Source organism: Ceratotherium simum, chromosome 2, assembly GCF_057802395.1.
Source record: "Ceratotherium simum simum isolate JZ-2026a chromosome 2, ASM5780239v1, whole genome shotgun sequence".
In the NCBI taxonomy this organism is placed as follows: Eukaryota; Metazoa; Chordata; class Mammalia; order Perissodactyla; family Rhinocerotidae; genus Ceratotherium; species Ceratotherium simum.
Window position 1 is genome coordinate 5,420,228 of NC_141901.1, and position 72,089 is coordinate 5,492,316.

The window sequence follows — 72,089 nt, forward strand, 5'->3', positions numbered from 1 at the left end:
CTCCCTCTAAAGGCAATGTGTAAAATATTGGAATAAATCTGTGAATCATTGCTTCATATCGTGTAGTATTCAGCTATGACACTACAAAAAGCAGAGTGTAAAAACTTCATCTCTCCTTACTCTCAATGTGGGTTGACACAGCAGAGAGAAACTGGGCTTTGAAAACAGCCAGCCTTGGGTTCGACGTCCACCCCCACTAGCTGTGTGACCTTAGGCAGGTTACGTTCTATTTAAGACACGTTTGAACCCATCTGTAAAATGGCAGCAAGTGAGCCTGTCCAGAGTAGCTGAGAGTATTAAATAAGGAAGACTGTTCGAGCATGGAGTGCAAGGGCCTGGGTCTCCTCGTCCTTCCCCTCGCTAAACCTCTGTGCAGACACTTAGCAGAACACATCACCAAGCTAAGGCCCCAGTGTCTTGAATTCTAGATCTGGCTCTGCCACTTACTCATAGGATGTCCTTAAGCAATTGGCTTCAGTGGACCCCAGCTTGCCATTGGTAAGATGTAAGAGTTGGACTCATGATCCCCAAGGTTTTCCTCAGCTCCTTGAGGAGTATCCTCAGTTCCGTAGGTATGCTCAGGCAGTCTCCACTACTGACATGAATCTTCTTCTTTTACCTGTTCTAATGTCTTCCATTTCCTCAGCCCATAGTGATCCTCCCACCTCTGCAAGAGCATAAGATTTCCTGTGTGCACCACGCACTGCGTACTTGACTGTCGCTCACTGGGCACTTGACTGTAAGCAGCCTCTTTTAATTTACCTATCTTTCCAGATTTTAGTTCTCGTCTCCCTACCTAGAACAAAAATCTCCCTGAGGAAGAGTGTGTTTTATGCTCTTGGTCTCTTTCAGTTTGTGTCAGGAACAAAGCAGATGATTAATGACAGGTTGTTGAGGTAACAGTCAACAGCACAAAAGCACAGACGTGTGAGATTATGGATTTAGAACAAGCGATGCTGCCACTGGGAAGGACCGAGTCTTGCCCCCCTGCCCCAACAATCCACTGGTCCACCTCTTTCTATTATTTTCTACCCCTCTGCAGAGACTGTGAATTTTCTCGAGGCTTACCTCTGCATGTAGAGAACTAAGAGCCTCCCTTCACTCTGAATTTCCGTGAAGTCCTTCTCCAATTTGAGCTGTGCTGTTTTATGCTATGAGACATTTTCAGTTCCTTTCTCCTGGAAGCCTGTGGGCAGAACCAATCTGCATGACATTGTCCTGCCTCGGTGGGGACAGGTATGACTCAGAGCATGTTTGATTTCCAAGAACATCTTTCTGAGGGGTAATGGCTAATGAGCTCACCTTTGAGCCTGTCAACAAAAGAGGCCCAGGGAGACACCCAGGTCAGCTGAAATCCACCAGAAACAGAGAGGGAAGATACCGGACATGACCGTGGTCTATGAATGCCTGCCAGGCAACCATATGAAGAGGAAACCGCCCAACTCAGAGAAACCGGCTTCTCTGTTTAGGTCCAGCTAATCACCAACTAATGCCACAAGTAAACTCTTAGTGGGAGTAACAACAAAGAGTGAGAGTTGCAAAGTCTATATTCATGAAATCATAACCTGTGTTAGGGTTTGTCTTAGGGCTCTACTTTTATTTATTTATCAAATATTTGTTGTGAAGGGATTCATCAAACACAAGTCACTGGCCCTGCCGCCTCCGCCCCGGAGCTCATAGGCTGTTGTAAGACTTACAAACGGCATCCAAATTCAGACAGGGTTATACCTATTTTACCAACCTGGGCCACTTTGCCCCTCAGTGCCCCAGTCTCTTCAGGGGTTAGTTAACAAGGCTCTATCTCATGCCCACCAAGTGCCTAGTTCTGTGCTGGCTGCTCAGATGTTGACTTCAAAACAGTTCAGAGGTCATAACAGCACCAAAATTGGCATTCAGGCACCTAGTATGGTAACATACACTTTCTGAACATCTAAGTAACAATTGTCACCGATTGGTGTGTTTTCCAGCTCACACTTCATCAGTAAGTAGCTTTTAAAATGGTGAAATTAATGATTACTTGATGCCGGAGAAAGGGAGCAGGAGATGGCATTAGCCCCCATGAAAACCACGGCATCATCATAATACCATGGCTCTTAATAGAACTTCATAATTTTCCGAGTGCTTTTACACATATTTTCAATGATTGATTGCTCGGAGATTTGATAGGCTTCCCAAGAAAAACTGAAAACCAAACAGAAATCCAGATTGATTTTAAAACATATGTATTGGATGCCCACCGTGTGTAAAACACTTTGTCAGGCACTAGAAATCTACCAATGAACGAGAGGGACAGGACCCCTGCCCTCAGGGGAGTGAAAACAAAGACAGACTGCAGAGGGAGCAAGCGAAGGACCTCGAACCAATCCTAGAAGGCCCAGGAAGTTTTCTGAGAACGCTGAGTCTGTGCTTCGCCCTGAAGGAGAAGAAGGGTTCGGCGAGTGGAGGAGATTTAAACACGAGTTTCTCACTGGCCGTATGGTGGAGTGAACATCTGCTCCATCGTCTTGGGGGTGGTGAGAGACGTTGGAAAGAGCAGGTATACTGCATATTAAATTCTAACCCACTCGGCGGCCAGTTGCATGAAAGGATCTGGTTTTATAATCTCTTTCTTTCCATGAAGTCACCATATGCTCACCTTTCAGCTGGAACACGGTCCTAGGGCTGAACCGCTTGGCAGCTGGTGACTGTTTTTGTTCCATAAGATTCAAATTACTTTTCTGTTTTGATTATAAACACGATCAGTGGTAATTGTTTTTTAAAGTTGGGAAAGGAAGCAAAGTATAAAAAAGAACAAAGAAATGGTACTGTTGTATCACTACTATCCAGAGAATGTCATAATTTGCATTTGGGAATATTTCTGTTCAGTATTTTTCACTGATACAGACACTCATTCATGCCCACTGGTAACTGCGCTCCATCCAGGTACATGAGGAAGAGGAGAAGAAGCTCACGCAGTGGTGGCTTTCCAGCACTTAGCAAAGCACATCAGAGTCTAATAAATAAGTTTTAAAATACAGAGGGAGTTTTGATTGGTTTTCAGTTTCTAGGAGATAATGGATATTCCATTCTGTGAAAAGTTGTAAGTCCCATGAAAATCTGAACTGTGTGTGAATATATTATAATTATTCTTTAAAATGTTTCCTGAGGTAGGTGTGGTTTCTTACCCTTGCTTTACAAAGGAATAAATTGATAGAAGAAATTCAACAAGTTAATGGGTAAGGGATAACACACCCATGCAGGTCCAGGCACCGGAGTTTTTCAAAGAGTTTCACTGATCTCACTGACTCAGGTTCCCAGAATGGTAACCAGGCTCAGGTACCATTTCTTAACAGAGTGGTTTAATTTAACAGAAATGAACAGAAGTGGTTTAATTAAAACCGATTGAGGCTTTGTAAGGAGAGTGGATGCTGTTGGCTTTATGGCCTCAGTTGTCTTGATCACATGCATACACACACCTGTTTGGGTGTGGTCTGCACTGAGTAACATTTTTCCTCATTAATAGGAGGAGAAGAATCTGGGAGAGTGAGAAGAGAGCCACGCAGGCCGGGAGCCAGATGGAGGACGGATAGAGAGGGAAACCCCTGACTACATGGTGAGCAAGAAAAAACCGTGGAAGAAAGAAATGTTAAGATTTTTTTTTTGAGTTTTTGCATTCACTAATGCTTTTGTGGGCATATATTCTTCTGAAGGAACTGAAAAAAATGTTGCATTCATGTCAAAGTAGTTGATCATAAAGACAATACGTGTGGATGAAGATGCAGGATGGAGAGAGGACTTTCCCAGGCCGTAGTATTGTGTGTGGGGGTAGGAATGAGGGGTGCAGAGAGAGGGGTTGATGAATTCCCACTCTAGATTTCCAGGAGAGCCCAGCTGAAATCTGAGTTCCAGATAGATACAATAAATTGCAATTAATATGCACAAATAGTGGAACGCCTTATGGTGCTGATGTGAGCTACCACGCCCTCCTGAGGGCATCATGACTTCATGTTGGGCATCCCAGACCCCCTTGGCAACATCAGTGCTTCCTGGGGAAGCTTTCCTAAGCCCAGAGATCCTTTTATGCCTTCCTTCATATTATTTCCATTGCCTGAAATGCTACTGCCTCCTTTCCCTACCACCCTCTATTGAAATGCTCCGTGTCCTTGACATGTCAACCTGCAGTGTAATGGCTTGTTTGCTTGTCTGACTCCTTTAGCTTATAATCCTCTGGAATGCAGGAACTGTGCCTAGTACAGTGGTTGGTATATAATAAGAACTTAATTTATTGATTCAATGACTAAACAAATGAATAAACGAATGAGTGAGAGCCAAACTTAAGTCCCACCTCTTTTATGAACTTTTCCTATTATTGACCTATACTATTGTCCAGCTTACCTGAGGAACATTATTTCTGATATATACTAATGATATTCCCATTCCTCTTCCTACTTCTATCGGGTACTTATTATGTGCAAGACACTATGAGATCTCATTTAATCCTTACAACAACTCTGTGATGTTGGCACTATTGTTGTCTCTACTGATAAGGAAATAGTCTCAGGGAAGGTAGGTGACTGGGCCAAGGTCATGCAGCTGGTAAGCGACAGAACCAGGATTTGTGCCCAGACAGTCTCAATCCAGAGCCCACGCTCTTTTCCGCTCACCTCGGAAGTTCTACTCGTCCTTCAGGGCCAAGCACAGACTTGGCTTCTTTAGGAAACTTTCCTGCACCTGTGTCTTCAATGACTATTTTCTCCTCTCCCACTCTTAGACTGTAGGCCCTGTGAGGCTGGAATCACGTCTCTCTTCTTCCCATGTTATGTGGCCCCCAGCTTGTGAAGTTGTTGGGAAAGAGATTCCTGTCCGTACCAGGCAGATGAGGAAACGATGGCTTGGGGATTTGTCTAAAATTACACAGCCACCCTCTGTCAGAGGTTTCCAGCTCTCGTCCCAAGTGTCTTCTCTGGAAGAAAACGCCTTAGCAAAGCCCTTTATAATCAATTTGGGGCAGATGATAGAGTTCACAGAATTCTAGAATGGCACCAGTCCACAATCATTACCTAGATAACTCTCCTCATCGAATGGGGAGGTGGCTCATCAATTCTGTGGAGCAAGTGAGTAGAAAGATTGGGGTAGGGAGAGCACGGAGAGAGAGCTTGCAGTCAGAAGACCAGGGATTTAGCAGCACTCTGACACTTGGTTCTTACTGACTGACATATGATATAAAGTAAAATTACTCAGATTTAAACCAAGTTGATGATGTCCTTACTGTCATTGTCCTTGGCCTGTATGCAAAGAATGGTTTTTCTCTGAGTAAAATCCTCTCCATTTATTCCGCTTGGCACAGGCACTTCTTATTGGATTGCTAGCTTTATTTTCTTTACTTGGGCTCTCTTGCAGTCTCCTGGACTGCTCCTCCCAGCTGCCTGTCTCCAAGTAAAGCAAAACCATAATATGAAAAAGGGCCTCAGAGTTAAGGCATGGGAGGACACCCTTAGCTCTGCCTTCCCCTTCACAAGCTCAGGATCTCGCCGTGGGAAACGCAGCACCACTGGCAGAGATTCACCGTCTTGGCTACCTAGATGGGGTGCATAACGGGGGGCGGGGAGTGTCCCCTGTGGTTTTGCCTGGCTGCCTGCTCTCCTTGGTCCATTGGGAGAGAGAAGGAGGGGAGGGCAGCATAGATCTGAGAACAAAAGTCAGACTGTGTGGATAGAGGAAATAGGGGCTTCCTGTGGTTGAAAATGCATGTGACATATTGGTGTGAGGAGGGCTGAAGGGTGCTGAGGACAAATCAGGCTAGATTTAAGGGCAAAGAAATGAGGTACCACCCTTTGTCCAATCTTTAATGAAAGCATTTAGCACTTCAGGTTTTAATTATTGGACTCCCCACCCATACTCTGTCATTGTCATCATTGCATTCCTGGTGCCTTGCATGGTGCTTGGCACACATCACAGCACTAAACTATGCTGTCTGAACGGATGGATGGATAATCGGCAAGGGGAGAGGTAGAGAGCAAAAACTGACTCTTAACATTTGTGGCATAGTGAATGTTACTATTTTTATTCCTTTTATGATGAAGAGAATACAAAGGGCTGGGGACAGAGACATCACAGGAGGAGGAAAGACAGTGCCACCTCTGCAAAGACACCCCTAAACTACACATAGAAGGGCAGTGGACCCCCAGGGCAGCCTTTCCCATCACAATCCAGGCCCATTGGCCAGTAACTCCCATGGCTACAGGGCACATGCCAGTCTTCCCAGGAGTCCTGGCCATGCCTCCAGGTGCCAGTGACTCAAATCCCTTTTTCCATTTCCCAGAGCAACCTGGCCACTCTCCCCTTCCCCCCAAGTTCCTACTCTGAGTCCCATTCTCTGACCGCTCTTTTCTTTCTTATTTTTGTCTTACTTGAGACTGATTCTCATAGGTTCCTCTGGTTTCTGCACTCATTTTCATTACTGCATATGCCTACAATCTTCTTCCAGTTCAAGAAATTCTTCCAATCCTTAGTCTTTCAGCTCTGCCCCCATTTCCATCTCCCCATTTCACCTCCCAGTATCCTCAGTCCTGGAGCACAGAACTATGCACTTGAGCTTCTAGGCAAGCATGGCTCATGTGGAGGGGGAGGGTGGAAGCATGTCCCCTCAAGATGAAAGGTGTGCTCTTGGTGAGGACCCTGGGTTTCACTTAAACAGACATAGCTGCAGAGAACCTTCATTGCCATCTTCCTCAATTTCTGCCCCTTCCCTCCACTATTCTGAAGCTCTTCACAGATGCTGCTCAGCACTAGGCCTGCTTGCAGCTCATTTGGTAGTAAAAGCAGTAGCAAGACCATGACAGGTGCTCCAGGAGCCAGGTTTTTTTTCAGGCTGTGAGCATGCATGCTGTATATGAGGTGTGCAAGAAAGCCATCGTCAGTCATAGAACACGGTTGCTATGGAACATGTGGAAAGGGAGAAACACGGTTTAACTGTGATTTTATTTTAAGTGGGATACTAGTCAGAAAGCTGGCATTGCAGCTACCAAGCAGCTCAGGGAGCAGGAAAGAGAGCTGCAGAAACTGGTTAGGAGTTCCAGCTGACGATCACACGCGTGGACATCCTCAGGTCTCCTGGCCCCCAGCCCTTCACCCAGATTCGGCACGTGGAAAATCTACACGTTTGCAAATTCGCAGTCATAGTCAGTCATCCGGCACATTATGAACTTCCACTGGCGATCCCTGTGGAGAGAGAGTCAGAAAGCTAACGTCAGTGAGAAGACACCGCAGGAAGGATCACTGCTGAGGGAAAAGCAGTGAACAACCTCTGGAGAATTTAGGAACTGGAGGGACACCCAGTCTCACTCTGGTCTCAGAAGACATCTCGAGGAGGCCTCTCAGAAACTGACAGTAACTGTCTGTGAGGTCACGTGTCCTGGACCCCTCCTCACCCAGTTCAGGTTGTACCTTGGAGGAGACGAACTAGGTTTCCGGCTGTGTGGAAGTCCCGTTCATGACTAGTGGTCAGCTCACCAATGCTTGGTCCCAAAGACTGAGCTGTTAACATATAGGTTAACAGCTTGGAATAAAAGCATTTATTTAACCTTGTCTCCATTTCATTGTAAAGAATCTTCTCTTAAATAGGCCACCCATTTTCTTCATTTATTCTTTTTTACTGAGTACTTACCATGTGCTAGGCTCCATACTGTACACTGTGTTTCCATTCAGAAAACACTCTTACGTGGAAGTGAATTGAGGGGAAACAACGCGAAAACCCCACAAAGTGGAAAAGAAAATGCCTGCCTTTCCTGCATTACAGAAATGGAGCCACATATTTGTTTAAGAGGTCGGGCATGGGTGTGAGAGGACGTAGAATTGCTCAATTTTGAAAAACGTGGTGTGGATGCATTTCAAGGAATGTTTTTTGCTAAGGACAGCCTATGTTCCTTGTTCACCGACTTAACAAAAATCTATTGTGTGCTGACTTTGCATGGCACTCTTCTGGGCTAATGTGGTTTAACAATGATAATGGCAATGATAATGATAATTGTGACTACTGTTTGCTGAGCACCCCCAATATATCCAGCATTGCACTAGATGCTTTACATGCTTTCTCATTTACTTCTCAAACCATTCATTGTTTGGGTGAAGAGGCAGACTCAGAGAAATAAGTGACTTTCTTTAAGATAATTAGGTGGCAGTTTCAGATTCCAAGTGTGTTGAATTTAAATCTTGCTCTTTCTCTTGTGCCACAGCGCCTCCGTAACTAGATACCCGTGACCGCATCAGAGGACATGACTGCCGCATCTTTTGCAAAGTCCGGATAAGGGGCAAACAGAGTGAGTCATTCCATGTATGATCACACAAGTCCTTCAAAGCACAGTGGAGTCCTTTAACCTTGGAATTATTCTCTCTTTTCATTCTGCAAGACCTCTTCCCAGTTCAGTTCATCTTAGACACCAGCACTGACAAATCTCCATCCAGCCTCCCATCTGGAAGGTGGGACTGACCTCGCTCAGTTCTGGGAGATCACTCTTGCCAGCAGCTGTGGTACATGCTGCTCAAACGACCTAAGGCAGGCTTTATAACGCTGTCTGCTGCTCCAGGTTGTTTGTTTAGAATGATTGGGAATAGGGTCCCCCAGTATAAGTCTTTGAGAGCCTCGGTGACCAACTATTTATTAGTATTTATTCCTGCAGTTGTCAACAGAGGACGTGGCTTGTTTTAGATGGAGATTTTAGCAAATTGGTGGCATCAAATTAATTTCATTACTATATGCGACTCTTCTTTATCTGTGTACCAACAGACACAGATAAATAAGATCTTAAGCCAGGCATTCACACAACTCTTTTAAGAAGCTGTTAATTGATTCTGAGCAAAACTTAGACTTGGTCCTAAGAGGACCAAGGGACTCAATCAGGCTCATTCTCTGATTTCCCTCCAGGACAGTGGTTCTCATGCAGGGGCAATTTTTCTTCCCAGGGGGTTTTGAGTTGTCACAATTGTGGGGGAGGGGAGGTTGGTACTGCCATCTAGTGAGTAGGGGTCAGGGATGCTGCTAAACCTCTAGAATGCAGAAGACAGACTCCTGCAACAAAGAATGATCTGGCCCTAGGTGTCAATAGTGCCCAGGTTGGGCAACTCCATTCCAGGAGGAAACCACTATGATTTGCATATGGAAGGAAAGTTCCTGCCCAGTGAGGCCTGTACTGACAACATCTCTCCAAGGCAGTGGCCTCAACGTCTTTCAGCAGAGCCGAAGGAACCCAAGTTGTGGAATTTTAAGCCACTGATTGTTGTGACAGCAGCAAAAGTGCATAAGAATATTCATTTTAAACAAATACGTGACGACATATCCTAGTTTTCCAAGATTTTGGGTTAATCCACATAACTGAAAATTTCCAAACCAACAGGAAGTGGACATTTTAACTGCTAAAATATATTTATTTTGTAGTAATTTTGGATAGTATTCTTTCTTTACTGTATTCTTTCCTGCCTTCTTAAACAGGGAATGCAGAACTAATTTTCTTGCTGGCTTGGAGACATCCTTAGGAATCTCGAGCACCTTGCTATACCATTGTTCAGTGGTGCTCTTTGGGGCTACACCCCTCGATAAATGTCACCAGGCTTCCAAGGTCTTTGAGTTCTTAGGTCTTTCCTCTTTCTAAATATATTTTTTGTGTATGTCACATCATTCTGCTATTTCTTCTCACTGGTGAAGCGAGTTTAACTCTAGGTACTATCTTCCCTGTTCATTTTTTAATTTGCTGCTTCTAGAAAATAGGTAACTAAGCTAATTTAAAATGTGTCTAAAAGAAGAATGATTAATGTGTGAGAACTGAGGGGTTTTCCTAAACATAAGAGTTTTTGTTTGTGGAGCCTGCAATATGTGTGTATTGTGCCTTTTCGGAGCTACTTAACGTTTGTTTTATTGTTCTGTTTTTGTTTTTTAAATTTTGTTTTTCAAATGCCATATTAAATAAGTTAACTTCTGTTAGGAGAGATAGCATTTAAAACATAAATGTACACAAAAGATAAGTCACACTCAATTTCATCACAGTCGGTTATTTAATGAGTTAATGTAAATTTTGTTCTGTTTGCAAAACATTTATTGGTAACTTTTCAGGAGTTTATTTGCTGTGTAAAGTGATTGTCACCTGGCTAAAAGCAGGTCAAATCAACCTTTTAACACCTGAATTTACCCACACCTCTCTCTATTAGTAGAGAAAAGAATTCTTATTTTCTTCCTATTGTTTTGTTTTGATGTATTTGTGGTAGGATTGGGGAGCTGATTGTGAGAGAAAGGAGATGAAAACAGTTAGTGCTGGTTTTCCTTTAGGTTATTTAAATTCTCCTCTTTCATTTCTAAGTATGGTTGGTAAGTTTTCTGTGTTTCTTCTCTTCAGTCCCCTCCCCTTCTCCTCCCTCTCCCTTCCCACCGCCCAAGTGGGGGTCATATAGAGAAACGGCACTGAAGGGGGTCCAGTTTGACAGTGGGTACTCCTTCAACCATCTTTGTCCTTTCTCCCCAATGTTTGGTAAGAAAAAGTGCCCTTTGAAATTGAGTGAAGGAAGAGTTTAGAACATCACGCGATACCAAGATGAGGGGATCCTGCTCAGAGCAGGCTGGAATCCATCCTCATCTACAAGGGTGAGCTGCCCCAAGAAATGAGTTTAAGAGAGTAGTTCAATTCCCATTGCCTTCCATCGTCCAGTCTAGTTAATCCTAGACCAGCCAAGAAAGTACAATAGAGAAAACTCCAGGTTGAAATTCCTGCAGACATAATCCTTGCATGGAGCTAGTGCCTGGCGCCTCTAACACGTAGCCCCTGGGGAAGGCTCACCTTTCCACTGCAGAGAAAGTGGTTGCTGCTCCTCGCATATAGTAATCATAATTGTAGGAAATCATGTCCATTTCCTCACCATAGTGGCCTGGATATTCTGTTGTCAGCCTATGTGAGAAGAACAGAAGGTTAGAGGAAAAGATAAAGCACACTGTTATTGCTAGGGACAAACAGGAGACATGCTATAAAGAAAAGATGGAGTTTGAACATTGTGGGAGACCCAAACCAGAGTTAGATGGCCTCCACCAGACCATTCTAGGCTGTGAAAAGATGGACAGCTTCCTCCCACTTCTCATCCTCCTTCTTCTTGCCATTAAACTATACTCTGAAAAAGATGTAGATAACTCCCCAGGACTTGAGGAAATATTGATTAGTATCAGTATTAGTCCATTTCATTCAAGTCAACTAGATCCATGTTTTCAAACTGTGGATTGTGACTCATTAGTGGAGAAAAAGAAGAGAGAGAAGAAAAATTAGAATATAAAATATCAGAGAATGCATTGTACACACTAAAGTTCTTGTGTATGTGTGTAAAAACTTCATTACAAATATATGTGTGTATATATAATGTATGCGTTATGTGATAGTTTAATATGTATTTCTTACTGTGAGTCACGATCAAAAAAGTGTCTGAAAAATATTAAAGTAAAATTTAAGCTCCACAAAGGTAGTCTTTGCCTTTTTCACCATTGTTTCTCTGGCACCTAAAACAGTGAATACATGGTAAGTATTCACTGATAAATAAACGGCCTTGGGAGAGTCACTTAATCTCAGTTTCCTGGTCTACAGAAGAAAGAAAACTACCTTAGAGGTTTGCCATTGGGACTAATACAAATATGTGTGATATACTAGTATATGGTAGGAGTTGAATCATTAGGAACAATTTTGTTTCTTCTTCACCCTTTTCCTTTTTCTTCTTTCTCCTCCAAGATTAAGTCATTCCCAGGCCTCTCTATGAGCAGGTTCGTTGTGCTCCACCTTGGAATAAATCTAGAATCTCCTGGTTCTCATAAAGTTTTTACCATTGGAGATCTTCAGGACCAAAATAGTCGTTTCAGTATGAAATGGGTCCCCCAAAGTCTTTATCTGCATCCCCAAGTCTGCTTGGGGAACAACCAGTTAGTGAGTGTTAGTAATTTCATCTGATTTGGGTTCACAAGGTCGTCACATGTTGAGGACAGAAAGATCTTCCCCTATGTAGACTTAATATTGCAAGAATTGTCATGAAATCTTGAAAAGACTGGTTTATAAACTGGAAGATCTCCTAGGAGGATCTCAGTGCTTAGCTGCAGCAAGATCAACGTTAGCTCAAGATGCTGTCAGTTTAGCACGATGTTAGCGTAATGTTAGCTCTAACGCCAGAGCACTAAAACCACACTCTGTTGGTTTATAATCATTCCTTCTCCCACACTGTGCAGTTGTCTTTGTTCTCGGATTTTTTCTCTTCTCAAGACATAATTATGCTCTATCAGGACGCCAAGCCCAACCCAGAGTGGGTTACATGTGTTTCTGATTAACATGTTCACGAAGGGAAATAAGGCTCTGCTAATTCAGAAATCTATTTTGTGCTTCTAAAGAGTCCCAGAACAAGGACTTCCTCTTTCTAAGGAAAATGTTAAGTGACTCATAAATGGACCTAATAGACACGAGGATTCTAACAAGCACTAGGCTAAAGTTTACCCAAAGAAAGAGGAATCTGTTGAGAATGTGAATAATGCAAATTAGGATTAAAAGAGATGGGGTAGGAGGTGTTTTCCTTACTTGAGGGAACACAAAATATTTTCCAGAACTTTTGAGGTTCTCTTTGGAACAACGTATAAAAGGTAATTGCCAAACCTTTTTATATGTGCTAAGGCAGACTTTACATATGGCAGTACTGCATGAGGCTAAATCCAATTGCTGAAACTATTTGGAAATAATCAAGCTAGATTTTTATTTTTCAAGTTCTTACTGATCTGCCTCAGATTACTTGAATAGTTAAATGCATTTGGAATAAAGTGGGAAAGAGAGGTTTGCATTTTTTTCCCTTAAAAACATCACGAAATTTTAAGCTTCCAAGGGGGAAAAGGTTATACAATGCTTTCTTTAACTAGCATTCTCTATTGCTTCATTTTTGGTAGTGACCAGATATATGCCCCCTACTCAACTAGACAGTTTGTCTGGGAAGCCTCTCTGTGGGGGACTGCTATCCACTGAATTTCTAGAACTCTCTGAAGAAGGTGTGGTGCATGCTCATTGGTACATTACCATCTTGGTCCTAGCCGTATTTTTGTTTAACTTGATGTTTGGTTGTTGTTGTTGTTTTCTTTTGTTTTTGTTATAAAACCATGAGAGCAAGCTTAGACTATCTTACAGAACCTTGGACTAAGGGGGCTAGGGAAGCAGTTTGGATATTGATGGAAATGATTATCCCTACTTTATAAATTAGAAATACAGAGGGAGAAATGGCCCCAATCATTAGTAGAAAGTGAGCCTCCCAAACACCATCCACAGAGGGAACTGCTGTTTCAAGATGATCCAGGAGTCTGAATTTTAGCACCAAATAGATTTATCTCCATTTAGTTCTTGATAACATCATGCACACACAATATATCCTAATAAATGAAAGCCCCAGTAATATCTCCTCAGAGAGAAAAATAGAATTTAAACTTTCAGAACTAGACACTGAGACAAGGGCATAGGGACTTGTCAGGAAATTAAAAGAGGCTACAAGGAAGCAGAAGATCAGGGTCTCGTAAGCTGTGGCATTGGGCTTCCTGAGGGAGGGTGGGGAAGAGGTCACTGTGGTTCCAGCTTCCTTGTGAATTACCAGGTCACTTCAGGCAGCTTTTTGGCAAAGCACGCTTCATACTGAGCATTGCCATACATTCCTAAATCAATTAAAACAGTCAACAAGCCTTCAGCGTGGCGAGAAGAAGGGAAGGGCCGGTCCGAAAGGTGCCTGTATTCGATTTACTGAAATGAGTCTATTATTGAAGCCCTTGTATCGGGAGCCTTATATTCCTCCTTACAAAGAACTATTCGTGTGTGTGTGTCTGTGTCTGTGTGTGTGTGTGTGTGTTCCTCCTATCACTTTTGGATGAGTGACTATTGGGGTACAATTTCTCCCTTCACAATACTTTTTCTACCATCTCTAAACAAGACAAGACAGACCGAGAGTTGTTCCAAAGCTAAATGAGAAGTTGGTAACACAGAACCACCTGTACAATTTCTTGTGTTAGATGAAGTCGAATGAGATGGAAAGAAATTAAGTAATATCTTAGCTATGTGCTGAAGAAAACCCATTCAAACTGAAGAGATTTTGAAGATTGATACAGGATCTTCTCATCGAAGATTCTGAAAGCACTGAAATTATTGACAGATCCAACTAGATTCAATAAACGATTGCTAACCAATACATTACCCTAGACTGAGCTGCAGCTGATGGACATCATGGCTCCTTTGCTATGAGAATAGGACATATCACAGAGCTTAGCCCAGATATGTGTTTTCACACTCATTTTAAAAAGGGGAGTAGAGACACAATTTAGTTAGATAAAGAGGTAATTTTACTTATTGTCAGAGGTGTGGTTGGGGACTGATTCAGTTTTTAATGGTTAAAGGAAAGGGTTTTGAATCTATTCCTGAACAGAAAGTGTGAAAATCCACCTCTATTATTGATTACTGCATGGTTGAACCTAAGGTCAAACTTCATAGCACTAGGATCTGTTTGTTACATGTCTGATCTGCCTGCAGTCAGGACCACTGGATTATTTAGAGTCATCCTGGAGGCTCCACTTTCAGATCATGTGCACCACTGGTGTGCACACAAACAAATGGGGCCTTGTCCCATGGCCCCAAGTCAGCAAATGTCACAATCTCAACCTTGTCCCACTTTGTAGGATACCAGAAAAGTATACGCCACAGACTCCCTACTATAAAAACTGGAAGAAAAACCCAGTATTTATATATTAAAAAATCAGAATGTGGTATCTGAGGAAGCCATACTCAAGCTTTTTTCAAAATAAAAGTAAACTGAGAATATTTCTGATCCATTCTTTAGAGCTCAGCCCATGCTTAAACAATATTTTAGAGAAGGTTTTTCGGGTCAACCCAATCTCGAATTCCTGTTTTTGCTCCTATTTTCTCCATTACCCAATCAGTAACTTATTTTATTTTTTTATTTTTTTTTCTAATTTTTTTTTTGTTTATTGCAGTAACATTGGTTTATAACATTGTATAAATTTCAGGTGTACATCATTATACTTCTATTTCTGCATAGATCACATCATGTTCACCACCCAAATACTAATTACAATCCATCACCACACACATATGCCGAATTATCCCTGTCACCCTCCTCCCTCCCCCCTTCCCCTCTGGTAACCACCAATCCAATCTCTGTCTCTATGTGTTTGTTTATTGTTGTTATTATCTACTACTTAATGAAGGAAATCATATGGTATTTGACCTTCTCCCTCCGACTTATTTCACTTTGCATAATACCCTCAGTGTCCATCCATATTGTCACAAATGGCTGGATTTCATCGTTTCTTATGGCTGAGTAGTATTCCATTGTGTATATATACCACATCTTCTTTATCCATTCGTCCCTTGATGGGCACTTAGGTTGCTTCCAAGTCTTGGCTATTGTGAATAACGCTGCAATGAACACAGGGGTGCATGTATCTTTACGCATTGGTGTTTTCAAGTTCTTTGGATAAATACCCAACAGTGGAATAGCTGGATCATATGGTAGTTCTATCCTTGATTTTTTGAGGAATCTCCATACTGTTTTCCATAGTGGTTGCACCAGTTTGCACTCCCACCAGCAGTGTATGAGAGTTCCCTTCTCTCCACATCCTCTCCAACACATGCTGTTTCCTGTCTTGTTAATTATAGCCATTCTGACAGGCGTGAGGTGATATCTCATTGTAGTTTTGATTTGCATTTCCCTGATAGTTAATGATTTTGAACATCTTTTCATGTGTCTGTTGGCCATCTATATATCTTCTTTGGAGAAATGTCTGTTCATGTCATTTGCCCATTTTTTAATTGGGTTGTTAGTTTTTTTGTTGTTGAGATGCATCAGTTCTTTATATATTTTGGAGATTAAGCCCTTATCAGATGTATGGTTTGCAAATATCTTCTCCCAATTGTTAGGTTGTCTTTTCATTTCGTTGATGGTTTCCTTTGCTGTGCAGAAGCTTTTTAGTTTGATGTAGTCCCATTTGTTTATTTTTTCTATTGTTTCTCTCGCCCAGTCAGACATGGTGCTTGAAAATATGTTGCTAAGACTGAAGTTGAAGAGCATATTGCCTATGTTTTCTTCTAGAAGTTTCATAGTTTCAGGTCTTACATTCAAGTCTTTAATCCATTTGGAGTTAATTTTTGTGTATGGTGTAAGGTAAGGGTCTACTTTCATTTTTTTGCATGTGGCTATCCAGTTTTCCCAGCACCATTTGCTGAAGAGACTTTCTTTTCCCCATTGTATGTTCTTGGCTCCTTTGTCAAAGATTGGCTGTCCATAGATGTGTGTGTTTATTTCTGGGCTTTCAATTCTATTCCATTGATCTGTGTGTCTGTTTTTGTGCCAGTACCATGCTGTTTTGGTTACTATAGCTTTGTAGTATATTTTGAAATCAGGGAGTGTGATACCTCCAGCTTTGTTCTTTTTTCTTGGGATTCCTTTAGGTATTCGGGGTCTTTTGTTGTTCCATATAAATTTTAGGATTCTTTGGTCTATTTCTGTGAAAAATGTTGTTGGAACTTTGATAGGGATTGCATTGAATCTATAGATTGCTTTAGGAAGTATGGACATCTTAACTATGTTAATTCTTCCAATCCAAGAGCACGGAATATCTTTCCATTTCTTTGTGTCTTCTTCAATTTCTTTCAGCAACGTTTTATAGTTTTCGGTGTACAGATCTTTCACCTCTTTGGCTAAGTTTATTCCTAGGTATTTCATTCTTTTTGTTGCAATTGTAAATGGGATGGTATTCTTAATTTCTCTTTCTGCTACTTCGTTGTTAGTGTACAGAAATGCAACTGATTTTTGTATGTTGATTTTGTATCCTGCAACTTTACCATATTCGTTTATTACTTCTAAGAGTTTTTCCAATTTGGATCCCTTTTATTTCTTTCTCTTGCCTGATTGCTCTGGCTAGGACTTCCAGTATTATGTTAAATAGGGGTGGTGAGAGTGGGCATCCTTCTCTGGTTCCTGTTCTTAGAGGGATAGCTTTCAGTTTTTCACCATTGAGGATGATATTAGCTGTGGGTTTCTCATATATGGTCTTTATTATGTTGAGATACTTTCCTTCTATACCCATTTTATTCAGAGCTTTTATCATAAATGGATGCTGTATCTTGTCAAATGCTTTCTCTGCATCTATTGAGATGATCATGTGATTTTTATTCTTCATTTTATTAATGTGGTGTATTACGTTGATTGATTTGCGAATGTTAAACCATCCCTGCATCCCTGGAATAAATCCCACTTGAGCATGGTGTATAATCTTTTTAATGTATTGTTGTATGCGATTTGCTAGTATTTTGTTGAGGATTTTTGCATCGATGTTCATCAGTGATATTGGCCTGTAATTTTCTTTTTTTGTGTTGTCCTTGTCTGGTTTTGGTATCAGGGTAATGTCAGCTTCGTAGAATGAGTTAGGGAGCTTCCCCCCTCCTCAATTTTTTGGAAGAGTTTGAGAAGAATAGGTATTAAGTCTTCTTTGAATGTTTGGTAGAATTCACCAGGGAAGCCGTCTGGTCCTGGACTTTTATTTTTGGGGAGGTTTGTGATTACTGTTTCGATCTCCTTACTGGTGATTGGTCTATTCAAATTCTCTACTTCTTCTTGATCCAGTTTTGGAAGGTTGTATGATTCTAAGAATTTATCCGTTTCTTCCAGATTGTCGAATTGGTTGGCATATAGTTTTTCGTAGTATTCTCTTATAATCTTTTGTATTTCTGAGGTGTCGGTTGTAATCTCTCCTCTTTCATTTCTGACTTTACTTATTTGTGCCTTCTCTCTTTTTTTCTTGGTGAGTCTAGCTAAAGGTTTGTCAATTTTATCTTTTCAAAGAACCAGCTCTTGGTTTTATTAATTTTTTCTATTGTTTTTTTGGTCTCTACTTCATTTATTTCTGCTCTGATTTTTATTATTTCCCTTCTTCTACTGATTTTGGGCTTTGTTTGTTCTTCTTTTTCCAGTTCCTTTAGGTGCCTTGTTAGATTGTTTATTTGAGATTTTTCCTGTTTGTTGAGATAGGCCTGTATTGCTATAAACTTCCCTCTTAGAACCGCTTTTGCTGTATCCCATAAATTCTGGCATGTCGTATTTTCATTTTCGTTTGTCTCCAGGTATTTTTTGATTTCTTCTTTGATTTCTTCATTGACCCAGTCGCTGTTCAGTAGCATTTTGTTTAATCTCCACGTATTTGTGGCTTTTCTGATTTTTTTCCTATAGTTGATTTCTAGTTTCATACCGTTGTGGTCAGAAAAGATGCTTGGTATTATTTCAATCTTCTTAAATTTATGGAGACTTGTTTTGTGGCCTAATATGTGATCAGTCCTGGAGAATGTTCCATGTGCATTTGAAAAGAACGTGTATTCTTCGATTTTTGGATGGAATGCTCTGTATATATCTACTAGGTCCATCTGTTCTAGTGTGTCGTTTAAGGCCAATGTTTCCTTATTGATCTTCTGTTTGGATGATCTATCCATTGGTGTAAGTGGAGTGTTCAAGTCCCCTACTGTTATTGTGTTACTGTCTATTTCTGTTTTTATGTCTGTTAATAATTGCTTTATATATTTAGGTGCACCTACATTGGGTGCGTAGATATTTACAAGTGTTATAGCCTCTTGTTGGATTGTTGCCTTGATCATTATGTAATGCCCTTGTCTCTTTTTACAGTTTTTGTTTTAAAGTCTATTTTGTCTGATATGAGTACTGCTACCCCAGCTTTCTTTTCATTGCCATTTGCGTGGAGTATCTTTTTCCATCCCTTCACTTTCAGTTTGTGAGTGTCTTTAGGTCTGAAGTGTGTCTCTTGTATGCAGCATATATAGGGGTCTTGTTTTTTTATCCCGTCAGCCACCCTATGCCTTTTAATTGGAGCATTTAGTCCATTGACGTTTAAAGTAGCTGTTGGTAAGTATGTACTTACTGCCATTTTTTAACTTTTTTTTTTTCTCAGTGTTTTAGTAGTCCTTCTCTGTTCCTTTCTTCTTCTATACAGAATTGATGGTCTCTTTAGTTTGACCTCTGTCTGAAAGCTCTACTCTTTAATTCCCCTCCTCCCTCCTTTAGCGCTTTTGATATCATATCTAACCTCTTTTTTGTGCTTTTGTATCCATTACGTTATTATCGTGGAAATAGATAATTTTTCCTATTTGTGGTCTTCTCTTTTCCCCTTAAATCAGTCCCTTTAACATTTCTTGTAGCACTGGTTTCTTGTTAACAAACTCCTTTAATTTTTGCTTGTCTGGGAAATTTTTGATCTCTTCTTCCATTTTGAATGATAACCTTGCTGGATAGAGTATTCTTGGCTGTAAGTTTTTTCCTTTTAGCACTTCAAATATATCGTGTCACTCTCTTCTAGCCTGTAAGGTTTCTGCTGAGAAGTCAGCTGATAGCCTTATGGGGTTTCCTTTGTATGTAACTTGACTTTCTCTTGCGGCTTTTAGGATTCTCTCTTTACCTTTAATTCTGCACATTTTGATTATGATGTGTCTTGGTGTGGGCCTCTTTGGGTTTATCTTGTTTGGGGCTCTCTGTGCTTCCTGTACCTGGATGTCTGTTACCTTCCTTAGGTTAGGGAAGTTTTCATCTATTATTTCTTGAAATAGATTCTCTGCCCCTTTGTCTCACTCTTCTCCTTCCAGGACACCTATAACACGGATGTTAGTGTGCTTGATGTTGTCCCAGAGGTCCCTTAGACTGTCCTCACTCTTTTTAATTCTTTTCTCTTTTACCTGTTCAGCTTGGGTAATTTCTTCTAGTCTTTCGTCCAGCTCACAGATCCGTTCTTCTGTATCCTCTACTCTTCTTTTGAGTCCCTCTAGTGAATTTTTCATTTCCAGTATTGTATTCTTCATTTCTGATTGGTTCTTTTTTATATCTTCCATTTCTTTGTTGACATTCTCACTGAGTTCATCTATTCTTCTCCCCAGATCAGTGAGCATCCTTAACACTCTTAGTTTGAACTCTCTGTTGGGTACGTTGCTCATTTCTGTTTCACTTAGTTCATTTTCTGGCGTTTTGTCCTGTTCTCTTACTTGGAATGTATTCTTTTGCCTCCTCATTTTGCCTCTTTCCCTGTGCTTGTGTCTACGTATTAAGTAGGTCAGCTACGTCTCCTGCTCTTGGATAGTTGATCTTATATAAGTTATGCCTTAGGAGGCTTCCAGTGTGCTTCCCTCAGTTCTCAATGTTCCAGGGGTGACCCCTATGTGGGCTACATGTGTCCTTCTGTTGTGGCCTGTTTGCTCTCCCTGTAGGTGCCCAGGGAGGCCGAGTTATGCTCCTGGCCAGCTGTTGTAATGCTCAGCTGCTTGTAGTTGTTGTGGGCCCTTCAGGCTCTTTATCAGGTGTGGGGAGCCCCAGCACAGTTGGCTGCAAGTTCTCATACCACATTTGTGTTGCAGTATTTCTTTTAAGTGAGTAGGCCCCCAGCGTGGCAGGTTGTTAGGCTCAGGGCCTTACAATTGCTATAAGCCTCTAGCCTATTAGGTCTCTTGTCAGCTCTCTGAGGATTGCAGCTGGGTGGGGCTGGCCCCAGGCAGGGGAGCACCCAATTGTTTCAGGCTTTGGAAGGTGGGGCAAACCCCCTATGTGGGTCTTTGAGAAGCACAAGTCTTCTGCAGCTGACAAGCCCTGCCACCCACAGGTCCACACACACAGTCAACACAGTCCTGCCCCGTGTGCTCGTCCCGACCTCCCGAAGCGGACCCAGTCTCTCCACGGCGTGAGCCCCACACACTCCGCCACAGCCCCACACTCTCCACCTGCTCCTGTGCACACCCTGCCCCGCTCAAGTCGGCTCAGTTGCCAGGCTGCAGAGAATCCAGTCACCAATCTATGCAGGCCCACAAGTTGCCTGAGGGCTTGTTGTTGGGTGGGGCTAGTCTCTAGGGTGGGCTGCCTGCCCTGGCTGAGCTGGATTAAATCCGTGCTGTAGCGGGTGGGACAGACCCTGGGCTAGCAGACCTCAGGGAGAACTCCAATGGCGTCTGTGTCAGCATGCTCACACCAGGCCACAACAATGGCCGCCGCCAATGTCCCAGTCCCTGGAGAGGTCTCGCCTCTCACCGAGATGCACTCAGGGCCTTTTAGGTGAGTCTCTTGTCACCAAAGCACTGTGCACCTTTCTTTCTGGTGATTTTAGGATGCTTTGTGAAACGGGTGAGTTTGTGCGTGGGCCCTTTAAGAGCCAGTTTTAGTTTCTTTGTGAACCGGGTTTTCTGGGGGTGCTCCCCAGTGTTTTAGTAGCAGGCACAGTCAGATATTATGCCGCTGGTCTCGATTGTGCTGGGTCCACAAAATGCCCACAGCGGGGGCGCTCCCCGGCTCAGGGCCCCGCGCCTCCAGGGAGGCTGCATACCTGTGGGCTGCTCCCGGAGGCCGTGAAGCTGGCGGCTTGTGAACGCGGCGTTTTTCCTCTCCAGAAGGGAGTCTCTGCCTCTTCCACCTCAGTTAGGATTGTCCGTTGTTGCAGGAGTTCCTCTTATCCAGTTTTCAGTTCTGTCTCAGGGGTAATTTTTCCACGAGTAGTTGTAAATTGGCTGTGTCCGCGGGAGGAGGTGAGTTCCGATTCTGCTTATTCCGCCATCTTGACTTCCTCCTCAGTATCTTATTTTAAATATCCTATTCTGACGTCCTATTACTTCTTGGCACCAAATATTTAGTCTTTGATTAAAAAAATAGAATACCATGGCATCTTGTTTCATGAGGATGACCAATACAGACCCTTGAGGGGTCATTGGTACATGGCAGCATATACACTGTTATGATCTAGTTCAGTATGGAACATAGAGAAGAAATTTAACATTTGTAGAATTGACATGTTGAGGTTGGCCTACATTCTACAGCCAGCTAAAAGAAGATGTCTCTTTTTGACAGACAAATCATTGAGAAGTGTCTTCATTCAACAGAATCTGTTGTGATCAATCCTCTTACATACTGCTTTTCCAGGTAAGCAACAAGGTATGAAAATATTTCACGTTAGATACTTTGTCAACGGCCTGGTATCCCCAATAGGTGCTGCATCAGAACCTGTTTGAAATATTTTTGCAAAGATGAAAAAAATAAAACCCAAATGCAGTTGTGCATAAAGGAAAGCATCCACAAAGAAACAGCCCCCCTGGCTTCTTTACCAAAAAACTGCAGAAACTGGCCAAGAGGGGCTGAATGACCAGGACCTCTGCCGTCACCAAAATGCCTTCGCCACGGAGAGACCCTGAACCCTGGGGGTGTGAGAAAGAATGTCAAATGTCCATACCTGTCCTCTTGTGGCATTTTGGAGAGTTACATTTCAAACAGTTCAAATATGTATCACAACACAGGCGAACACAGTTCCAGAGATATCTGCAGCTTAGATTAGAAGAGGAAAGTCCCTGAGTATTTTCCAGATCTTTTGGAACTGAGTTTCTAGGTCATTGTCCAAGCCCCACCTGGTCAGCAAGCACATCTGATTTGACTCATCAGCCACATTACATCATGGTTGCCCTGGTCCTGCACGTTGGTGGGGACAACTCCACCTCCAGCATCCCTCTTCCAGCTAAAATCACACTTTCTTTCCTGTTTTCATTACTAAGTGCCTACTGTGTTGTTACCTGATACTTCCCCCACACAGGTCTTGTTTCCTCATCTTGATTGAGAGAGCTCAGTGCTGCACAGAAAGCATGGGATTTGGGGGCTGCTAGACTTGTTTGAACCAAGTTTGGAACTTTGAACAAGTCACAATTCTGCGCCTCAATTCCCTTATTTGTGTAATAGTATCGTAATTTCTGTGTATGAGAAGTAAATGAGCTAACACAGGAGCACAGGGTAAGTGCTCAATAAATAAAAGTTATCATCATCGTGATCATCATTAGGAACTGAATCAAAGTCTATGAATTGTACTTATATACCCATTCACATTCACTGACTGATTAAATGAATTAATGAAAGGAGGGGTGAATGATTGTCTCTAGAATCCAGTAAAGGGGAGCAGACTAGATAGAACGAAGCAACAAATTTGGTCTGCAATTGTGAGGTTTACTTTGTTCTAAGTACCTAGTAGGGCCTGGCCTTGGGTTAGCCAATACTTACTAGACAACCAGCCACCCCTCTGAAATTTCTGCTTTTGAAGTTTGAGCACAGGGAGGGAGGCATCACCAATATGCAGGCAGCAAATTCATTCCTCAATTGTAAATATGGCACAGTAATTGCGACAGCCACTCTGATTGATGAAAGGTACGATTGATTTCCTTCAAACTCAGAGGGGCTGTTGTCCCCCAAAACGAATCCTTCGTGCATCACGCAGTGCAAGGCAATGGTTGTTCGTAGGGCACAGACGCATCTAAACTCAATGCAAGCTGCTTTAAAATGTCACATTCAGTCCTATTTTCTCAAAGTGTGGGCATCTCTTTCTCTATAAGAACACCTTCCAGCTTGCTCAGAGGAATGGGAGTAGAAGGTGCCCTTCTCTGGGAGCAGAGCTGCCCTAGCGTCTGAGCAGGGGTGTGGGTGACAGACGCCATAATGGAGGTGTCTATGAGGTCATTCTTGTCCCTGCCATGATTTCATGGGGACCGGTCATGCAAACACTACCCATCTTGTATTAAAATCTGAACAATGAGAGTAGGAGTTAAAGATTAGCTTTGATTAAGTGATTTGGGGTGGAGAGTGGTGAAGAATGTTCTGATTAACTGATTTTGTTGTTGTTGTTGACTAGAGCTATCTAGGAATTAAGAAAAACCATTCTCTGGCTTATGCCTTGAGCCTAAGGGAGAGAGGAGCTAGGCCATGGAGAAGGCAACGTCTGAGAGTCATGGAATCTCAAGGTTGAAGGAGAACTGAAAGGTCATCTATGTTGATTTTGAGAAAGGACATTATTTTTTCGGTCAAAACATATCATACGATGAGCCTCATGAAAGGCCGCAGATCTGAGAAGAACCATTGAGGAAAGGAAATAGATACTGAGTTCAAAGCCATCAGTTCCTGGGACCCATGGTCCATGCCTGGACAGCCTCAGCACGCTGACGGGGGCAGCCTGGCACACGGCACGCAGCAGCTGGAGCTGTTGGGAACCTGGGAATTATTACAAACAGTCTCTGAAGGGTTGCGGCTTCTACAGCGACATGTGTTTGTGGTTTGCAGACGGCTGGACTAAGAATTCGAATTCTCATATATAAATAAATATATGTAAAATTTACATACGCATCCAATCCAGTGGGGGCCATTTAGTGAAAGCATGTCGGCATCTATTAGGAATTCACTTTCTTGCCAGAGCTCGGAGACGCTATGAAATCTAAAGAGAAACTGCACAGACTGAAATGAGAATAGCACCTTGGTTCCCACCAAACAAATAAATCTTGCACTCATTTGGGAGTTGGTTGGATGATCTGTTTTTTCCTGCACAGAGTGGTGCTATTTCTGAATCACTAAATGCTTGCAGGAGCAGAGACGATAGACTTAGTTCAGAACAGGGTCGGGATCAGTGCCTCAGAACGGCTTTCAAAGTGGGAAGAGAAAAACGTCCCCACCCACACGCGTCCAGTTCCCTGGGAGGTTATTCAAGCTAGTTAACATGACGTTAAGGGAAGGTTTCCAATAAGAGAGTTATCAGCAGTTTTCACTGTGGGAAGGTGAGAGAAAACAGTTGTCACTCCGAAGGGCTGTTAGAAGGATCAAATGAAATAACGTAAAAGACGTCTTTTTCAACTATAAAACATCATCATATCAATGTCAGGTTTCACCACTGTCGCTGTTGCCGGGAGCCAGCAACATTGAGTTATTCATTTGAGAAATTTATTAACGGGCTACTTTGTGCCAGGCAATATGCTGAGATGCTAAAGAAATAAGACCTAATTTATCCCCTAGAGGCTTCATTCAATTTAGAAAGACATATAATATAACATCATGACTCAGGCAATTTAAAGAAGCCACTAAAATGTCTAGACACACCAGTGGGATGGTGAGTCAGGCACTGCACACCGTGGTGCATAATGCAGTCTCACTCTGCTGCTTCTCAAAGTTTTCGTTTGAAAAAGTACCAATTCCTTTGGCAACCATGGTCACTCTCAGCTCTAACACCATGCCACCAGAAATAGATGCAGCCAAGGGAAGCCTTCCTTAGCGGGACCCGCTTCACAGTTGACTTGCCGTGTCTTTCCGAGTAATTCTCTCCTTTTTACCTGCTCCCTCTTTGGTTCTACTGACCATCAGTGACGTGTCTTGGTGTGGGGTGGAGTGAGGAAGGGTGAGGGTGTGGTGGGGGGTGAGGGTGTGGTGGGGGGTGAGGGTGGGCCAGCCATTGCAGACCAAGGCTAAGGGTAAATTTTGCCATGGGGGACCTGAATGTCTTGGGCAGCTGAAGAAAAGTTGCTCATCTCTGTTTGCCAGTCTTTAAGCTCAGGACTTTGTTCCTACATATACAGCTCCATGTTTATTAAATTCTTAGCGTCTTAACTAAGAATTTAGTGGGCTGCATGGAAGGGAACTTGAAAAAGTCATCTTTAAAGTGTGTGAGAGGAAGGATGTGTAGCACTTGTGAGGAGCAGGAGTGACCTGGAACCAGCCCCCAGGTGACCACTGAAAGTCTGGGACATCATTAGAAAATCAGTAGAATTTGAGACATAAAGACCTGGGGGTCTCTCAGGTCTCAGAATCCAAATAAACAGGATAAGCTTCAAGCAGCTCTGCTCAGGGTGGTGACATAGATCACAGAATCCATAGAACATGGGGACTCTAGAAGATCTAGATATTCTCTCCTTCATTCTACCCTTACCTCCATTCCCCCCACCCCACCTCTGCCCTTTGACAACTTTTCTAAAACCAATGAACCTCGGTTTCTTGCCTGCCTGATCACCAAAAGCCTAAGTCCACTCTCTGTTGTTGTCCTGCTTGGACAGGAGCCAGGGGCTCAGCCGCTGACTGTGAGCATCAGACGAGGCAGGCTCTCCCATTTTTCTTGGCAGGCCTCTGCCTCCTTGTGAAGAGCCCTGCAGCTGCCCCGGTTTCCTCCCCCTCTGCCTGGGGAGGAGTGAGTCAGTACACCCCCAGCGGACCATCCACGTGGACGCCTTCCTGTTCCTCTGCATAAACCACTCCAGGCACAGTTCTGCCTCCTGCTAGGCGATCTGACCCCTGACTGCAGCAACCTTGGGCAGAGCCTCCTTTGAAAGGCCTGTTAGCTGGTGAGGAGGCTGGGTGTCTGTTGCAGCTAGGGGGGTGAAGGGGATTCTGCTTCAAGACAGGCCGGCTCTGTGCGATCAATGTCAGTGGCAATACCAGTCCTATACTATCTCATTTAATCCTCACAACAAAACTAGGAAGCAGGCTAAAGTTATTCATTCATTCATTCATTCAACAAATATCATTGAGTGCCTACTACGTGCCTGGCATTATTTAAGGGGCTTAGGAGACATCAATGCGAAGATCTCTGCTTGTGCAGAGCTTACATTCTAAGGCAAAGGTGGGAGGGTGGAGGCAGATTTAAAAAAACCCAAAAACTTTTAATGTAAATGAGTAAATTATATTTTCTGGGCCGCTTCACTGTATTCTGCATGCCCTCCAGAATCATGTATTCGAACATTCATTCAGTAACTACTAAGCACTAAACACTACGTTCCAAGCACTGCACTAGGCGCCGGGCATGCAAAGATCAGTGAGTTCCCCGTATCCTCCAGATGCTCCCCGTTGAGGTGGAGAGAGGAAATCGTACAGGCGTGGTTAAAATGTAGTGTACTGAGTGCTGTAACAGAGGCATCTGTGAAGGGCGGGGGAACAGGGCCCTCACAGCCTGTCCTCCTGCTGCCCCGAGGCTGCCCGTCCTCCTCACTGCAGCCCGCTCTGGGCTGACTTCTCTTTCTCCCACTCTCCTTCCTGAACACGCCCCTCTGGGCCATCTAGTGTACCCCAACCCCGATGTACTCATTTGGAGCCTGACTAAGGGGAAGTCTTGCTAATGTGGTAATGGATTAACAGACTGAGTACTAGTTTGTTTCTTGCTCTTTCAGATAATTTGCTGACATTTTAACAGGATTTTAAAGCCTGGCAACAACGGGAGGTGGATTTCATTGCGGGAGTGCCATTCAGTAAGCAGCGTGGGGAAGGGACGACGGGGAAGGCTGAGCGTCGCAGGTCGCAGTGGCAGGCGCCTACCCACCCTCCCCACTCACTGGGGCCCGATCATCTTTAGAACCTTCATCCTTTCTTTGAAAACAGTTCTGGGCATCTGGATTTCCCTTTGCAAAAGCACCTTTGAAGTCAAGACATTTTTAGGGCTCAAAACAACTCAAAGATCTTTTAGTCCTGGGGGTTTCGACTTGTGATCCAGCACATCCACGAATGGCCTTCAGGGAGTTTGAGGGCTCCTGAGTTTTTGAAAACTTTTGTGTAAACATGCTTAAGTGCATTTTCTTTTTCCTGAAGACAAGGTCTATAGCTTTCATCAGATTCTTAAAAATCTCAGAGGGGCCGGCCCCGTGGCTTAGCGGTTAAGTGCGCGCGCTCCGCTACTGGCGGCCTGGGTTCGGATCCGGGCGCGCACCAACGCACCGCTTCTCCAGCCATGCTGAGGCTACATATCACATACAGCAACTAGAAGGATGTGCAACTATGACATACAACTATCTACTGGGGCTTTGGGGAAAAAAAGGAGGAGGATTGGCAATAGATGTTAGCTCAGAGCCGGTCTTCCTCAGCAAAAAAGAGAGGAGGATTGGCATGGATGTTAGCTCAGGGCTGATCTTCCTCACAAAAAAAAAAAAAAATCTCAGAGACCTGGAAAATGTGGTCACCATTTTAAGTGATGGACTTGAGGCTCCTTGGAGAAGTAAAGTGACTTTCTAGAGATGGCACAGTTACGGTGGGAAGACGAGGAAGGAAGTGGGCAGGAAGGAAAGGGGGAGGAGGGAAGGCAGAGAGAAGAGGGGTCAACAGAGGCACTTGAACTCATGTTTCTCATTGCCCACATCAGTGCTCCTTCCACTCTGCTCCAACACTTGACATCTTCAGGTCTTTGATTCAGGACCCGTTGGTTGTATCCTACACACTAGCCGTGCCTGCTCACCTGCTGTGGTGGGGTAAGAACTCATTGATGGAAGCAGTTTTGGAGAGCTGGAGGAGGTCTCTGCTCCATCGGATAGCAATGATATCAGCTGACTTGCAGCTCTGAATTCACTATTCACCATTACTTTAAACAGAAAAATGATAAGCTTTTGGAGCCGCCTGTCCCTAGAGACATTGTGCCCCACTTGTTACTCTGTGGGGTAATGATGTCTGGTTGCAGAGAATAAGCATAACCCAAGGCTGCCCTTCCAAGCCTCACACTGCAGAGAGATAAATCACTCGAGTGAGCCAGCTTTCAAACATGGACACTTTTGGATCCCTTTGTACAAGGCAGAAATGCCTGACTTGTTTGCCGACTGAAGAACTTGGGACAAGTTGTGTTGTCAACACCCAACGTTAAGTTGTCAGGGTAAATAAATATGTACACATTCCCCTAGTCAATTTGAAGGTGAAGTCAGGGGATATTTGGTATCAGCCCACAGGGTGGGAAAGGAACAATATTTCACAGAATGGAATTACAAATTGATCTGGAAAACACCAGCCTCTTTTCTCAGTCTATAATTACATCCTATGTTTGTCACTCTGACCTGTGACAGAATTGGTTTCTTCCAGAGAAGGTCTACAGGAAAAAATAGATTTGGCAGCCTGGGATGTGATGTTAGTGTGATAGAGTGAAGAGCACTGGAACAGGGTCGGTAGACCTCAGCTCTAGAGGTGACACCTCCATGAAATAGCTGGGTGGCTTTGGGCAAGTCACTTCCTTGCTCTATTGTTCTGATTGTTTCCTTTTCTGCAAAAAGAGGGGTGTGGGAGCATTGGGTTGATGACTTATAAGGTCCCTCCCAGTATGAATATTATTCTAGCCTTTTCATTCACTCATTCAGTCATTCATGCATCCATTCCCTTCTATTTGTTAGCTGCTGCATTCCAAGCATGTTTGTGACAGCCCAGGGTTATCTGAAGCCAGAAACACAGACCAGAGCACCCCCCAAGCTCCAGCCCTAGGAGTCATGAGGGGTCATGTTTGGCTGCCAGGCTCACCAGCAGGAATATGGGCATCTCTTGCTGTAGCGACAGCAATAAAATTGCCACTCCCGATCCAGCACTGACTCAAAGTAGCGGCTCTGGAACCCTGCCACCAGTCCGTTGTTGGAGCATGTCTGGTACCTGAAGAGAAGAGAACAAACTCAAGTAAACTAGTGACAAGGACACACGAACAGACCCCTTCCCAAGACCCCACCTCCCACAGTTACCGAGTCAGGCCACTCTTTCACTGACCTAGATTCTTAACAATTTATTCCATTTTTATGCAAATAATAAAGACTTTGCTACATTTATAAAAATGACATATGCTCATCATTAAAATTCAAATAATTCAGAATCTTTCAACTGAAGGAAATTTGGGGGACACTGCTCCTGACAGACCTTTGTGAATACATTGTTGGATGGAAGAATGCATAAATGGCTGGATATAGAGGCATCTAGAATTTTACAAATGCAAGATTGTATTATTCATGCCATTTAAAATAAAGGTAACATAATTCATTTTGCTAGAATTTAAAATAAAAGGAAGACAAAAGAGAAACACAATGAATTAATGAACTTCAAATAAACGTTTCTTCTGCTTAAGAGCAGAGCCCTGCAAATTAAGGATGCTCATTCGTTCTACCCCACACAGCAAACAAAGCCCAGATGGGCCCAGCGACTTGTCCGGGGTGACCCAGTGGAGAGTCTGGGACCACAACCCCAGGTTTGCACTACTTATCTGGGAATCTTTCTACTGCCCACCGGACTGTAAGCTCTACATGGCAGGGAGTGTTTTGGTTGAAATTCCATCCCCAGTGCCCACCGTGGGTCCTGGCATATGGAGGTACTTCTTTTTTTCCTGAGGAAGATTCTCCTTCAGCTAATATCTGTTGCCAATCTTCCTCTTTTTGTATGTGGGCCACTGCCACAGCATGGCCACTGACAAGTGGTGTAGGTCCACACCCCGGAACTGAACCCAGGTTGCCGAAGCAGAGTGTGCCAAACTTAACCACTAGGCCACCCAGGCTGGCCCTGGAAGCACTTCTTATAGAGTCGTGACAGGTCAACTGAACTCCTCAAATACCCTCTAAGGGTCTCATTCCTGTCCTAGCTGCTCAGTTCTAATTTGTCAAAGAAGATAACCCCCTCCTCTCTGGTCCACAGACCCTCCTAGTGTCCACATGAATTTTCACTCTTTCATTCTATCTGGGCTGCTGCTGGTCTAGGAATCGGCCCCCTTTATCTTCCTAGCACCTTCCTAACTAAGTGCTGGTTTGGCACAATATAATCATTTCCTCCTTTGTTCTGCCTCCAGTGTTACTTTCTCCCACTCCTGCCCCAAACTCCACCAGTGCATCAAGGCTTGCTGCCTTTTGCTGTGAGGGTGAGGATGCTGTTCTCTACCTGGCCACAGTGGGCTCCCAGCTTACACGGAGTGAGAACTTCCAAAATAGGTCTGTAGCTCCCTCTCTTTCTTTGCATTTTCTACCCACCTGGCCAGGGATCATGTTCCCTCTTATGACTGAGCCGTTCAGGCAGTTGTCTATGTGTCACGGCCTGACAGCTGCTGGAATACAACCCTATTTTCCAAGCAAAGATAAGTTTCCAGAAAATATAATAGATAAAGTCAGAATAAGTACCCTGTGCTGAGAGGTGAGAGGGACCTTGCTGACACATAAACTATAAAACAATGAGTGACTGGATTTCATTTTATTCTTTTTAATTGCTGGAAATGATCTTATGGATCTGACAAAACTAGATATTAAAGGTATTTCATGTCTCTGGTCAGAAAGCATCTGTCCTTTTCATTCATTTATTATTCATTTATTCATTCATGCATATATTCATTCAAATATGCTTTTATTTATTTGTTCATCCATTCAACAAACCTGTACTCTGCCACTATTCGGTATCAACCGCTGTGCTTCCTAGTTGAGAGAAGAATTGAGAGGTGGGCTTGGTGCTTGGTCAATCATGCAAATCAGCCTGAATCAAGTATAGGCGATATACCTGATGCAATAATGCAAATTAACTCTCTTTGAATTGTCAATTTCATGTTCTTTGGATAAATACCTAGTAGTGGGATAGCTGGATCATATGGTATTTCTATTTTTAATTTTTTGAGAAATCTCCACACTGTTTTCCATAGTGGCTGCACCAGTTTGCATTCCACCAGAGAGTTATGCACCCCTGTGTTCATTGCAACATTATTCACAATAGCCAAGATGTAGAAGCAACTCAAGTGCCCGTCAACGGATGAGTGGATAAAGAAGACGTGGTATATATACACATATACAATGGAATGCTACTCAGTCATACAAAGGACAAAATCGTGCCATTTGTGACAACATTGATGGATCTGGAGGGTATTATGCTAAGCAAAATAAGCCAGACAGAGAAAGACAAACACTGTATGATTTCACTCATATGTGGAAGATCAATAAACATATGGATAAGGAGAATAGATTAGTGGTTATCAGAGGCAAAGGGAGTGTGGGGAGGTGGGTGAACGAGGTAAAGGGACAGATATGTATGGTGACAGATAAAAACTAGACTATTGGAGGCGAACACAATGTAGTCTATACAGAAACTGATATATAATAATGTACGCCTGAATGCTACACAATGTTATAAGCCAATATGACCTCAATAAAATAATTTTAAAAACTAATAATGCAAATTAAGTTGTAAGTTGAGACCTCTGCCTTTTGATGCTCTAGCCTTCTTCACTCCACCATTGCCCACGTCTCATCAGGAGTATTACCACTTTGGAAAACACCTGGCACATTTCAGGAAGCCACGTGATTGGGAGAGATCACTAGGGTCTGGGACAGTGGAAGGGTAGCTTTGGGGACTGATCTTCCAGGATGGTCTACTCTGTCCTAATTCTAGCCATTTGAGTGGGACATAACTTCAACAGAAAGCTCTAAGAGTCATGAACAAAGCTCATCTTTGTCCAGAGAGAGAAGATGCCGCACGCTGGTGGTCCCCGTGATCTTCCTCCTTACCATCACTAAGATTCTGCCTTCCGTTAAAACAGCCCTTTCAGAACTGAGCCGGGCTGGGGTTTCCCTGGAGCTGTTGCTCCATTGTTTTGGTTTGTCCTGTGCACTCAGAGCACCACAGGGGACAGTGTTCCCATGGTGGTAAGTTCCCTTAAATAAAAATAAATGGAGCAAGATAAGCTGGCCTGTTTCATGGGGGACCAGTTCTGAAGGCAATCCAAATTCCATGAATTCTCTGCCAGCTGTCAGCCAGGCAGCTGGCCCCATGCTCCTGTATGGGAAGTGTGTGTGTCACTCTCTCACACACCACCTCAGATAACGCTACTCTGTAAAGATTATTTGGACACTAGAGGCCCAGGGCCTAAGAACACGTGGTGAAAGTCAGGTAACCAAACAGAACTCCCCTCTCCAGCTTCTGTCCCATTGCCTGCACATTTTGGTGGAGTGAGCCTGCACTGGAGTTTGGTAGTGCATGTGGCCAACGCAGTGAAATTCTTCCTTCCAGAACTGGATCTCTATAGGGGTATGTTTTCATACTCATGTGGGGAGCAGTACAGCAGGGTGGTTAAGAGCAGGGCTATGCCACTGGTCAGGTGCCCCAACCACTCCTGGCTGTGTCCCCTTGGGCAGGCTTCACACCCTCTAATGGCCTCAGTTTCCTCATCTGTCAAATGGGTATAATAATAGCACATACTTATTAAAGTTATTGTGAAGACAAAATAAGGCAATGCATATATAATTCTGAGGATGGTGTCTTTGAATGCTTAATAAATGACTTATTATTGTCATCGTACTTTAGTCCACATGGCAGTTGTGAGTATACTCTGTGACAGCCACCCTTGGCTCCCCAGTCTCCAGCCAGTGGATAGCCAGTGGATTCATATGCATTCCTTGAGCTGCTGTTTCCCTAAAGCAAAGCTCACGGAGGTTGGCTATCTTAGGTGCTGACGCACACGCACCTGTAGCACAGATACTTTAGTATGATGTATTGCCCCTGGTAGATAGTAAAGTCCTTGAGGAAAAAGACCATTTAATCTTCAATTTGAATTCTACACAGTGCCTGAAACTGGGGCCCATCAAATGTTTAATGGAGGAATGAATGACCAAATGGCTGATCAGGGCATCTTCCATTATCAGAGGCAGAATTGACTTTTAACAGCCCATCACGCAAATCCAGGAAGGGCCCTGAAACTCCCCCCAAGTGGTTTTCAGCCACTCAGGTGAGTGACTCATCTTCCCACTTCCACCTTCTCCCTCAGGAACAAAGCTGCTCCAGGATGAAGGTGCAGAATGAATACAGCTTTGGGTGTGCCTTGACTCCATTCCTCTCCCTTTCGATCACCTTTTTTTGTTAAGCACCTTATTTAACAAGATTCACCTAAACATAAGGCCACGCGGGAGGCAGGGGAGAAGAGGGGTGAGGGCAGCCCGTGAATGGGCGGGGACTGGGGGCGCTGGAGAGGGCTTGCATTGCCAAAGTGATTCAAATTCAATTTTTAGGAAACAGCTGGTGGTAAAGCTACCTGCCTGAGGCTCTGCTTCACTTCCCAGCACCGATGGGTGCTCCAGAACGGCTCACTGAAAAGAATATGGGCCCAAGACTACAGCTTTCCTGGTGAACTGTGACGGGGCCCCAGCTGAGCCATAGGCACAGATGCCCCAAGAACATTCCCTCAATATTTGAGGGCATGGGAGTGCATTGCTTCAGAGACTCTCCCTCTCCGTTTGAGAAGACCTACTTTCTTTCTCACCATCCCTTTAAAGGCTGGAGGCTCAATTTGTTTCACAAACTGGAGCATTGTTAGTCCCGCTCCACCTGACACTAGAAACTTTCTAGAAGGAAAATCACTCCCCTCTAGTTACCCCTCCGCTGACAACAATACTCATGGACCTTTTCTGAGAAAGTGGCCTTTCTGAAAGTGGTTTATCTCAGGGCCACCACCCTGAAAACAAAGACAGAAAACCTTCTTCTCTGTCTGCAGTAGTAAAACATAGAAGCAATGGAATAGAGGGGAAAGAGCCCTTGTTGAGGAACCAGCAGATATGCGTTCTGGTGCTAACCCTGACCTTCACATGCTGTGTGGAGCCTCACCTACGTCACCACAAGGATCAGATGAAACAGCACCTGCAAAACTCCTGTCCAAGAGAGAAACTGGAGGAGCCACGATCCAAATTCAAACTTTTCTGAGGCCAAAGCACCCGTTCACGAGCTCTCAGGGAGCACAAAAAGTTGCACTGAGATTGTCCGTCCGCTTCTGCTCCATCGTTCAGCCAGGCTTTCTCCCTGTTTTCTGTGTTCTTCATTGGCTCCAGAGCTGTGGGTCAGGCTGAATGATGGAGGCCAGAGCTAGAAAGTGTGCACGTGTCTGGCTGTTGGTGAACTCCTCCGTGGAGTTTTAGTGTCTTCTTCCATTCTCTGCTGGTCTCAGTCCAAATGTATGGAAAGTCCAAACTCTTAGCAAGTTGGGAGCGGCACTGGGAGAACAGGGTAAAGAGAAGCAGCGCCATCTTGGTCAAGAGCTTTCACAATCCCGTCAAATGGATGGGCTGGTAGTGCCGGTCTCTTTCCACAGCTCCACAAAAATACAGATGTGTTTCCCAACTGCTGGCCTGTCTCCAGCTCCACTACCGAGATGAAATAAGAGCAGATGGCCCATCATCCAGGCCGGTGACTAACGCCCTGTGTCAGGGAGACCATGTGGCACAGACTCCTTTACTTCCCAAAATTTCTCCCCCCACCCGGCTTGATGAGGGCTTAAATTCCACCAAGAGAGATTCCTTCTTTTAGAGTAAAACTTTGGCTCCTGTTAATTCTATTTTCCCCAGAATAACCCTTTGAGTTCCTATCAGGCATTTTTAACACGGTCCACAGAGTTTTAGAATGTTCATTAGGTCTTTCAACAACTACATAGTAGAAACTATGCCTGGAGCCACACTCAGTCTGGAACCCTTCCCGGAAGCCTATACTGGTGAGCAGACATTCTAACAGTACAGATATTGGCGAGAAGAGGTAGATTGGTACTAAAGACAGAGAGGAGAAAGAAGAGGCTGGATGGGGATGGTGGTGCAGTGAAGTGGCAAGGGGCAGAGACAAACCCAATGTGGGCAAGTTTACCCAGTCAAAGGAGCTTTAAAAGTTCTGAATTTCTGTCTTAAGCCCCCACAGATTGACTCCATGCCGCATGCTCTTGTCTTTTCTGCTGATATTTACACCTACTTCTGCAAAATGGGGATGACAGTTCCTAAATTGACAGTATTATCTCAAGATTAAAGGGAGGCTGGGCCGGCCCCGTGGCTTAGCAGTGAAGTGTGCGCGCTCCGCTGCTGGCGGCCCGGGTTCGGATCCCGGGCGTGCACCGACGCACCACTTCTCCGGCCATGCTGAGGCCGCGTCCCACGTACAGCAACTAGAAGGATGTGCATCTATGACATACAACTATCTACTGGGGCTTTGGGGGAAAAAAAATAAATAAATAAAAAATTTAAACACAAGCCAGTGGAAGTGGTGAGTGGAGATGGTAAATATCTAAAAAAAAAAAAAAAAAAATATTAAAGGGAGGCTGTATGTCGAGTGTCTACCACAGATCCTGGCGCAAAGAATGTTATTAGAGGGCAGGAGAGGCAGCAGTTGTTATTATTACTATTATCATAAATATTGGTGGTTAAATAGAAAGAGAAGCCACATCTTAGTCTCCAAAAACCACGTTCTGTTGAGGCCTACATTAGGAATTGCCAGGGTTGAACTCTTCCAGTGGGGCAGTGAGATGAACCTCAGAAAATAGATATCAGAGAATAAACACAATTTCAAGCCTCACCTCCTCGAAGAAGTCTTCCTTCCTTGACAATCTCAACTCATACTGATTTTTCTTCCTCATGACATGTAGGTGTTACTGTCACATATTCATCTACCATGTGCTGTCACTGAATCATCTTATAGTGTGATGGCACAGGGTTTTTGAAGGTAAACACTGTACCACTGACTCCTGGGCCTCCTGCCACAATGATGGGGATACAGACAATCTCTTAAATAACACTGAGTGTATGCGGTCTGCTCTCTTCCTGCCTGCATCTGGGTAAGAGTTCCACTATCTTCTCCATGTCTGGGTTTTTTAAGTCTGCTAGTCTGTCTACCAGGTTTCAAGACAGTAAAGCAGAAATGACCTACTGAACAGCTTCTCCAGATAGAAAGACATAGAACAGGAGAGAGGGAGAAATATAAATTCTCCCCAAAATACAAAACTCTTGCACCATTTTGGGAAAGTACTAGCAGCAGAGGCTACCCTAAAGGCCTCTGAGAAGATCCAGATTATCTTATGAGATCAATTATGGCCTCAGAGCAATTCTGGGGTCGTGCAGAGATTGCAGGCTTACCCACAGGCACTCATGAACATCAATTACTACAATATTTGTCAACCAACAGATCTAACACTACCTCAGTGTCTATCTGAAAATGTGACAAATATTCAGGACACTCAAAATATACACTTAATATTTACAGATCGTAACTGAATTACATGTTCCAAAAACATGTAATTCATGTGTATCTAGTAATCTAGTAATTTGGATTTCAACTCCAGCTTTGTCATTTACCAACCGTGTGATATTTGTCTCTTTGAGTTTTGGTTTCCACAGGGTAGTCATAATAGTAAGAATAGGTAACCTTTATCAAGGACTTAGACTTACCATGTGCCAGGCATTGTGCTCAGCATTATACCTGCATTAATTAATCATCAAAACAATCCTATGAAATGGGCTCAGATAATCAGCCTCCCCTAGCCCCACCATTTGAGATACAGAGAAACTCAGGTTAGAGAGGTTAAGTAATAACCTCAAGAACACAGAGCCAGTAAGGCACACACGTCATCTCATTTAATTCTCCCAATTAAATGGGGAGTTGTCTCTGCAGATGTAGAAACTGAGGCTTAGAAAGTCAACAGGACTTGCTATAGGCAGTAGTGTGGCTGCATTTTGAGAATTGTTCTATTTGACACCAAAGTTCATAATCTTTCCATTACTTCAAGATACCTCAAAGAAACACACACACACGCAGAGGAAGGTATCCTAACTCTGCGGAAATCTCTTATTTATTGGGACGGTTATGTCTGACACGTACAAGACAGAAACAAATCCCTACCAGGAGCAGGGAACCTTTGCCATCCTCATGAACACAGCCAAGGGCCAATTTGCAAAGCGCAAGTTCCCTCAGACAATTGACCCCTAGCACTTACAGGAGTGACCTAGATGGAAAGTTGGCAAGAATCCTAGATCTGCCATAACTCTGTTCTCCCACACTTGGCCTTCCTGCCCTCAGAAGTCATTCCCACAGGGGTGTGATTGCTTCTTTAGCCCGGCACTCACTACAGCTTTATCCAAGAACAAAAATAACGCCAACATTTAATATCGGCCTACAGCGCTGTGGCTTCAGACTGTCTGGCTTGGGTTCTGCCTCTGATGCTCACTAGCTATGAGTAGGCACGTCTCCCAACGCTGGGTACTGGGGAATATTCTATACAGGGCTGAATGAGACAAAGTCCCTATGTTCACGAAGCTTATATTTTGAAGGAGAAAAACAAGATACAAATTCAAATTAGTTAACAACAAGGGCACCCCAGGAAATGTAACGCAGGTTGGGGAGCAGAGGGTGGGAGATGTTAGCTTAGAGGAGGTGGTCCGGGAAAGCCTCTCTGAGGAGGCGGGCCCTGTGGGAACTGAACACTCAGAACCATGAGTCAGGAAGATTGCTCTGTACTGTACAGAGCCTTGCTCTCACTTAGAGTCAGCTTATGGAAAATTGAGGTCCTGCCCAACATAACCAGCTTCGTGTTTGCCTCGATGCCAACATAGTTCTGTGGGATGGTTTTCCTTTCCCCTCTTCTCTGTCATGTGGCTTGTCTTTGGTGAATTCAGAGATTTAAATAGTTGGCCCTAATACGAGCTGCCATTTTAAAACGTCTTCTTGAGGTTCTTTGAAGCCCAAGGAAGAAAGCAGGTGCCAATAGGCAGAACGCTGTTCGTCCAAGTTCAGACTCCACATAAACCTGGCTTGCCCCAATTCAGCCTCATCAAATTCCAGACTCACTAAGCCTTTACTGACCGCCTGTGATGTGCCAGGCATTTGTTTTAGATTTAGAGTTGTCTATGAGTTCTCCTACACTTACTCCTGTAAGTGTCACGGTAAAGTCTCCCAACAGGTTGTGGCTGTCACAAGATTTTTGGCCGGAATGAGGAGCCGAATGCCCAAGGCCACAGAGCTAAGAGATGATAGAAACAGAAGCTGTGCAACCAGGCTTCCTGATTTTCAGACCAGAACTCCTTCCACCACATACAACTCAACCACACGGAAAAGTCTAGCTTCGTCTTGCTCCACACAGGACCCGCAAGTCCAACAGTCTGTGCCAATCCAAGTGGGAGAAGGTTCTCTGAGAACAACTGCGGCACGCCCTGGGATGGCAAAATGCCACTCATAGGACCATGGGAAAGCCTCCTGGGAGTGATTTGTGGTGGAACCAGCATCTGGCCCCTGAAGTGTGATTTTCAACAGGGAAACCAAGGCAAACAGCAGTGTTACGAGCCACTCAGCCATGATGGAAGCACCTTTCAAAGACTGTGCTCCAGTTAGCAAGTGTTTTTAGCAGATTCTATGTACTGTTGTCAAATCTGGCTTTGAGACTCCTCCCTGCTCTTAAAATAAACTTGCAAGCTAATTTAGTTACACAAGGCAGCCACTGCACAAAACCATCAACAACTCTTCCCCAGAACAGATTTCGCGACGGGAGAATGTAATTGCTCCCCAGCCCAGGAGTAATTTCTTTCCTTCCAGATTTTTCACTGAGACTGGAGTCTAAACTCAAAGCAATAATCATCTAAAAAAATGCCTCTGGGGTAATTGCTATCAGACCTGGGGCAGTTGAGTCCTATTGTAAAGAAGGCATTTTTCACGTTTGTGCCATTTTTTAGTCTGTGATTAGGGGAGGGGGAGGAAGAGGCAACAGAGGATGGGCGGGGGAGAGAATAAATCATTTGACTCTGCATACTCAAAATGTGGAGGAAGAGGAGGCGGAAGAGAGGTCTTGCCTGTCAGCTTCTCACTTGACTCCCATTGGCCAAACAATGTTTGGAAATGTTATTTCCACTCCCTTCCTCTTCTGGTTTTCTTCAAACAGTTTGGGAGTTAAGGACAAACCAGTGACAAGTTGGCAAGCTTAAAACTAAACATCAGCTACCCCCCAAAAAAAACTAAACATCATTTGCCATCTCTCCCCAGCAGAGATAAACACAAAGATCAACAGAATGCAAGAAAAATCCAAGTGCATTTTCAGGGCCAAGTAGAGCCTAGAGAATTGGAGCCGTGGAGCCTTCCCGGATCACGCAGTCTGACCACTCATTTTCCCACCAGAGAGCTGAAGCCCTGGTCCAAGGTCACACAGCAAGTTGTCCTTAGAACCAGGACCCAAACCCGGGCCTCCTGACTCAGAGCCCAGGGCTCTTTCTTTGGGGTTTGTGGAATCAGCTCTGAGTGTGTTTTACTGTGGGCTCTAAAACTCCGTGTTAAAAAGGGCACCCCCCATATAATGGCCCCCTAGATGGGAGGACTAGACGGACCATTATAACCAGGTCATTCCCACGCTCCATGCCAGGCAATGGGCCCAGCTGTGGGGAGTCGCCGGAGACTAGCAGTCATTGAGGGGAGGCTAGACTCCGAGTTAGCATCTGTCAGACAGAGTTTGGATAATTAAATCTGCTCACCAGAAGCAGAAGGGGCAGATGAGGACAGCTTAGTCAAGGCTGTCTAAGCAGCCTTGGCAGCCCCAGCCCCTCTACCTGTAGCTGCCTGTGTGACCCCCTCTCCACCCCTTCCACAGGCTGGCTGAGCCCTTCCTCAGTCACGGTAACCATGCTGGTCCCCATCCCTCCAGAGCTGGGCTTCTGCTGTGATCGTGCAGATTCCCATCCTCCCCAGGATGCAGCGCTGCCCTGAGTCCAGTCCTGTGGCCCTGGCTCTGCTGACACAGCCTACCCTAGGGGGCAGCAGGCTCTCAAGCAGCCCATCAGCGTGGCTGAACACCTATACTTGGAATTACGCCTCACTGGATCCAAATCCTGGCTCTACCACTTTCCAGCTGAGAAAACTCCTGATCTCTAGACCACAGTTTGTCTACCTATAACACAACTTATAGGTTTGTTTTGAGTATTAAATGAGATAATCTGTGTAAAGCACTCAGCATGGCGCCTGCTCAGGGTAAGCACTCAATAAATGGCAGCTCTTTTGATTTCTCAGAGGTCCCCTCTCTTGCCTGGCTCCGCCACCCATCGGTGTCTTTTCCTCTTGATTTCCCATCACTGTTCTGTCAGCTGGTTGAGTGATCTCCAGGGTTTTATGCTTGACACACACACCACCGCCACCTGCCCCTGCCCCTGCCCCCAAGCCCCACTCCACCATGTGCCTGCTGGAACCTCTCTACAGATACCGCAGTGGCAGCCTGCTAGCTGGGCTTCCTCCTCCCTGGGCCTGCCTCCCCCAAGGGTTGCCTTCCCCTTCTCCTCCAGCCTCCCCAGCAATCCTGCCTCGCTCCAGGCTGCCGTGAATAACCATGAATAACGGGACTGGCAGTCAATAGCTGCTGGGATAGACTCCTGACCATTTACTGGTGCTGGGACAGTCATTCCACAGTGAAGCATAGGCTCAGACCATTTCCATGCCACTGACTGTGGCAAAGCCCAGTCAGGTGAGAACAGCACTTCTCCCTAAAAGCCTTTAGTGAACTATTTTCCAGCAATGGAACCCATTTTAAATTCAGACAGAGAGGAGGAGACTCATAAAGGAGAGAGCACATTTAACTGGGGCGGCAGAGAGCTATTTCATTTCACTTCCCTTTGCCTAAATTTCTTTGTCCCCTCTCCCCCATTCGCTTACTCTAAATCAATGTTTCTCAAATTGTCTGTGGCAAGGGTCCAGTTGTCTATTTTCCCCTATTGACCGTGAACCAATACTTTTGTAAAACAGTAAAAGTAAATTACTATAAAACTAAAATGACCATTTGGACATCACAACAGTGTTCAATTGCTATAAAGTTTCTTAAATACTTTCAGTTTCTGTACTTATCTTTTTGCAGGCTAGCAAACATTTCACAGACCCAGACTAGTCCCTGGATCAAACTGAGAAGAGGGCTGCTTCTGGAAGGAACAGAGCCACAGAGGAGTCTGTCCGCCATGGACACTCCCCATCCTGGGTTTTTGTCCTGTAACGTGGTCTGCTCAGCAGCAGCCCTGACCCACCCAGAGCATGCAGTGCTGAGGTTCCTGGTGGGGTTTGCCCAGTCTTGGGTGAGTGCTGTTCCCTGAGAGTCAAGCAGCCCCCAGTGGAGGGATATGCCATGATATTCTCAGCCCAGGTGGAGCGGGCTGCCCCTTACCATTCCATTCCAGCCCTGTTGATCTCCTCCCACCAGCACTCCGTAGGCTCCCCGAGGCTCTGGGGCGTGGGCATGCAGGCGTAGTTCCATTGTCTGTCAGAACCTTCCTTCTTGTTGAAGATGCTCCTCACGGCCACCACCACCTGCCCCTGGGGGCACTGGTAGCTGAAGCCCTGCCGGTTCAGATTCACCCACCCATCGTCGCTATACTCATGGTACTGCTGGTACGGGTACTCGTAGTCACCATACTGGCCCCAGGCCACAGTGACCAGTGGCAGAAGCACCCACAGAAGAGCGAGGTCCATGCTGCCTGGGCTTCTGGCAGAAAACGTCACACTAGGTCTGCTGGGCTGCCCGTTTTATACAGCTGCTGCTGACATGTGGCTTCCAGATGTGGGTGAGCAGGCTCCAACTGTAGCATGTCATCATTTAAGCAAAACTTCTCGGTGCGGAGTTCCTGGCCATAAGTACAACCAGCTTGTTTTAAGGTGGAATTCTAGGAAAATGTAAGGAACACGCAAATGGAAGAAACTCCCCAGAGAAAGAACAGTTTTGCAGATGGATTATAAAAGCAAACGGCTTCACACTCCTTAGAGACGTTCACCCAACAAAAGCAGCATATTTGTGCCTCATCTCTCAGTACCTCATCTCTCTCTGCCCCCCACCAGCAAACCCCTATATTTGTTCTCCAAACTCGCCTTCTGGGACCACACAAATATCCAGAGAGTGGTTTCAAAACACCAAAATAATAGGATGAAGGGACAAAGTCACTTAGATTTCTGCAAGGTTAGATGCCTGGTTTCTTTTAAGTTCTCAGCCCAGCATCTTTTAACCCTGGGTATAAGCAGGGTGGACCAGTTTGCAAGGCTACTCTGAGAATTAAGTCACATATGGAAGTACCATGGACTTAGAAGTTGGGCCATATCTCTACCTTAAGCATCGTTCTAAGCTGCTGAAATTGGACGCCGTTACACCTGGAAACTGTGCTCTGCTCTCAAACATGTAATGAGTTTAATCTGAATAAAGCCACTTTTTATCCTTTGACGTTTTTTTCTTTACATGGAGTTTTCTTTTTATTGAGGTATAATTTACATATAATAAAATTCAACTTTTTTAATGTTTACCATACATTTAACCAGCACCATAATCAAGACATGGAACAGTTCCATCAACCCCCAAAATCCCCTTATGCCCTTCGGTAGTGAAATCTTCCCCCATACCCCACCCCTCGTAACCCCGATCTACTTTCTGTCACTATAGTTTTGCCTTTTCTAGAATGTCAAATAAATGGAATTATACAATAGTCTTTTGTGTCTGACTTTTTTCATTTAGGATAACGCTTTCGAGATTCATCCTTGTTGTGTGTGTCAGTAGTTCATACTTTTTGCTGTTGAATAATATTCTATGGTAAGGATGTATTACAGATTGTTTATATATTTACCAGTTGAAAGATGTTTGGGGGCCGGCCCCGTGGCTTGGTGGTTAAGTGCACGCGCTCCGATGCTGGTGGCCCGGGTTCGGATCCCGGGCGCGCACCGAGGCACCACTTCTCTGTTCATCCTGAGGCTGAGTCCCACATACAGCAACTAGAAGGATGTGCAGCTATGACATACAACTATCTACTGGGGCTTTGGGGGGAAAAAATAAATAAATAAATCTTAAAAAAAAAAAAAATGAAAGATGTTTGGGTTGTTTCCAGTTTTTGGTAATTATGAATAAAGCTGCTATAAACGTCATTGTACAGGTTTTTATGTGAACAAATTTTTGTTTCATTTAGGCAGATACCTAGGAGTGGGATTGCTGGATCACAGGGTAAGTGTATGTTTAACTTTATAAGAAATTACGTGATTTCTAAAGTGGCTGAACCATTGTGCATCCCTACCAGAAAACTGCTATTTCTTTTTTTATTTTAGCCATTTTAATAGGTTAATAGGTCTCCAGCAGTATTTCATTGAGGTTTGTATTTGTATTTCCCTAGTGACTAATGATTTTGAGTATCTTTTCATGTGTTTATCAGCCAACCATATGTCTTCTTTGGTGATTTGGCTGTTCAAATTGTCGAGCTCTTTGGGCATCTCCTAAGTGCATAGTATTTCCCTTTTTCAACAGGATTGTCCTTAAGGAAGTTTCTTAAAATTGTGATCATAGGCCAACTATCTCTTAAGCCCCTGTGAAGCTTGTTAAAACTCAGACTGCTGGGCTCCACTTCAGACCCACTAAATCATAACCTCACAGGGGGTGCCCAGTGCCTGCAACTAAAAAAAAGTTTTCCAGGTAATTTTTATTCACACCAAAGTTTAAGAACCACTTTCCTAAAGGAATGTGGAGCTGGGGGAAAAAATCACACTGTAAATCTCACCCCTCGCTCAACCTACAGCACATTTACCAGATGGCATTCAGGCTAGATTAAACATCGAGGGAAACTTGAAGGAGAAAGAAAGTCACACATGAAAAGAAGCAAACATGTATGTGTGTGGGCACGTGTGTGTGTGCGTTGGTCATGCAGTTCGCGCTGATGATCATGGTTACCAAAGGGAGGGGAATTGGCTCTGGGCTGAACAGGTATATGAGTCTCAGTTTTGTTTTTAGTACCATCTTCTCCCATCACTTCTATCCCTAAGTAACTTCCTGTTGCTGGCAATTGGATTCTTCCAAGCTTAGAGCGACCACTTTACTTTATAATATGCTGGAGCCATCATTCTCAACCCTGTCAGCACTCAAGAATTACCTGGGGAGCTTTTGAAAAACACCAGTGTGTGAGCCTCACGCCAGACCCATCGGCTCAGAAGTTTTTGAGCGGAGCCCAGACAACAGTCTCCTGTAAAACCTTCCTGGATGATTCTTACGTGCAGCCAAGGTTGAGAACCACCACTATAGAGGTTTTAAAATTTATCATCCTGCTGTTCATGGGTTACATCCTCCATTCTGGGTGTGACTTATGAGTAATCTTAAACCTTAAAGAGCTCCAAGAGACAATGCAAATCATTGTGAGCACTTATCTTTATTGTATAATAATTTTCTAACAACTTTCAGGCCCTGTCTGGTCTCCACTTTCTGCAGCCCTCTCTTATCTTACAGTTTAGACTATAAGCCCATGGCTGGACTCCCTGTAACGTGCCAAAGTAAACATCCTTGTAGTTTAGGCCAGTTTGGGTGTAGATTCCCGTGACTTAGAGCAGAAAGCATCCTAACTCATGCAATGCCTCAAGATTCCAGAAACTCCTGAGGCCTTTGAGTGAGTTGCTGGAGGCCTCGTAGAGAACGGTTCCCCCAGCAGACATTCAGAACGAAGGTTTAATGCATTCATAGTTAACCACGCATTTTCAACTTGGCTATCCCGTTATCTTTCTCACAACCTTATAACATATATTAGTGAGGCATTGTTGGGATTCGTTTTTCACGGATGAGGAATCTGTGGTCAGGGAGTTTTTTGGCTCAAATTCTGAGAGCTGGAAGGTTACGACCTCCAGGTCTTCTGATTCCTCTTCTGCCGTTCCTTTCATCATCTCATCAAAACTGTAGTCACTAATTACATATAAATCAACATTTAGAAGTAATTGCCAAACAACATATGTATAAAGTTATCTACATTAACACACACACATAACTAATTTGCACTACAGATTTCTGCTGTTATTGGTAAAATACGCTCAATAGGCCCTTGGGACCTTCAAGAATTAAGTATTAGATCAGTAGTTTTCAAAGTGTGGTTCTAGGGCCCACAACATCAGCATCACTTGGAAACTTGTTAGAAATGCTCATTCTCAGGCTCCCCACAGACCCACTGACTCAGACATTCTGGGAAGGGGCCCAGCAATCTGTGTTTTAACAAGCCCTCCGAGTGTTCTGATGAGAACCACTACATAGAAGATAGCTTAGAAAATGCTACCCAAATTCCAGAAGTCACTTGCTAAAGAGTAATATAGTGATACTTAAGCCTATCTGACCCCAACTCATTCATTTTTATTCCAGAGCCCAGACTGCAATCACTGGGCTGTCTCACCTCCTAGTAGTAACGGACTTGAGATGTTTTGGAGAGACTCTGCCAATGAGCATTTCAAAGCCTGGATGATTCTTTTTTTCCTTCTCTTCCTCTTTCTCCTCTTCCTCCTTTTTCTAACAGCTTTACTGAGATACCAGTCACATACCATACAATTCACCATTTAAGGTATATAATTCAATGGCTTTTAGCATATTCACAGAGTTGTACCACCATCACCACAATCAATTTAGAATATTTTTATCAACCAATAAGAAATCCTATACCCATTAGCCCTAGGTAACCACTAATCTGCTTTCTGTCTCTATGGATTTGTATAATCTGGCCATTTTATATGAATGGAATCACGCAATACGTGGCCTTTTGTGACTAGTCTTTCACTTAGCATAAATGTCTTCAAGGTTCATCCATGTTGTAGCAGGTGTCAGTACTTCATTTATTTTTATTGCCAAATAATATTCCACTGTATGGATATACCACATGCTATTTATCCATTCATAAGTTGATGGACATTTGAGTTGTTTCCACCTTTTGGCTATTATGAACAATGTTGCTATGAACATTCATGTACAAGTTTTTGTGTAGCCATATGTTTTCATTTCCCTTGGATATGTACCTACAAGGGGAGTTTCTGGGCTATATGGTAAGTCTATGTTTAACTTTTTGAGGAACTATCAGACTGCTTTCCAAAGTAGCTGTACCATTGTACATTCCCACCAGCAGTATATGAGTGTTCCAATTCTGTACATCCTCACCAATCCTTGTTGGTAGGCCTGGGTTCTTTGGAAAGCTGTGGAAAGCCACAGCCACTCTGCTGAGTGGAGCCTGAATCCACTCCTATCTGGCAGCTTCCTCAAAGTTATAACCTCTTTTTGAGAAATTCTGAATACACTGCTTTGGCCTGATCTCCGTGGGGAGCCCACAGAATGGCCCTAAAATCAACTCAACCCTCTGAGTGAGTTACTTTCACACTTTCAGGATTGGGGCAGATCCTGTTTAATGTTGGCAGGAAAAACAGTGTATACTCTTGGTACCACTCTAGAGCAGACCTGAACCCACTGGAGTATTCTGGGTATGACCTGTTGGCTCCATGGACAAGCTATTGGAAGGGCAGAGGGTATGGCTCATCCTAGTGCCTGGATGAAGATGGTAACCCCAGATGAACAGATGCTTAGCCTGAAATATTAACTAGAAATTATTGGAGGATTACATTTTTGCATATTTTCTTTTTTCCCTCTAAACTCCTCTGTATAATCAGGATTTGGCTACAGCTCTGTGTGGCCAAAGTTCAGGGTTTTTATATACATACAGTCAGGAACTTCACGGCAAGTGTCTGCTGAACCATTCATGTTCTCCCTCCAAAAAGAATATTCGCCAGCCTCACAGTTTAGCTGAGAAAGGTCTCAAATAGCTTCAGCATGTCAAGGCTGTCCTCCTCTTCCTCAGGCTTCACACTCTGCATGACCCATTGCTTTCCTAAGATCTTTTGTGGAACCCACCTTTACGCCATTTGAGGTTAGCCCTGAGAGCTACAAGTGAGGTTAAAGATGCTCATATTCGAGGCAGCAGGAGAAAGAGTAAAAGCTGAAGTCAAGGAGATAAAGGAGAGAAGATTGGGAAGGGTAGAATCAAGTGCACCTGTGTGCTAGATACTCTACTATGTGCTTTACATGTGATGGACCAGTTCATCTTCCAACAGTTCTAGGATAACCATTTTACGGTTGAGGAAAATGAGATTCAGAGAGAATTGGTAACTCATCCCAATTTTCATGTCTAGCACAAGGCCCAAGGGAGACTTGAATTCGTCAGTCTATTTCTCTTAGTGAGGAGATTATATTACCCCATGTACAGGACAGTCGTGCCAGGAGCTGAGAGCAGTGGCAGATGATACTGAAAAGAGCAGGGGCTCTTGGAATCCTAATATCTGGGTTAGAATCCTGGTCCTACAAGTAAATTAAATGATGTTAGACTAGAGATTCTTGGCCTTGGCACCACTGATGCTTTGGGCCAGATAATTCTTTGTTGTGTAGGCTGTTCCGTATATTGTAGGACGTTGAACGGCATCCCCGACCTCTATCCACTAGATGCCAGTAGCATCTCCCGTCCCCACAGTGAGACAACCAAAAATACCTCCAGACATTGCCAAATGTTCTCTGGAGGGCAAAATCATCTCGGGTTGAGAAACACTGAGTTAGACAAAACCTGTTTTATCATGTGTAAGATGGGGGATAATCACAATACTTGCCCCTCTCGCCTCCATAACACTGTTGTGAGCATCATTTCAAATAATCGTTTTGCAAAGCCTTTGTAAATCGTGAAGCTTGGCACAAATGTAGGTTGTCATCATCACCTCAGAGAAACACTAGACACTGGAGTGGAGGAGATCATCACTCAAATCAGTGAATGAGCAGCCCCAGGGCTCTGCAGGCAGCAGAGTATTCTTGTGCACGTGAGTGACTGGAGGGATTAGTTTGGGAAGGAGCAGAGCTTGGAAGGTATCGTTTCACACCACTCTCAGGGGCTCCACTAACACACGTGGATGAGTGTGGATGGCAGCGGTCACTAAGAGTGAGTTTGCAGGAAGAGGTGCCAGGAGAACAGGGGTGAGCACTATAGGCAGTGAGAGAGGGAGAATTCAGGAGGCTCGGGAACAGAAAGAGGAGACTTCCTGGTGGAGAAGGACGTCTTCAGGTGTGCCGGAACCAGGATTGTTTTGGGGAGTAAAGCCAGGTTAGCTCTGAGATGTTCATGGAAGGAAGCTCGCGCGTCTAATTAGTGTTCTGGGATCTGTGAGGGTGAATGGAGCCAGAGACCTGTAGGCTGCTGGAAATATTGCTTGAGTAAATATATTATGTGCTCATAAGTAGAACAACAGAAATCAGAATACATATTATGATCAGGAGCTCATGACCTCCTCAGAACATGCTGAAGGAATGTCCCATTAGGAAGATTTGGCTACAAAAGGAAAAAGAAAACAATTCAATCAGAAAGTACTTAACTGATGTCATTCCAAGCCAAATTTCCTAATGTGAAATTGGCTTTATAAATGCTTAAACCTGTGTATATAAACCACACAATCTAGCAGGTAGTAGGCCCTCAGTAAATATTTATTCTCTTCCATGTGCAGGCCTCTAACATGATTCAGTTCATCTTTGCATTGAAGGAGGTGGTAAACCTGGCTTTATCATTTCCATTTCACCAATTTGGAAATGGAGCCTTTGAGAGGTAGAGTGATGTCCAAGGTTACAGACGTATTTATCGGGTGACAGGGTCTGAATATAAACCCACATCTCCCAGTTCCAAATCAAGGATCCTGAAGTACCCCACATTGCTCTGACAGTCAACCCCAGGGAGCCCTGCCAGGTGTCTTAGGGATCCGGAGGGCTTGGCATCGAGAGACTCGGCAGAGGCAGATGTGTCCTGCAGGGAAGCAAGGTGACAGATCTGGAGTGCTTTGGAAGATCCAGTTCATACACATTTACGAAGCCCTTCCCTCTGACCATTCTGAAGGCAGTAGGGGCTGGGTTTTAGCAGAAGTGGCCTCCCTGGAAGTGAGTCTCCCTTCCAGAGGAGATAGTATTTCCATTGTCTCTGCCGGCTGCTTCCCCCAGCACCGCCTCTGATCACGCCTGGCTACCCTTAACTAAGATTCACGTTCTTGCCCCCATTCCTGCAGCTACACATTTGTCCTTCCTTTTGGCTTCGGACAATCACTTAACCTCTGTGGGTTCCAGATGCTGGACTTGGTCATCTAGGAAGCCTACTATCTCTCTCAAATCTAAAAACACACACTCACTCCCAATCAGTATTTCTCAAAGTGAGGTCCACAGACCACCTGCGGCACGACCATGGAGGAGCATGCTAAAGGCAGATTCCTGGGGACCCATCAGCCCTACTGAAGCGGAATCCCTGGAGATGGGGCCCTGGAATCTGTGTTTTTAATGAGCCCTCCCCAGCGACTTTTGTGCATACCAAAGACTAGAACCATAGGCTAAGGTGCATTCACTCCCTGAGAGTGTTTCTGATTTTGTATTCTTCCTGGAGGGTGAGGCAGAACCAGGCAAGGCTCTTCTGCTAACTACCTGGCTGCTGGTCCAGGTCTAGGTGTGCTCCTGGCTCTGTGGCACTTGGGCTGTGCTGAGGGCTTTGCACTACAATCCTGCTTTCATGGAGCCCACTGCCTGCCTCCTGCTCACACGCCGCCCACTCTGACAGTGACAGAGCAGAACTGAGAACTGCAGCAAAGGCTGCAGCTCAGCCTTCCTCCCCGTCCTGTCAACGGCCTCCAGCCGAGCACACTGCACGCTAATGACTTCTATTTTCTATCCCAGCTTTTTAAAACGCTGCAATATTAGCACCTACCAAAATAATTCAACTTTCTTTGACAGTGGGGTCGCTTTACCAAAGCAGAAGCACCAACAGAGGCTGTAGCATTTCTGCTGTGTTGCCAGCGCCCCGCAGAGGGGGGTGTGTGTGTCTGTACACATGCATGCACTCAGACATTCATGTGCTTACTTTACTTTTAATTTATCATTAGAATTAAATGAGATAGGCCCACCCGGTGGCGCAGTGGTTAAGTGCACGCGCTCCACTGCGGTGGCCCGGGGTTCGCAGGTTCGGATCCCGGGCGCGCACTGACGCACGGCTTGTCAAGTCATGCTGTGGTGGTGTCCCATATAAAGTAGAGGAAGATGGGCATGGATGTTAGCCCAGGGCCAATCTTCCTCGGCAAAAAGAGGAGGATTGGCAACGGATGTTAGCTCAGGACTAATCTTCCTCACAAAAATAAAAAAAAAAAAAAAGAATTAAATGAGATAATACATGGAAAGTGCTCGAACAGGGCCTGGTACTCAAAAAAAAAGGAGTTATAATTTTGCAAGATGACGTGCTGGATATTCTCCATTTCACTTTCTGATCTCTTCTCTTTCCTGCACTGGGTCCCAGGAAGCTTCATGCTGCATTGATGTGCTCTCTTGCCCTCTGGTTCCTGGTTGGGCTTGGCCAATGGGAGGCAACAGCGGAATATTAAAGGATGAGAGGAGAGGTGCCAAATACTAATTCCCCTGGTTCCCTGCCTGCCAAGCCCTGGTTCTCAGTCGCTGGGTTTCTCTCCGTGCAGCCTCGGCTTCTGTTTGCTGGCCCATCTTCCAGGGCCAGGTTCCATAACATCACCCCCCCACCCTGCCACTTCAGGCCTGGGGGTGGTGTTTCAGTGGTTTCACCCTTAACCCTGCTCACACCTTTGTACATAGTTCTTTCATTCATTCCTTCCAGTCGCCCCTCCTGAGTATGCACCTGTTTCCTGCCAGGACCTGACTGATATAAGTGATAACTGGCTGGGTTCAATACAAGGAAAATTCTGAAATAATGTCACTGTCCCCAGCACTGGACATCTGTCTTCAGCTGCTTGTGGTCAATGACTACTCAGGGGGAGAAGAATGTTCTCCCTGGTTGTGTGAGGTTGGGAAGCCTCAGTGTGGTTCCTCTGCAATGTGGAGCCAGCCCCACTCTCAGCCACTGTTTTTCCACCTTGACTCTCACATCACTCTGTCCAAATGTCCACCTTTGCAACCTGATCCCTTCAGGAAGGCAAAAGTAAACCTTATCCTGAGAACACATTGGGAATCCCTTTGATTTGTCCTTATGTGTGTGAGCCAGTCTTCCCCACAAAGCCATGCAGTCTCTGTCCCTGGAGATCTTAAGAAAAGGAAAATGACATCTCGCCAACCTGCATACTTACATCTGCATGTTGAACAGTAGCACACACTTTTACACTCATTATATTGAATGTCATCTCCGTACTCTTTGAGGGACACCTTATCCCAGTTTTCCAAAGGAGACAACTGATGCTGAGAGAGAAACTTGCCCAAGGTCACCCAGCTGCTGGAGATGATTTGTTTTCAAGTCTGGTAGAACGCAAAGCTTGTGCTCTCAAAATGAGAGATCTCTCAGGATTGCCTCAGAATCACCTAGAGAGCTTGCAAAAAATGCAGATTCCTGGCCCCATTCACAGACTGCTGCAGGTCTGGAGCAGGGGCCTGGAATAGAGTCCACAGTGGACTCACCTTTTCCCTCTGCCTGGAATGCTCTTTCCTCTTCCCTGTTCCTGCAAAACTTCCCCTCCTTTAGGTCTCAGCTTAAGTCTAGTTTTTGGGGAAGCCTTCTTGACCTCCTTGACCCAGACAGATTCCCCATCTCACGGTCTCATGGCGCTGCATACACCTTCTTCATAGCCTTTATCACAATCACAATTTTATATTTATTTGTGTAATTATTTGATAATGTCTGACTTCCCCACTAGACGATATGTGTCGTTAGGGCAAGTTCTGTGCCTGGTTTTCCTCACTGTTTTGTCTTCCGAGGATAGTACTGTGACTGGTACATTGTCGACAATCAGGAAATAGTTATCAGATGTCTGTTTACTGGAATCATGAGACTGGACCAAATGACCCCCGAGGGACCTTTCGGCCTTTTGACCCTATAAATACCTACCTTCAGCAGCAGGGAATGAATTCTTTTTGTCTGCTGCTTCCCAAGACATCAAATTCAGATCAAGAAGTAGCTCAGAAAGTGTGGATTTTCTGACTCATCATTGCGTGACAGATGACCCCAGGATATCCTAGCAACTGCTGTCTGGTAAACTGCATGACTAGCCATCTGAAAGCAGTCATTATGCCTGTTGTGTTCACCACCGTACCCTCAGAGCCCAACACAGGGACTGGTGCATTGATTGGAGATGCTGAGTCAACTTTTTCTTGCATGAATAAGTTGAAATAGGCCAACATCAATGAAGTAAAGGCACTCTCTACTCTTTCTTTCTCAGTTCATACTCTCTCCCCTCAAAAATGCTTGCAGGAGTCACTGAAGCAAGACTTGAAATAACGTGTGCTTCCGGCTAGTGTCATTACAGAGAAAATGATCAACAATAAACAGCACATCATGTGGCAATATCCACAAAGATGGCTTCAGGGAAAAATATAATTCACAGAGTGAAGAGACAAAACTGCAAAAAGCATCACGCTTTGTAAACCAAAGTAACCAACGGCGTGAACTAGAGAGAAAATTATACAAAAACACAAAGAACTTCTTGTATTTTCAGCTGTATGTATATAATAATGCCATATGCAGTGTCATGTAAAATCTATTCTCTCTCTCGCTCACTCTCTCTCTCTCTTTATATATGCTTGTATGTGTGTGTACAGATGTGTCCATAACCTACTCAGATATCTTCTATTTTCGTGACAGTGTGTCTAGATCAGACAGCCCATTTCAGTTGGGCATCCCAAAGAAAATGCACTTTAACTCAAAATCCTGAGTAGCTATCAAGTGACTCTGCTCTGATAAGCTCAGTAAACCTAGTTATCAGTACATTCTGAGGTATTTTGATTTTAAGAATTTTGACCCAGTGCCTTTCAGAGGCATCGGATGGTGCTTATTCTCTCTCAGGCAGGGGCACACTTACTCTGCTCATTTTGTGACAAGCAAAAGCAGTGATGGTTTCCTCAGGCCTGGTGTAGTGGGTGAAATAGTGTCCTGCCAAAATTCTGTCCACCCAGAAACTCAGAACGTGACTTTATTTGGAACAAAGGTCCTTGCAGGTGTAATTAGGTAAGAATCTCAAGATGAGATCATTGGGATTTAGGGTGGGCCTGTGGGCCAGTGACTGGCGTCCTTATGAGAAGAGAGGACACACAGAGACACAGCCAGGAGGGTGATGTGAAGACGGAGACAGACATTGGAGTGATGTCTCTACAATCCAAGGAACTCTAAGGATTGCTGGGCGCCAGCAGAAGTTAAGGAGAGGCAAGGAAGGATTCTCGCTTAGAGCCTTCGGAGGGAGCATGGCTCTCACGACACCTTGATTTCAGAATTCTAGCCTCTAGAATGGTGATAGAATAAATTTCTGTTGTTTTACGCTGCCAGGTCTATGGTAATTTGTTACGGCAGTCCCAGGAAATGAATACATCTGGGTTCTAGAGGGTCCTACCGGCTGGGTGATACGGTCACCCTTCTAGTTACACCTGAGTGTAACAGACACAATCCTTGACAGCCGTCTCAGTTTCCCTCAAACACCTCCTTCTTTCTCTCTGACAGCACTCCATCCGCATTGTGGGAGCCCTCCACATTTAACTTGGATGGAATATCACAGTGTTGGTTTCCTGAGCAGCTGGTGAGCTGAGGGACTGTGTGACAAACCCGGAGGTGAGGGGCAGTGAGCTCTCCTGGAGGAGGGGAGGAGCACCTCCAATAAAAGGGAATGAGAGATGGAGGGAAATGAATGGATAATTATCCCTCCTTGCTTCTTCTCACAGACTGCCCCGAGCTACACATTCTCCTTGCAAACCTTCCAGAGAAGCCCAGACCCCCAGGGAACATGCCTGCCTGTGCTTCACTTCTTTCCCCATCTCACTTGCAGCCAGACTTGCATCTCCCAAATAGAGCCTTAACATTTTAGTCCTTGCCTCAGGCTCTGACCTATGGTGGACCCTGGGAAGACAGGGAGGCATAACTTGAGCAAATCAATTAATGTCTCTGTGCCTCAGTTTCCTCCTCCATAAAATGGGAAAATTAACAGTTTCTATCTCCTATAATTTTTGTGAGAATTAAATGAGTCAACAAATGTAAAGTCCTTGAAATGTGCCGGCTGTGTAATAGGTGGTAAATAATGTTAACTGTTAGCGGGTATAAGGATATTTTGGTTTTGATGTCAAATGCTAATAAGAATTCTCCATTAAACTCTAATCCTTTAGGAACAACCTGATAATTGTATAACTATCTTACTTTAAAGAGAACAGCAAAAATAAAAATAAAAAATAAAGAAAAAGCAGCATGTGGGGGGAGAGTTATTAGTGGAAAAGGGCCTGAGAGAGGAAATATTGTTTTTGCTATGCCTCAGTTCATAAATATTTCTAAAAAAAATCCCAATGACCATAACAGAGAAAAAATTCCTGTTCCTTTTTACAAAGACAAAGGTTACTTGGTGTAACTCTCTGAGCAAGGATATCGGCAGCAACCACGTTCTGATGTAGTGGAAGCTGCCATCCGTATAGTCATGAGCTGGACCAAGCTGAGCTCTGTATGTTCATCGTCACATTTAATCCTCACGGCAACTCTCTGAGATGGGATTATACTCATTTTAGAGATGAGAAAACTGTTTCACAGGAAGAAGCTAAGTCACTGCCCAAGGTCACGCAGCCAGGTATTAGAGCACCTGGATTTGAACCCAAGAATTCCAGCTTCCAAGTTCACAGCCTCTCCTTTCCCTATAACGTGAGGAAGCCTGAGTTTAGCTTCAAAACCGGATGCTTATTACAATGGTGGAAAAGTACTAAATGAGTAGAGAATACAATGAAGTTTCCCTGAAGAAGTGCTCTATTTTCTCTAGCTGCTCGGACACCCTACAAGTGAGACTGCAGAGTTCTGAAGGAGGTGTCACCTACTCTGCAGCCCTTGTCCACTGACTTGTCCCATTAATTAGAAGCCACACGCATGCACACACACACACTGCACCTAGCATCTGAAATGGACTCATGAAACATCAAAAGGTGGCTTACGGGAAGTCTGTGGGTTCAAACGACAATACTCAAGTAGACTGCAGTCAGCCAGGGACAGCAGCATGGAGGGACGGCAGCATGGAGGTGAGTTCCACAGCACTGCTCCTGCGATGGAGTTGGAGCCCTTTGCAAACACTGCCAGCTCAGCAACAGCGGCCCACTCCCGGACGGAGGTCCCTCCCTTGTCTCTGTCTTAGTTTGCCCTTCTGGTGCAGGCACCCCCCCTCCCGGCCTGAGAATAAGGAATTAGGCTATGTGTGGTGTACTGGGAAGGGCAGTAATTTTCCTGAGCAACAAGAACTGACATTTTCCCACGGCTAATCAGAAAGGAACTAAGCACTGTAATGGTAGTAAATCCCTTCAAGCTCTGGGATAAAAGCTGTTATATAAGCATTAATTATTATTGCAGTTGGAAGGAAGAAGAGCTAACACAGTCAGTGCTTTTGAGGGCTGGAGTCAGGCTAACTTCCAACGCCTTTGCTGCTTTGCTTCACCGCAGGCGTCAACACCAGGCTCCCCTTCCTGCCAGCTTGCTGGCCATCAGTCAGATTGATGGACAGCACTAAGGAGGAGAACATGTCCCTGTAGGCGTGTTCTTACAACGTACTCATATTCATTAGAAGTGGGGTACAACATGGGAAAGTACCTTGTGTGTCAGGAGGAAAGAGTTCATCTCTCTTCCATTCTAGCTTTCTGTCTGTAATATTCTGGAATGTACCATGGAATAGACAATCACCCTGAATGACTTGAACATTCAAGTGTCACCGATTTCTAGAATGCTTTTGTTTGATTGTTTACAAATAATCCTTTTGCCAGTTTAATTGGGGTTGTATGAACGCTATACACGGATCTGGAAAAAGTATTCGCTTTGACGGTATGTCCTTTCCATCCAGGAATGTAACATACTTGTGCATTTATTAAAGTTGCTGGTGACCTTGGATAAGTAGCCAAATCTCTCTGAGCCTTAGTTTTCTCGTTCAGTAAACAAGGAGACTGCATTAGATGAGAGGCCCTTTCCAATGCTAACATTTAGTGATACTATAGTTAAAATATATTCCTGAAAAAATAAATACTTTTTTAGTGTTGACAAAGCTTCCATCCCGGAAACCTTGAAGTCAGCATTAAATTATTGGTCATGGAAAAGAATTGGTACTGTTAGGAGCTGTCATCTCATGGTCTACCCCCTGCTTCTTCCCCAGACCTGTGTGATTCATCCACATGAATTACGGTTAGGATCTAAAAATACCATGATGGTTCTAACTTCCTGGCCTTTGCGTGATCTTCTAGAGGCACAAAATGCTCTCCCTGCCCTCTTCCCCATTCATCTGGGTCACGCCAACCCACCCTGCAGACTTCAGTTTAGATGGCACCTCTCCTGGGAAGCCTTCCCTGACCCTCCACTGGGATAGTGCCCTACCTGTGCATTCCTGTTTCAAGTTCCACTATTGTACCACTTCCCAAACTTTAGTGTGCTTGCCTGTTTATTTTTTAGAAACTTCCTCTAGACTGTAAGATCCCTGAAGGTAAAAATTTTATGTTATTCACCCTTACACCCCATTTCTAATAGAGTATCTGGCCCATAATAGATGCTCAATAAATATTGATTGTTGCTATTACAGAATTTTAAAGTCTGAGAAGATTTCAATCATCAACAGTTTAGTAAAAATGTAGTACCTCTGTGTAACACGTTCACATTTGGCATTTGCAGTTGGTTCTTCTGAACGCTCGCTGTTACAGAGAGCTGCTCTGTAAATCACCAGCATGGTGAGGCTACCTAGCAGGCATTTGGGCACTTACTCTATGACCAGCTGAGAAACATGCTATTTTCACTTTTCTGGGATGGAGAAGGAAATACATCTTGCAGTGTCTCCGCAAGGCCATGGAATCATGGGAATCTTCCTTTCCTCCTTTGTCGAGATGATCCAGATCTGTGACAGTAGCCTCAGATGAGGGCTGCTCCAAGAACACTTCATGAGAGAATGGTAAAGGATCATTGTTATCATTTATGGTAAGTCCAATACAAAGCTCCCCAAATCCCACAAGGAATAAAACCCAAATCCAAATTTTGAGGAAGGAGACCCATCTACAAATTTTGACTTTGAGTCCTTTATACGAATAGTCCAGAGAAGAGCAGGGATAAACATCTTAATACAAAGTGGCTCACATCTTGACAATCTCTGTAAATATCAACCAGTGATGCATTCATCCCTACTGCCTCTTAATTGCTGTCTGATTTTGACCAAGGTTCTTCACTCTCTGAGTATAAGTTCTCTCATTTGTAAAATGTGGAAAGTAGTATTCATCTTGGGGGATTATGGTAAGAATTGCTCTATTCCCATTTCTTTCTCATTGCCAGTTTACTGCATCCAACTGTTAATGTTGCAACTGACCATAGGAAGGCAAGTTGACGGAAGGAATCTAGGATTGTTTTTTTTTTTTAATTTGCCTTCTGGTCCTAGGTTGGAGAAAAAAGGAGGTGAAGGTAGAGTTCTGGTTAAAAACTCGGAAGTCTTTGTTCAGGTTTGTGAAGCCTCCTCTTCCTCTAATGCATTAAAGAGGTCAGAAAGGAATGATCAGGACTTTAGATCAAATCTCTGCTCTTCAACATTCTTTGATGCCTTAAACAAGTAAACTTAACTCTCTGAGTCTCCTCAATTGTAAAAACTGAAATAGTAATATCCAGTTCTCAACATTATTATGAGGATGAAATAACTGTGTCTGTGAGGTGCTCAGGCAATGCCTGGCACCACAGAGTAACTGCTCAGGAGTTGGGAATCACTCTTAAACTCTTCTCCAGGTGCCACAGTCCTGCCTTCCGAGACTCCATTTCTGCAGCTTGTCGAGTAAACGTGGAAGTACAGCCTGGAATGCTTTCTACCTTCTGCCCATTAGAAAACCTACTCAGATAAGTAGGTGCACAGTGGAGTGGTGAGGGCAGGGCTTCTGGAGTCAGCAAGAACGGAGTTGGAGTTATTTGAACTCTAAGCCTGTGTTTGCCCAGTTGTAAAGTAGGGATAATAACAGTGTCTACTTCACAGGATTGTTGTGAGTATAAAATGAGAAAATTCACAATGCTTGTAGTAAGTACTCAATAAATGATATCTATTAACTAGTTTTAGGCAATAAGAGCTCAACTCAAATGCATCCTCCTCTCTGAAGATTTCCCTGAGCACACAACCAAGATGTAACTGCTCTCTGAGCTGCGATCACACGCTGCCTGTACCTCTTCAGCATGAAATTGTCATGCTTCCATGTGTTAAAATTAGTGGCTTACATGAGACTCTCACGCAAAATCATGTGCTCCTCGAGGACAGAGACTTCTTGTTTCAGCTGTGAGTTCCTCACAGTCACAGTTTCAGCTGTGTGTCCCCCCACAGTCAGTGGGGGGACACAGCGAAGGCTCAAAAGCCATTGTTGAACTGAACTGAAATGATGGATTAAAACAGAAAACTCCTTCTGCCAAACATGATAACTAGGAAGAGAGGTGCTATGTCCCCCAAACAACAACTCAAACAGCAAGGAGCAAATCATATTTAATAGTCACCCTGACATGGGTGGTCGGGAAATTGGTTAAGGGTGAGAAGAAGTCATTGAATCATGCAAGTAAAAATTCTGTTTCACGAGAAAAATCATTGAGAAAAATATTTACATGTTGGAACAAGAGGACTTAATCAACTCCTAGAGTTAATGATATTAAACAAGCTGTTTGGCTAGCAAGATGGATGAATTGGGCAATTTTTCCCAGGTGTGCCAAAAAAAGGACTCAAGGGCACTCAATTGCTGACAGAGTTTAACCTTTAAATCCAACTTTATTTACTCTCACTCAACTAAAGACAAAGCAGTTTACACATTGGGTATGTAGAATAAACATTAATTGGCGGATCACTCACAACAAATCCTTACGGACTCTACAGTTTGTAGTTACACGTGCAGACGAGCATCCCACTGACAGATCCCAAGAGGGGTGGAGACGAGGTGAGGGCAGAAGAGAATGGAAATTAAACCTCTGCAGGTTCCCACTCCACCACTTCCTTCTTATCTGTGAAATTCGATCTTCTCCATTGTTGTCCAAGAGCCTGTGGTGCAAATGCCCCTCACCTGAAAGACCTGCTGGACAAGAACTGTGGTGTGAGGTTCCGGGTATCAGGGCTGGATACCGCAGTGCTTTTCCATGGTACAGAAACAGAAAGCATCTCCCCAATTCCAGGGCGTCATCAAAGGAGACCAAACGCTTGCCACGGGCACCAAACATGTGAGCAGGATGAAGTGCAGGAGAAAGGGGGGGAGGGAGTGTTGATTCACGCGCATACGCAGCCTCTGTCCTAAATCAGAGCCAACTGGGTGATGGTGAACCTAAATAACGCAGTATTTCTCTGATACAATTCCAGCTCCTCGTCAATGTCAACAAGTTATTTACAAGTGATGGTGAAAAGCGATATTTTTAGAAACTAAATTTAGTCTCTGTTGTTTGCCTGAAAGGTCTAGAGGATATCGGTGTTGGTGGGGATGGTTCTAATTCTTATGTTCCTGGAAGTCTACAGACTTTTGTCCATGCCTGGGACCTGCCTTACACTCGTGGAGAATGTCAGGCAAGTTGCTTGACCATTCAAGTTTGGGAGGGGGTGGGCAGTTTCCCAACTGGTAAATGAGGTGGTTGGTATAGCTTATCTCCAAGACAGTGATTCTTAACACTCTGACGATTAAGACAACTTTGAGAATCTGATGAAAACTGTAAACCTTCTTTCCAGAAGAAAATACATACATTAGGCTTCTGACATACACTTTTAGGGAATCTATGGACACCTTAAATCCATCCATGGACCATGGGTCCCTGCTCTAAAGGACTCTTTACTAATATTTAATGACTAAGAAGTCATACCATGAGGCCGGCCTGGTGACATAGCAGTTAAGTGCACGCATTCCGCTGTGGTGGCCCAGGGTTCGTATCCCGGGAGCTCACCGAAATGCCGCTTGTCAAGCCATGCTGTGGCAGAGTCCCATGTAAAGTAGAGGAAGATGGGCATGGATGTTAGACCAGGGCTGATCTTCCTCAGCAAAAAGAGGAGGATTGGCATCAGAAGTTAGCTCAGGGCTGATCTTCCTCACCAAAAAAAAAAAGAAGAATTCATACCAGTAGAGGGAAACCACAAGGGCACTACTTCTGCCCTCAAAGACACTAACTTTAAATTCAATATTCCAGAGAGTATCAGGAAAAAAATTTAAAAATCTGGTATTTCCTGACTTTTAACCCACATAGTATAAAATTTTAATCAAATAACTTCAAATTATAAACCACAAGTTTTCTGTATATTTGTAAATAAAATTAAATTATTCTAATGAATCAAACTTTCTACTTGCATTCTGATTTCAAAGATATTTCCCCCGAAAAAAAATATTTTGACCCCAGAACGTGAATATAAACAAATAAAATAATCATTTTGATAAGAACTAAGATTCACCTGTGAAACCTCATTGGCCTGATTTGGTTTAAGGAACAACCCTGACGTGACCATTGCTTCAGAATGTAGGGAAAACAAACTTGAGAACTGACCATGTAACAGAAGCACTCTGTTGATACGATCACAAATTCTCCTGTAAAAATCTGCTTAGTGAACTGAAGCATTTTAAGGATTGATCCAGCAGGTCAAACAGGAGGCAGGTCAGATAGGGAAGTGAGAGGGGACAAGCATAGGAGAATTCAACAGAGGGGAAAAATGTCGAGACAGTGTCACAATCATAACATGACGAAAATCTCTACCTGGAGGAAAAAGTATCAGTTATCTTAGCATCTTCCAAATCACATTCTTTTTTTCTGTTTAAAAATTTGTTCAGACTGTCTTCTTTATTTATATATTTCCAAAGCCCAAGTCAGCTTCTGGCCCATTGTTCTTCCGGCAAATTCTTTCCTTCCTTCTTCTCATCTTTTGGCAAAAATGTCAGAGTAGGAAGCAAAAATATCTATCTGTACCTCATCGTCCTGTGGCAGCCTCTGAAATCCTGTTTGATTCAGTTCCTTGGACCAAGATATTAAATCCCCAAACTGTCCCTCTTTATACTGTAAGTATTTCTGGAGTGGTTAAGACTTTAATGGGGTTACAATAATTAACATAATGTGAAATAAGGTCTCCCAGTTTAGTTTCTCACAACTGAGACTGGGGCACTGAGGAAACCAAAGACAGGATAAGCAAGGACGGATAAGTCCTGATTTATATCAGGAAGAGGGGGAGACCCTGAGAAGCAGCTAAGATGCTCATGCTGAGATGGATGTGGTGGGAGGAGAGGCTCTTGGGCCTCTCTTGGGGCAAGGAGAGGAAAATGCACAGGGCAAACTGCCTTCTTTTGAGGTTCACCTCAAAGAATTCCAATCGGTTCACAAGAAATTATACGTACCACTCTAGTCTGACTGTGGCAGTGATTTTATTTTGAAAATTTTGCACATGGTAGGCAGTAAAAATATTTGTGGAATGAATGAAATTATCACCAACACCCCTGAGCCATATGATAACTAAGTTAAAAATCCTTCTCATTAAAATGCAGTTCTAAAGCTGAGGTCCCCTTAGAGCTGACTGACTTTTATCAGTAACAGTGTGGCCATCTGTCTGAAATAAATGCCTTTAAGGTCGTTCCCCACAATTCTGCATCTCTTGTGTCTTTCTAGTCATGGAATCTGTATATTTCATTCTATTGTATTTCCTTTGCTTTTCATTGGGACCCTGTTGATAATACAACTATCCTACTACTCATCCTATTGGTGGCATCCATTGCGCATCTAACAAGTGCCAGGCATTAGAGAAAGCGCCTGATAATGCATTCATTCATTTGCATCAGCTGTATATTAACATGGGGCAATGTGCAGACGGGACAAGAGAAGTTTAGGGAGCTCCGAGTCACTTAGTAAGCAGTGGACCAGGTTCCTGTTCCATGCTATGTGCTGCAGTCATGACTCTCACGCCCTGTGCTCTGCAGCTGTGCTCTGCAGTGAGAGGACACGCACTCAAGGCTGCTGACAAGTGAGAAACAGTTTGCCATATTAATTGCAAATTACAGGAGAGCTCAAGGCTCTGGAGCAATAATCAACACCGAAGCCCTGGTGCCATGTCGGCTCCATTTAGTCTGGAATTGGAAAGCTCTCACTCGTCTAAAGCCGTGCCCATGAGAGCCTGCTGCTGATCAGGCCAAGTACAAGGAGGTGATCTGGCAGGGTGGGTGCTGCTTTCATGCTCTGCTCGAAGGTATGGGTGACTAAGGAAAATCCAAGGCCTGCAAGCAGCCTTGTTTCCCAGTACCTGTGGGACTCCACAAACCCAGCCTGCAGGCTGCTGCTTTCTGGGAAGAACAGGGTTAGCTGGTGCCATTTCCCTGGGAAGGTAATCTCGCCTGGAGCAGTTCCTGTAGTCACGGCCTCATTCTTCGAAGCTAGCCTGGTGGAAACTGCCTTGCACCAGCCAGTGAGCCAGAACCATGCCCCTGTTCCTTCCCGGGGAGCAGTAAAAGCAAAATCTGCCTTGTGCTGGTAACACCAAACCAGCCAGGGCTGCCTTGGGTCACACCTCGGCCCCCAGCGAAGCAGCGTGGTTGTCTGAGTCCCAGCCATTCCAGAGCTGGAGGGTCAAAATACCTGCTCTGTGACTGACATTTTAAACATACATTTTCATGTAATCTTCACTACATCACTGTGAAGATGATCAGAATATCCCTGATTTCCCAGTTGGGAAGCTGGGGCTCAGCTAGGTGAAGTGACATACTCTAGAGAATGCAGAGCTGAGACGGGACAACCCCGTCTGTCCCTGTGAAGTCGATGCTTCCCCGAGACCACGCTAGTCTCTCCCTCCCGCCCCTCTCTGCAGGATGCTCAAACGAAAGACAGCAGTGCCCACTCCCTGTGCAAGATTGTTCTTTCCAGCTGAGGGCTGGATCCTCGCACTGTTCACTCCACTGAGCCAGAGCAGGGCCCCTAAACTCTTTCCTCTCTGGCCCACTTCCCCCGATCTTAATCACATTCATCAAACTAGGAACACCTGGTTTTGTAGCAGCCTTCACCTGGGGCTAAATTTACCTTTAACCATTTCCTGTGCACTATTATCTGAAATCTTGAAACTTTACTCACAAATCTTTCAAAAGCCAGAAACTTTACTCACAAATCTTTCAAAAGCTGCTTCCCTATCCCACCATGCCATCTTCTAGGCCACAGATCAGAATGCCTGGGCATGATGTAGTGCAAAGAGCATGGACTCTGGAATCAGATAAGCTGGTCCCAAATTCTGTCACTTAATTGCTGTGTGACCTGAAGCAAGTCACTTAACCTCTCTGAACCTCAGTTTGCTAATATTTACCTCCCAGGGTAAATGTGAGAATTAATGATAATGTTTATAATAGGCCTAACAGTGAGGGGAAATAGTAAATTCTTGATAACCTCTGGCTATTTTTATCATTTCCACCACTTCATTGGTATGAGGCTTAGGTGAAGTCTATGCCTATGCCATGCTTCAGTTTCCCCCTCTGTACATGGAAATAATCTGAGTCCACTGCCTGGCTCATCTGTTCTTAGAAAAGCTTTATAAGATGCTATACCTAATTAACTAACTAATACTATAAAACATTGAGTTCCGTCAATGACTAAAGGAGAAAAATGCTCGTTACCCAATCACCCACAGCCATTACGCTGTTACACAATTTTTTTTTTTCTCCAGAGCTTATTGTTCTTGGCAAGCATTAATTTACTCATTTTCGCATCAGTTTATTCATTTTCTCATCTCCCCTTTTAGCGTCACACACTGAGGACTTCCTTAAGCTGTTCCAGGGGAGCCACGCTCTTCCCGTCTCCCATTAAACACCTGAGTCTGGGACGTTGCTAGTTACCCGAAAACGAATCAGGTCACGTATCAGCCAGCTTCTCTGGCCATTTTATGGGCCAACTCAAATAACATATTGTCGATCTAATCAGAAACTTCCCTGAGTATTTTGAATTGGTTTAGGGGTTCACTAACATTTATTGAGCGCCTACGAGGTGGCAGTTGTCTTATATGTGTGGATAGATCGATAGAGATAAAGAAATACAAGCTATAACAAGGCCTGATGGAGAAACATGGGGCTGATGGTTAGGTAATATGGATGCTCTCATGATGGTGTGAACCGAGTTCTGTGGAAGTGCCAAAGAGGAGAAGTAAACTCTGCCCCGTGAGTGGGAGGACAGGACTTCTTCATAGAACAGTAATAATGGATATTTGCCGAGACGCTTTCCAAGTGCCAGGAAAGTACAAAGCACTTTGTGTATGAGCTTCTCAAATCCTCACAACAGTCTTTTGAGATAGATATTGTTATCACTGCAAGTTTAAAAAGAAGGAACTGAGGCTCAGAGAAACTATGTACGCTGTCCAAGGTCCCATTTCTGACCCGTATGGATGGAGAACTTCTCTTGTCAGCACTGCTCTGCTGCCTCCCCACAGGAAGTGACGACCGCACACCCACTATGTGCCTGGTTATGTCCTCAACACTTTCTATGTATCATTTAATCCTCAGCACATCCCTATCAGCCCTAGGAGATAATAGCATTATTATTCTCATATAACAGATGAAGGGACTGAAGCTCAGAGAGATTATGTATGAAAACTTAGTCCCACACCTTATCAAGTAAGTTGCTATTTGATTTCACATGTCTAGTTCCAGAGCCCATACTCAATCATGGGGCTATTTTGCCCTTAAACACAGCGGTGACACTTGAGCCCCGTCTTTCGAGTGGAGAATTTGGCAAGAGGAGAAAAGCGTTCAAGTCGTAGGTGTAAGTCTGAGTGAGGGGAGGAGAGTCACAGATCACAAAACAGATGGATAGAGCAGTGCTTCTCGAACTTGAAATGCATGGGAACAATTTCAGAATCTTTCTATAACTACAGATATCAGAACCCAACCTAGACTTGCTAAATCAGAACCTCGGGGGCCAGATGTCTCTGCATCATTAAAAAGAGCCTCAAGAGGTTCTGATGCTCACAGTAGTTTAAGGACAATTAGTCCAGAGCCAGCTCTAAAGGACACTGGATGGAGGAAGAGATTGTAAAGTGAATATTCCCTGGGCCAGTCCTAAATATGCCTTCACGTTATAGCTGTGATCTCAGGTCATGGATAAAACCAAACCAGTGGGAACACACCATTGAGCTGATAGAACTCTCTCCTCAAGCAGAAAGGTGCCCAATGCTGACCTAAACATTATTAATTATGATCATAATTGTCTCCACAGGCCTTGGGTGAAAGATAGCGGGAACAAGCAAATGAAGGCAGAGCAGAGGCAGGGCCACCAAGGACAGATGAATAGTGACTTTTTAAGCTCAAGACAAAGGAAGTAGAGAAACACTGTGAGTATCCACTAGACTGTAAGCTCCACGAGGCAGGGGACTGTGTTTGATTTTGCTCACCAATGTCTCCCTGGGTTAGGGGGTGCTGTCACACATTGCCCAGGTCCCACCTTCAGGGGGAGGCATGCATTTCTCCCAGCTGCTGAGATTGTTGGCTGCTCATGGTTCACATCTGAGTGTCTTCTCAGGACTTGTCCTTGGTAGAAAAATGTTTCTTGCTAAAGTTTTGTTTCCTCTATAATTTCAGCCCAGTGACTGGTCAATACAGTGGTACAAAAGATGGGCCCCTTGCCTCAACTCAGAACAACTCTGAAGGGCCATCCTGGGCTCCAGAACTCTCTGTAGGACCAGGTGGCACCTTGGTTGAAACTACATCACAATTCAACTTCTCCTTTTGCCCAACTCTGCTTTCCTCACTCACATACAGATGTTGTACCGAAAAGCACCTCTCAATAAATCTGTAGCAAATCTATATTTCACAGTCTATTTCCTGGGGAGCTCAACCTAAGATACTCATTGCAGGGTTCAAATAATATTTGTGGAAAGCTGAATGAACATTGGAAGGAGGTAAAGTGGCCAACAAAGTCAATTCCATTTAATAGAAACATCCTTCCAGAGAGGAGAAGGTATGGAGACCATGGCCACTTTCCATAGTTTCATAGGCAAACATTTCATAAGATAGAGGAGAGCCTCCAATTAATGATGCTGCCACGATGTATTATTTCTTTGAAAGACAGACTTTTAAATGATTGCTGCAGAGCACAGCAAACAAAAAAGTCCCAAGTGACTACAGTCACATAACCATTGGTCAACAAACTTAAAAAATCCTTTCAAAGTAATGATGCTTTGCCATGTGTAAAAGCCAATAGACCTAAGAATTTTCAAGTGGACATTAAGTTCTTATTAATTTTCATCTGGTCAAATTAACCAAAAGGAGAGAGGGCAGTCCATGCATTACTCAGTGTCGATCAGGCCAGGTTCAAATTACATTAGTGTTAAGTGGATCAGGAATATGTGAATTAAATTACCCTTTGGACATTGTGAATGTAATCATTAAAACCATCACGCTGGCAGACGGAGAACGCTCACTTCACAGCCCAAATACCACTGAGCTCATACTCCTTGTTATTCTCCAAGATTCTGTATAATAATAGTACTTGGTCTCTTGGTTGAGATTCTCCCTACCCTATTTATGATTTTATTTTCAGAGGCAATCATTTGTACATCAGAGATGTGTCATTTACGCCACTGGATTATTTCTGATTGGGACACAGAATGACGCACAGAAGATGGAGAAAAAGAGAAATTCCCTTTACCACTCTCCTCACCCGTAAGAAGATATAGTGTCATGGACTCCAGGCCAGGTCTCTTCTTTGTTACTATCACTCTGGGCTCAGTGGGCAGCAGGCCTGCTTGGAAATGGCTAATTTGTAGTTTTTAAAGATTTCAGGACATTTATCCCAAATCTCCTAACAAAACCCTTAATAATAGTGCCACTGGTTAAGTGCCAGGCAAGGTCACTTTGTTCCAGACACTTTGATTCAGTGTCTTGAGTCTTCACCAGAATCAGATATGTAGATAAGCATTATTATTTGTGTTTCACAAATGACAAAAAAAATTCAGAAAAGCAAATAGATTACCCAAGATTGCACAATGATTAAGATAGCAGACCTGGGATCCAAACCCAGGAACAGACGAACAGGCAGCATTAAGACATTCTGCTCCTTTATTTTTTATAAGCAATTTCAACTTGATGAAAACAAAGTAAAAGCAGGAATCCAAAAAGAAGTAAGCCTTTAAGCCACCAGCTATCCTGGAGAAATCAGCTGATTCCTGGTGATCTGGGTGAGCAGCCATGTTGTAGGAGCCCATTCAAATTAGGGAGGGTAAAGAAGCCAGAACGCTAAAGAGTCGTCTATACTCCACAAAAGAATAAACTAGATTAAAAGGAAAAAAAAAAAACTCCACAAAGTGGGTCCACAGGAAAATTGTCTGCCTTACACTTAGACACAGATGGAGAGGGAAAAAATATTGTTCCCTGAGAATCGTTAAGTGAAAGTGGGCCCTCTTTGGGGTTTCATACCAAATTCATATTACCTATTTAATTCAAAACACTGCAAGTTGAGATTTTATTTTTCATGGTATTCCATCAGTAGTCCCCTATCATCTGGCTAGAGCAACAGACTCTTTACGGAAGAATACACTTTCACCAGGACCCTTCTCCACATAAAGTTAAACCAGGCAAGCATTCACTCAAAAAGAGTGGGAGAAACAAGATGCCATGAATGAGAGCCAGCAGAACAAACACGTTGCAGAATCAGACCCACGAGGACTGCAGATATTGGATTTATTAGCTGCAGGATATAAAGCATGTATATTTAATATGTTTAAATATATAAAAGAAGCACCAAAAGTATGAGTAAGGCATAAGAGACTATAAAATGACGAGGGAGTTTGAATAAGATCAAATAGAACTTCTATAAAGGAAAGTACAATACCTGAAACTGAAGCACTCACTGGGTTGCTAAGCAGCAGATTAGACACCATTGAAAGGATAAGGGAGGTGAAAGACAGGTTTGCAGAAATGAGCCAGGATGCAGCACAGAGACACAGTGAGATGGAAAACATGACAAGTGTGGACAGTGGGGACTAGATGATTAACTTAGGGCTAATCAAAATGAAGAAAAGGCAACTCCATTTTTAGGAACTGATGATTGACATGAGCCTTCAGTGTCAGACCCCAAATGAAGCCCAGGCAAGCTGTAGCTTTTGTGGTTGTTGTGGTTATCTTCAGTGGACTGCCAGCTTCAGATTCTTCTAGCATCACCTGTGGTGAGGAGAGCTGGCTGCCTGAGAGTTGCTCAGTGTCCCTGCACCACTGTAACCTCCCGCATTCCTGCAAACTCGCCCATCTGAGAGCATCTCCCTTCTTGCTTTCTCCCTGTCCCCAGCACTAGACTGCTGTTGCTTGCTGCCAGGGCCTGGCTAGTCTGCTCTTAGGCTGCCCTGGGTCTCAGGTTGTTGGGATGGGCCTTTCTCTTTGATCCTGCCCCACCCCCAGCAGTGGGATACTTCCATGATCTGGCCCAGGGGGATTTCCTTCTCCTTACCCCAGGGGTAGAGTTTTTTTTCCTTTTCTTTTACCTTTTCCCAGTCCCAGTGGGTCTTCACTTCTGATCTGGGAGTGACAGGGTTAGCTGCCCTCCCACAAGCGACATAAGGCTTTTGTTCCTCCAGAACTTCCCATGAGCACACAATGGATGTCCATAGTGAAGAATGTATGAGTGGGTGAAAACTCACCTAATGCCTGTGGCTCCCAGGGGTTCCATCTTTCACTGTAGCCTACACTTGACTTCTAACAATTTTTTTAAAAAAAATTAACTGTCTTCTTACACAACAAGTTAGGTAGCCCCTCCACTTCCTGTGCTCTGCCACAGGTGACTCAGTGCTCACATCCCATCTCTCCTGGGAGGTCCTCTCTCCAGCTCAGATTGGTCCAGGATTGGTGAGAATTGAGCCAGCCTCTCCCTCCAAATGCCTTCCCCAGACCCTTACCTCTGTTGTAAAGCAAAGTGGGTTTACCCTCTCTATGGAGGAAAATTTGAGGGCTTTAAGAAAGTACACATCCAAGAGAACTGATAAACTTTATTACTTTTTTAAACTCAAGTCCTGGGCACACAGTAGAAAAATTTCTATATACTTGAGTTAAATGAATGAACAAGAGGAGATTGCTATTGCTTAGTTAAGCGTCTGGAAGATAGAGTAGCAGAGGGGTTAAGAATTCCTATCTCTGAAGACAGAAAAACTTGGAGTGGAATTTCAGGTTGTCACTACCCGGCTGGGTGACCTTGGGTAAATTACTTAACTCTCCAGCCTCAGTTTTTTGCTGTGTGGCAGGGCTATCACAGCAGTTACCTCACAGGGTTGTTATGAGGGTCAAGGAGTTATGGCACGTAAAGTGCTGAGCACAGGGCCTGGCACATGGGAAGCACTCCATCAACGTAGCTATTATTCTCCCCAACTCTCCTGGTATCAACATCTTCCCACTATCCGCTGGTCTTGCATATATCCCAGAGCGGTCCTTCATGGGGTGGAGGACTAACAGATGGTGAGCAGGAAGGAAGAAGTCACTGGCCAATGGGGGGACTCGGGACCTAAAGCAAGTTATCTTACCTTAAACTGTCCTAGATCTGGTACCTGCCCATTTCATTTGCTCTTTTGTCCTTTTTGGAATGTGGAACAGATAGATGCATGGATGGCATAGGTTGTAGAAGCTGGAGGGTTAGTAATCCACCAAAAATCCAGTATTCAAATCTGTGCCTATTGCATCACTGAGCACGGCTCCAGGGCAAACTTAGCTAAACCTCTTATGGGAGAGAAATTCAGGGGAATAAGTACAAGGAGAGGTGCCCGTGTCAGAGGAAGAAAGAAGATGCAGGGAAACAAGGGAACATGAAGAAAGATTTCACGGACTTGGCTGATCAATCGCTGTGACCTGGTTCCTGGAAAGACCCGAGAGCAAATCAGGTGATGGATTTGGTAACACATGGGTGGTCACAGCTGTTGGTAATAACAAACCAGCTTTGCAAACCACTTCATGTAAACCTATGTCATATTCTTCTGTGGCAGATTGATGGGGCCTCTACAGATAAAACAAGTAACAAATACAGCCTATCTTATCATCAATAGGAGACATGACTCTGTGCCACAGCAAACTGGTGAACAAGCTAGAAAACCCAGTCTCTAGAGGCCATTTAACTGTAGGGTGGCTGCAGCACTATTCATGCTCAACAAGTAGTCCTGGTCACTCAGCACACAGGTGACTATGGTCACAGCTTGAGAGGTGTTGCTCAGAGGGCGCTTCTCTCTTTAGTTAGTCCCGAGTTATAAGGAATGACTGACACCTTGCAGAATAAAATAGAGTTCTGAATAGGCTTGACTAGCTGGAGAAGTAGCTCTGAAGTGGTGGTGTCGCAGACATGTGGGGTCGCAGTAGTTTATGTAGAGAGAACACCCTCACAAACACCTGCATAGGGACATAGATGCCTAAGGAAAATATACATGAAGAAAGGGCTGTGCACCCTTGTATGGACCTAGAGAAGGAACTTCCACTATAAGCTGTTTGAAAACCATAGACTCGAGAATCAGACAGACGTGAATGGAATCACAGACCTTCCACCTCTGAGATGTGCATTCTTGGAAAGGTTCTCACCTCTGCCTCCCATGCTTTCCTCATCTGTGAAAAAGGAGATAATCCCTACCTTGCACCACTGTTGTGAAGGCTTCCTGAAGAAAATCCTATGTGGCAGACACTATTGGTTGCTACCCAACATCCATTTCCTCCTTCCTATTTGTTAACAGAATCTTAAATTTTTGTAGGTGGCAGGTGACGCTATCCCAGCTCAGGGGAAGATCCTGACCAGCGCTGGCGCACTGTGCCAGAGCCTTCTCTCTGTAGGCTTCTCGATTTGTGAGATAATAAATGTCGTTATGATTTTAATCCGGGCTGTTCTCACATTTATTGCCAAAATTCCTCGTTGAGAGAGTTGTGAACGCCTGATACAAAACTGCTGCTCAAAAAAGGGGTTATTCATAAATTGTAGCTTTTATTCATTTCTCTGTGGGGTTTATCCCTGTTGGTTCCCTGCTTCTCAGGCAAGTTTCTCCTCTTTTGCTTTAGGGGCCGCTACTGTCCTCTGGTTTCCTCAAGTCTCAGGCTGCTGTTTCTCAGTCTGGGAGGGCAGCTTCCCTCTCTCTGCCCACTCTCTAAACCTCATTCTCCCTCAGGGGTCCATCCTTGTCCTCCTTCTCTGTTGACTTCATCCACTCCCTTGGCCTGTGATCCAGGAATGTGATCTCCAGCCCCGCCTCTCTTCCCGGCTCCTGACCATCATTCCAGTGGCCTGTTGGGCATCTCCACCTGGACGGTCTGTCCCAACTGAACTCAGTTTCTTCCCCTTCCTCCCTCGTTGCTGCCGCTCCCCCTGGCTTCCCTTTCTTGAGGAATCACACCGCCGTCTTCCCATCATTTCAAGCCAGAACCTGCAGTCCCCCGGAGCTTCGTCCCCGCTTATGTCTCATAGGCAATCAACTTATTGCCTTAATATCCTCGACTCTGTCCTGACTCCTGCATCTTCACTGCTACCGTTTTGGTTCACCATTTCCAACCTTCATCATTTGGAAGCTGGATTATTGCAGTAGCCTCTTCACTCAGCTACTGCTTTCCAGTTTTTTCTCCTCTATTCCATCTTCTGGACTGTAGAGGTAGAACATTTCTAAAATACAAATCCAATCCAGCCACTAGCCTACGTTGTTAAATTTCCCTTAATGTTTTCAAAATAAAACGCAAACTTCTTAGCATAGTCAATAAGGTCCTTTCATGACGGAGCCCGTGAGTTCTCACCCTGACAACATCTTGAGGCCCCCAGAGTGATTTAAAAAATACCAGTGTGGCCGGGTTGAGAAGATGCGTCCTAGGAGTTTAGCCTCTTAGTGATTCCGCTCCACCCATTTCTAGGCCTCCATGTACTGAAGGCCAGTATTTTGTCAAATGCCATGATAGGAGCTGTGGGTGAAGTGTCTTTAATCCCAGTGAGATCCCTCTTCAGAGATGAGAAAACAGGCTCAGAGAGATTAAGAAACTGCCCTGAGATGATGCTTGTTAAGCTCCAATCTCTCTGATT

General features: G+C 44.2%; 1 protein-coding gene and 1 long non-coding RNA gene across 2 annotated transcripts; one reads left to right on the top strand and one right to left on the bottom strand.

The window, feature by feature from the left end:
• Positions 1–7,102: 7,102 nt before the first annotated feature.
• DPT (dermatopontin) lies at positions 7,103–41,829 on the bottom strand. The gene is made up of 4 exons (XM_004425069.3): positions 41,507–41,829; positions 29,104–29,229; positions 10,803–10,910; positions 7,103–7,200 (listed from the first exon to the last, which is right to left on the bottom strand). Exons 1-4 carry the CDS (start codon positions 41,809–41,811, stop codon positions 7,134–7,136), a joined length of 606 nt encoding a protein of 201 aa, XP_004425126.1. The 5' UTR covers positions 41,812–41,829; the 3' UTR covers positions 7,103–7,133.
• Positions 21,000–24,473, top strand: LOC147917732 (uncharacterized). Its single transcript, XR_015548780.1, has 3 exons — positions 21,000–21,120; positions 21,907–21,978; positions 23,723–24,473. It is a non-coding gene; the product is annotated as an uncharacterized LOC147917732 (long non-coding RNA).
• Positions 41,830–72,089: the final 30,260 nt, after the last annotated feature.

Coding starts and splice junctions, on each gene's coding strand:
- DPT (XM_004425069.3), bottom strand. CDS start 41,811: ATGGACCTCGCTCTTCTGTGGGTGCTTCTGCCACTGGTCACTGTGGCC. Junction 29,230..41,506: donor AACAGGGCTGGAATGGAATG/GTAAGGGGCAGC, acceptor TCTTCTCTTCAG/GTACCAGACATGCTCCAACA. Junction 10,911..29,103: donor AGATGCCCATATTCCTGCTG/GTGAGCCTGGCA, acceptor CTTCTCACATAG/GCTGACAACAGAATATCCAG.